This window comes from Ursus americanus, chromosome 7 (genome assembly GCF_024610735.1).
Source record: "Ursus americanus isolate L20-20 chromosome 7, mUrsAme1.1.p, whole genome shotgun sequence".
In the NCBI taxonomy this organism is placed as follows: Eukaryota; Metazoa; Chordata; class Mammalia; order Carnivora; family Ursidae; genus Ursus; species Ursus americanus.
This window is the reverse complement of record NC_142133.1, coordinates 54,121,744-54,193,832: the sequence shown is the minus strand read 5'-3', so window position 1 is coordinate 54,193,832 and position 72,089 is coordinate 54,121,744. Positions and strand designations below refer to the sequence as shown.

At 35.9% G+C, this 72,089-nt stretch overlaps 1 pseudogene; it reads left to right on the top strand.

Annotated features, from left to right (window-relative positions):
• Positions 1–18,656: 18,656 nt before the first annotated feature.
• LOC123799701 (Y-box-binding protein 1 pseudogene) lies at positions 18,657–47,713 on the top strand (annotated as a pseudogene).
• Positions 47,714–72,089: the final 24,376 nt, after the last annotated feature.

Genomic DNA, 72,089 nt, shown 5'->3' with positions numbered 1-72,089 from the left:
GTAACTGCTTTAAAAACAAAGCTAACAGATTTTTATCTATTCACTTTAGGACTCCAACTACGCCAGGGAAAAATCTTAGATTGCTCATAACCCTTTACCAATGATTTTTCAAGGAAATAAATTTTTCCTTTTTCTAAGCATTCACTACCATCATTTAATAACAACATCTGGTATGCACTTTAGTTTTTCAAAGCTATTCCATAGTTGTGATTTCATTTTATCCTCATAACACCCTCGTGAAACAGTGAGGAATTATTCATACCATTTTACAAAAAGCGAAGGTCACAGTGCTAGCAACATCCAAGGTTAGTGAGTTAATCATTTAGCTTCCACTCATTATTCTTTATATCATAGCATACCCTGTAATTCAGTTTCTAAATGTTTTGAAAATATTTAACCAAAGTATTCTCATTTATTTAGTATATTTTTAAAAGAGCAACAACTTTCTAATTATTGACATTGTCAATTATATCGTTTTTAAAGGTTTTTAGAAAATACTCAAACTCTTTCAGTAAGAGAAGTAGTATCTCATTTGTAAAACCGACGGAGATCTACAAAGATTGAAATTTGCTTACAGCCACAAAATAATGTGAAGGAAGTAACTGAGTATTTCAGGGAGCTGGAAATAGTATAACAACTTAATGTGTGGGGCCCCTGGGTGGCTCAGTCAGTTAAGCGGCCTACTCTTGATTTCGGTTCAAGTCATGATCTCAGGGTACTGGGATCAAGCGTGGAGCCAGGGAGTCTGCTTGTGGAGCCTCTCTCTCCTCCCGCTGCCCCTCCCTCCTTCTCCCTCTGCCCCTCCCCCTCACACAGGCATGCAGGTGCTTTCTCTCTAAAATCAATCAATCAATCTATCTATCTTAAAAAGAACTTACTGTGCAACTTCATTTATTGAATCCCCTTAATTACCAGCTTAAAGAGATAAGTGCTGCTTATATATTCCTGAATATGTAGCCTCTAAGCAAGAGGAATTCTAGACACATGCTTTTTTTTGACCTCCATTTACTTCCTGAAAAAATTAATTAACAAGAGTTTTTTTCTCCTCATAAAATTTTCTAAAATCTGTCTTCCATCTCCTGTTTGACTTTTCAAGATCTTGTTATATATTCATACTTGTCAGGGCTTTCCAGAGAAAGAGAACCAACAGGATATGTGTAGGTGTGTGTGTGTGTGTGTGTGTGTATGTATGTGTATGTATGTATATATATATATATATATATATATATATTCGAGAGAATTATTTTAAGGCATTACCTCAGGTGAATGTGGAAGTGTGGCAAACCCAAAATCTGATGGATTAGGCAGGCTGACTAGAAACTCAAGGAAGAGCTGCAGTCTGCTGGCAGAAGTCCTTGCTTGGGGAAGGTCACCCTTTGTTCATTTAAGACCTTTAACTGATTGGATGAGGTCCTGCCATATTACAGACAGTAATCTGCTTTACTCAAAGTCCACCTATTTAAATGTTAATCTCATCCAGAAAACAACTTCACAGAAATATCCAGAATAATTATATCTGAGCACCATGCCCAGCTAGGTAGTCAGAGAAAATGAACCATCACAATTTTGAATGCCCTAGATTCCAAATTGCCCTCTACATGTTCTCCATGCTTACAGTATAAACTCATTTTGTTGCAGGATTTCTTTTCCTTCTTGGTCACACCACTTAGAAGAATTGAGAGATAGACCAGATGGATAGTGGTGGGCAGCAAAACAGTTTATTGAGTGATAGTACTGAGTGATAGTTAAGTTTATTGAGCCACAGTACAAAGCTCCTGAAGAGGGAGGGGACCCAAGAGGGTACCACGGGAATTTCTAAGTCTAGGGATTCTTATGGGCTTGTTGGCGACTGTTTTAAGCCAATTAACTCTCCCTGTGCTTGCCACCCAATCAGGTTTTTGCCCATGTACTCATCTACCTATCAGGTAGGAAAGGGTGCAGGGCTCCTTCCAGGGTGGTGTAAAATCCTTTGAAGGGTGGTTTCCTCTTAGGGTGGGGCAGGGGGGGGGTTGTCCCTCTCTGCCTTTCTTTCGACTATCCTACATTGATTTCAAATGCATACTTTACATTTTGATTAATCCATCTAAAATCCATTTGATGTCCACTTTTGGTAATTACTGTAGACTAAATGTGTCCCCCCAAATTCACATGTTAAAATTCTAACCCCCAAAGTGAGTGTATTAGAAAGTAGGACCTTGGGGGGCAGGTGCTTAGGTGATTAGGTAGAGTCCTATGAGTAGGATTAGTGTTCTTTTTAAAGAGACCCCAGAGAGCTCTCTTGCCCCTTCTACCATGTGAAGACAGTGAGAAGACAGCTGTGCATGAACCAGGAAGGGGGCTTTCATTACATACCTACTCTGCTGGTGTCTTGATCTTGGAATTCCCAGTCTCCAGAATTGTGAGAAATAAATTTATGTGGTTTATTACCCACCTTGTCTATTATAGCAGCCCCAAAGGACTAAGGCAATAATATCCCATTAAGACAATTAAAAAAACTCAAAACTTTGTTTTTTAAAATATTTGAAGACACTGAAGTGGTAAAATAGGTTGGTAATCTTAGGAAGATTTTGAAAAGGATGGAACTCTACCTAAGGTGTTAAGAATGGCATTTGGGACAGTTTTTTGGAGGAGGCCAAACTCAGAGATAGATGCTAAGAGGCAGTGAGGCTGAGTAGTCTTTGGTTAACACTCCAGGGTGAAGAAGAGCAATACCATCCAGATTACACCCAGAATTAGAAGCACACAAGCAAATCGTTCACTTTGAGTTTGGACCTTTGAAAGGTTATGCACCGGAAATACTGGTGAATTGGATATAGGTCCTCCCAGGGACTACGGCTGACCTGGATATCAACTCAAACCCTGAAAGTGTATTTAGCTTGTCAAAATGTTGTGGGGGAGGGAGAGGGGCTTGGGTTATTTGGTGGAATGGTTTTGTTAGCAACAACAGGCCAAGGTTATGGCTCCAATCTCTGCCAACTGGCTGTTTGTACCATGGAGTTCAGCTCAGTGAAATCCTCCTTTGGTGAGGCTCTTCTTGTACTTTTAAAAGTAAACACTGAGAGACAGGAGTCTAAACAACCTTGCTTTATAACATGTGTGCAAGTACTGCTAGACTCACTTTGTAGCTCATACATATTTTAGCTTCATTCTTTATGTGTGTACTTTTTTGTTACTTGTGAAAAAATAGACATCTCTAAACACATTTATTTTTCTGCCACTTTTCCTATTCTTTATTTAAAGGCAAATGATATTTTCTTGATCACAAATATTTTGTAATGAAATATTTTCTCTTTCCTAGGGCTGTGTATGCTCTTGCATAATTATATTAATGGCAATATAAAATAAATATGTTTTTGGAAAATAGAAATTTTTTTCGTTCAAAAAGTTTTGGATATTGGTGATTTTCTTTTGGCGATTGGTGGAAAGCCATTGGAGAATCTTTAGTTTCTCTCTCTCTCTCTCTTTTTTTTTTTGTTATTTTGTTTTGTTTTGTTTTAACTTCTGGCAAAAAGGTGAGATTTTTGTATACAGGATAAATGAGTGAATGAAGTTGTGTCCATAGAAATTAACAGTAAGTGGGGCCTTTGTGGATTGAGAAGTTTTAATGTAGAAGCACAGCATTACAAATAAATGTTCAGTTTCAAAGGAGTTTGAGAGAAAAAAAACAAACCACACACACACGCACACACATGGGATTGTGTCTAAAAAAACTGCCTTCCAAAAGCAATCATAATTCTATAATTCTCTATAGAGGAAGATAACATCATTTTAGACGCCAAATTATTTTTACAAAAATGTCTGCACATTTAATAGTAAGAACACTATCATAAACAATGAAATACAAAGGGAAAATATAAGAGACCAACCAGCATAAATTGTAAGCTACTGACCCAGAACCACAGAGCATCTGAGTTTTCTTGAAATAGACTATAAAATTGCTGTATTTACTGTGTTCCAGAAGATAAAATACATGATTAAAAACATTAACAGATAACTGAGGAATGTAAAAAATAATGCAATGGAAATTTTAGAACTGACAAACACAATAACCAAATTTGAAAATATAACCGATGGGCTCAGAAGTAATTAGTTTTTAATTGATGAGGAGAGAATTAGTATTGTAAGACCAGTCAGAAAAAAAAACAGCAGAATTTAGCACAGAGAGGCAAAAGAATAAAAATCAGAAGAGAAGTTAAGGAAAAAAGATGATGAGACACAGTGAAACAATCTAACAGAATTTAATCAATATAGCAGAGAATGGGGCAGAAGTTATATTTAAAGAAATGATTTACAATTTTACAATGCTATTGAAATACACCAATCTGTAGATTTGACAAACCCTAAAAACCTAAGCAGAATAAATGAAATTAAATCCACGCCCAGGTCAATCACAGTAAAAGTGCTGAAAAGCAAATACAAAGAGAAAAACCTCAAAAATATACAAAGTGACTATCTTTTAAAAAAACAAACAAAAACAGGCAACAAATAGCCTAACAGCTGACTCCTCAGAAGAAACAATGGAAGTAAACACAAATCCCTTATCAGTTTATGATTTGTAAATATCCCTTCCAATTCAGTGGTTGTGTTTTCACTTTCTTGATGATGTGTTTTGAAGCTCAAAATGTTTTAATTATAATTAAGTCCAATTTACCTGTTTTTCCTTTATTGCTTATGTTTAAGTGTTATATCTAATAAGGCTATGCATACATCTATGCATATATATGAAGATAAAGATCGGAAATTATTTTAAAAGTCACTAGCATTGGGGCACCTGGGTGGCTCAGCTGGTTAAGTGGTGTCTGCCTTCAGTTCAGGTCATGATCTCTCTCGCAAATAAATAAAATCTTTAAAAGAAGTCAATAGGATTACCTACGCTTCTTAACCTTATTGCTAAATAACCTGTTTTTCTCAACATGTTAATTTTTCTATTTAATCATATATAGGTTGTTCTTGTTCTGATTTCCAATTCTGTCGACTTTTCTTAAGTCACCCAAGCAGCTGAAAAGTTGGCTTGCCGCTTTAAAGATAAGAAATATGAAAATGTTTGCCAAAAGCAGAATTGACATCTCCTTATGCCTTAAATCCACACCTGCACTTTTAGTTATCAGCCTCATGCAAGATATTGAACAGTGGTGATCAAATGTGTTTGTCAGATCATTTTTTGGTGAAGTATATCTCTTGACATCCTGTTTTTTGCTTAGGTAATTGAAACATTATGGTGCAATAAAGTCCTCAAGTCAGAATCACAAGTTGATGAAGACTGGGATAAGGGTGGAAATACAAGGAGACTGGGGAAGCCCAGGATTCCAAGCACAGAACAAGGAGAAATATGGCCTCGAGTGGTCGTTATTGCCAGGAAACGAGAAACGTGTCCTCTGCTATGCCCGGCCCCTTCTGTTCCCACAGATATGTGTGTTCCTGCTCTTATTCAGAGAGAGAGGAGGTCATAGTAAGAGAATTCAAAATATTTGCCCAGTTAGCAATGATGACAGTCATTCTCTAAGCTTGTTACAGTGCTTTGGGTCCTGCTCAATATTTTTATTCTGTGGATCATGCATTACTTATTGAGAGGCCATAAGATCTTTTTATCTTTCAGAATAGAAGTAATTACTCAGATGACTAGAGCTTCCTCTAGTTCAAGAGATTTACTTTGTAACTTACAACACTCAGAACAAATCAGCACATTCATATTCCCTAGTAAGAAACAATAGAATACACCCCTTATATTTTTTTCTTTTTTTCTGCCTCTTAACTTACTGCATGGAAACAAAGTCCTATAGGCTATGGCTTGCTAGAAATACTGTGAAGAACATTCTTTATACTACTGACTTTGGCTTTTTGCTTTGGGGTAAATAGTCTTATAGACTACCAAATAAGTAGTATTTTAAAAGTGTCCATGTTTCATGCATTTTGGAATTACAGTCCAAATGGATCATTTATTAAAACATTTATAATAAGAGAATCTGGTAATGATTATGAAAAGCATTAAATCTGATAAAATTGCTCAAATAATTTTTAAACTGAAATTTTTGTTCAGCTCATTTTTGTTTATTTACTTGAGCCAAGATAATATGAGAAAACTTTAGCAAATAATCAATCTCAGTCACCTGGTGGTTCAGTTGGTTGAGTATCCGACTCTTGATTTCCACTCAGGTCATGTGATCTTAAAGTCATGAGATCAAGCCCCTGACGGGTTCTCTATTGGGCATGGAGCCTGCTTAAGATTCTCTCTCTTCCTGAGATGGAATCCTTCCTGGAAACCTATAAACTACCAAGATTGAAACCGGAAGAAATTGATTCCTTAAACAGGCCAATTAATTATGAAGAAATTGAGTCAGTGATAAACAACCTTCCAAATAACAAAACTCCAGGCCCGGACGGTTTTCCTGGGGAATTCTACCAAACATTCAAAGAAGAAATAATACCTATTCTCCTAAAGCTATTTCAAAAAATAGAAACAGAAGGAAAGCTACCAAACTCATTCTATGAGGCCAATATTATCTTGATCCCCAAACCAGGCAAAGACCCCCTCAAAAAGGAGAATTACAGACCGATTTCCCTAATGAATATGGACGCCAAAATCCTCAACAAGATACTTGCTAATAGAATCCAACAGTACATTAAAAGGATTATCCATCACGATCAAGTGGGATTCATACCTGGGATGCAAGCGTGGTTCAATATTCGCAAATCAATCAGCGTGATACATCATATCAACAAGAAAAGACTCAGGAACCATATGATCCTCTCAATCGATGCCGAAAAAGCATTTGACAAAATACAGCATCCTTTCCTGATTAAAACCCTTCAGAGTGTAGGAATAGAAGGTACATTTCTCAATATCATAAAAGCCATCTATGAAAAGCCTACTGCAAATATTATTCTCAATGGGGAAAAGCTGGAAGCCTTTCCCTTAAGATCAGGAACTCGACAAGGATGCCCACTCTCGCCACTATTATTCAACATAGTACTAGAAGTCCTTGCAACAGCAATCAGACGACAAAAAGGGATCAAAGGTATTCAAATTGGCAAAGAAGAAGTCAAAATGTCTCTCTTTGCAGATGACATGATACTCTATATGGAAAACCCAAAAGAAGCCACTCCCAAATTATTAGAAGTTATAGAGCAATTCAGTAACGTGGCAGGATACAAAATAAATGCTCAGAAATCAGTTGCATTTCTATACACGAATAACGAGACCGAAGAAAGAGAAATTAGGGAATCCATCCCATTTACAATAGCACCAAAAACCATACGTTACCTTGGAATTAACTTAACCAGAGACGTAAAGGACCTATATTCTAGAAACTATAAATCACTCTTGAAAGACATTGAGGAAGACATAAAAAGATGGAAAGATATTCCATGCTCATGGATCGGAAGAATTAACATAGTTAAAATGTCCATGCTACCCAGAGCAATCTACACTTTCAATGCTATCCCGATCAAAATACCAAGGACATTTTTCAAAGAACTGGAACAAACAGTCCTTAAATTTGTATGGAAACAGAAAAGGCCCCGAATCTCCAAGGAACTGTTGAAAAGGAAAAACAAAGCTGGGGGCATCACAATGCCGGATTTCGAGCTGTACTACAAAGCTGTGATCACAAAGACAGCATGGTACTGGCACAAAAACAGACACATAGACCAATGGAACAGAATAGAGAGCCCAGAAATGGACCCTCGGCTCTTTGGGCAACTAATATTTGATAAAGCAGGAAAAAACATCCGGTGGGAAAAAGACAGTCTCTTCAATAAATGGTGCTGGGAAAATTGGACAGCTACATGCAAAAGAATGAAACTTGACCACTATCTCACACCATACACAAAAATAAACTCCAAATGGATGAAAGACCTCGATGTGAGACAGGAATCCATCAAAATTCTAGAGGAGAACATAGGCAACAACCTCTACGACATCGGCCAAAGCAACCTTTTTCATGACACATCCCCAAAGGCAAGAGAAACAAAAGATAAAATGAATTTATGGGACTTCATCAAGATTAAAAGTTTCTGCACAGCCAAGGAAACAGTCAGAAAAACTAAGAGGCAGCCCACGGAATGGGAGAATATATTTGCAAATGACACTACAGATAAAGGACTGGTATCCAAGATCTACAAAGAACTTCTCAAACTCAATACACGAGAAACAAATAAACAAATCAAAAAATGGGCAGAAGATATGAACAGACACTTTTCCAATGAAGACATACAAATGGCTAACAGACACATGAAAAAATGTTCAAAATCATTAGCCATCAAGGAAATTCAAATCAAAACCACACTGAGATACCACCTTACGCCAGTTAGAATGGCAAAAATAGACAAGGCAAGAAACAACAATTGTTGGAGAGGATGTGGAGAAAGGGGATCCCTCCTACATTGTTGGTGGGAATGCAAGTTGGTACAGCCACTCTGGAAAACAGTGTGGAGGTCCCTTAAAAAGTTAAAAATTGAGCTACCCTATGATCCAGCCATTGCACTACTGGGTATTTACCCCAACGATACAGACGTAGTGAAGAGAAGGGCCATATGCACCCCAATGTTCATAGCAGCAATGTCCACAATAGCTAAATCGTGGAAGGAGCCGAGATGCCCTTCAACAGATGACTGGATTAAGAAGTTGTGGTCCATATATACGATGGAATATTACTCAGCTATCAGAAAGAACGAGTTCTCAACATTTGCTACAACATGGACGGCACTGGAGGAGATAATGCTAAGTGAAATAAGTCAAGCAGAGAAAGAGAACTATCATATGATTTCTCTCATCTATGGAACATAAGAACTAGGATGATCGGTAAGGGAAGAAAGGGATAAAGAAAGGGGGGGTAATCAGAAGGGGGAATGAAACATGAGAGACTATGGACTATGAGAAACAAACTGAGGACTTCAGAGGGGAGGGGGGTGGGGGAATGGGATAGACCGGTGATGGGTAGTAAGGAGGGCACGTATTGCATGGTGCACTGGGTGTTATACACAACTAATGAATCATCGAGCCTTACATCGGAAACCGGGGATGTACTGTCTGGTGACTAACATAATATAATAAAAAATCATTAAAAAAAAAAAAAAAAAAAAAAGATTCTCTCTCTTCCTCTCCCTCTCCCCCTCCCTCCTTTTCCTTCTCTCCCTCTCAAATAAATAAATAATAAATAAATAAAAAGAAAAGTAATCAATCTGTTTATATAGTCAAAAATAAAGGACAGGTTAAAATCTGTACATGAAGAATAAACAGACAAGATTTGCAACCTTTCTACATTATGTTTATGTGCAATTAAGTTGCCTAGCCTAAAGCACCACTTAGAAATAGGAAATCTCGTAGAAGAAACTGACAAATGTGGAGGAGGAAGGCTTTTTGTTGTTGCAATTGTTGGCAAAATCAGTTTTAGTTTCAAAAAAAAAGCAAAACCAAAAAAGAAAGAACCTGAGCAATAAATGTAGGAATCTACTGCCTCTTCACTGATTAGAAAAGGAATAGGACAAAAAGTCAATGACTAGGGTAATAAGCACTTTAATGTAACATTTTCATCACAATACTCAAAATTAATAATCCTGTGATATTATACTACCCATTTTCTAGACAGATATAATGAAAGACAACTCATTTTCCCAAGTTAATTCTGGGAATAAGCAATGGATTCTGATTGTGTTCTCTTTAAAAATTATTACCTTACTGATCACTCTTGGAGATTTCTCTGGAGTGGAAGATTATTTCCCTGAAGCTTCCTTAGTCCTCTAGAATCTTCAATTTGTCTGGATTTTGAAAATAATTCTTTTTAGCCCTATGATAATTTTCAGACAGCAAGGTTTTTGCTACCATGGATTTGGGGAATGGGGGAGTTACAGTCCAAATGGATCATTTATTAAAGTATTTATACTATCGGAATGTAAACAGTCACTGACTGTCAGACCAAAATTTATCCCACCAATTTTATTTAAACTTCTCACCAATCATCTGCTTTTCCAAATATTTAAGGAGGCTGTGGGATTTAAAATGTTTATTTTAATACACATTGTGAAAATTTTCAAGTGTTAAAAAATGAAATTTTCATACCACAGTTATAGTGTATATCTGTTTACATACTATATGTATATATGTGCTTTACCTATAAGACAGTAAATTCCGGGGACTCCAAAAAACCAATTTTTGCCCCTGTAAGGGTGTCATGGCTCCCACCGAGATGGCATGACCTTTATGATGGCCACTGTATTCCTAATATTGTTTATTTGTGTCTTCTTTCATTTTCATTTGAAAATCTTTCCTGAGCTTTTTCTATTCTTTAATCTTTTTCAATTTCAGGCTCTTTTGATCCTAGTTTACCTTTCTATATTCTATTTCACTAATTTCTGCCTATATTTATTAGTTTTTCCCTTGTACTTTCTTTGATTTTATACTTGTTCTTTTTTTCTAACTTAAGTGATTAAATACTTGGCTTTTTGAGGGTTTTTTTCTCCAATATAAATATTTAAGTTCAGTTATATCCTGCAATCTTTTAGGTAATATTTCAATTATAGCTAACAGTTAACTGAGCATTTACTATTTTTAATGATCTGTGGGAAGATTTTACATATTGTAGCTCATTTAATCCTCACACCAACACCTTTAAGTCAGTAGTGTTATTTTCTTCCTTTTTTTCACAGAAAGTAAAGAGAAGTAAAATGACTAGGTTAAAGTTACACAGTTAGCAAATCCTGGAGGTAAAGATTCAACTCAGGCAGTCTGACTCCTGAATTCTTTAAAATAAATCTCTATCTCTAGAACATTCATTCTATTGGTTCTGTTTCTCTGGAGAACTCTAACACAGATTCTTTTCTTGATCTAAATATATATTCATATTTATAATTACATATACCATATATTTTACTTTTTCATTTATTCATTTTTACCTTTCATTTATTTATTAACTTAAACATACTCATTTTATAACCTGTATCTGAGGATTTCATTATTGCAATTCCTAAGGGTCTAATTCTGTTGTTTGTGGGTTTATTTACTCTCTCTTATTGTGCCTTGTTTCCTAGTGAATCTTAGAGTTTAGACTGAGCTTATGTGTTATCATAGACTTATGGGGTTCTGGTGAAGGGAAGTCCCTTTAAAAATTATTTGAATTGGCCCAGGGACCCACAAGAAATACCATTATGAGAACACTTTGAATTTTTTCCTGGATTTGAGGTTTCCTGTACCATGCAGGTGGAATAAATGGAACCTCAAATCCACATAAGACAAGTCTGATGTTACAACACTTATAAGGAGGCTCTATTTTCCACCCAAGCTCAAGCCAAGACAGGCATGCTTATTTTATGATCTTTTCCCCAGAAGAAGTATTTTTCCCTATCTCACACTTTCACTAAAGGTACACCATTTTGATGGTCCATTTTATTTAAGGGATCCAATTCTAAATTCCCCAACTTGAGGTTAAAGCCCACTCTGTGGTCAAAGTGATTCCTTTAAAATACACTCCTAGTTTCTGAGGCGGCCAATTCCCTCTGGACTGCTATACTTTCAAATTCCCTCTCTTTTTAGCTTGTTCTTCATTTACTACCTCTGTGGGATTTTGCTTATATTTAAAAAATCCTAGCTATACTGAGACTCATACATATTTTATTCAGTATTCCTACCTGGTTTGTATTTTGCAGAATACGTAGCCCTGAGATGATGATTTTCTTAGACTATTTAAAATTAATGTCCTTGGCAGAACAAAAAAAATTATAGTCTTAATTGTTAACCTTATTGTCTTGAATCCTAAAATTAATTTTAAAATTTGTAAATCCTTTTTTATGTAATTATCTTAAACATAAAAATGAAATAAACATGGTTCTTTCACTTCACTTCTACAGAACTTACATACTCTTTTAATTCATTAATAGAAGAAACACCTCATGTTTTTGTAATTATTATTTTTTATTAACTTAATTTTAATTCCAGCATAATCAACATACAGTGTTATATTTAGTTGCAGGTGTACAATGTAGTGATTCAACAATTCTATACATTACTCAGTGCTCATCATGGTGAGTGTGCTCTTCATCCCCTTCACCTAGTTCACCCATCCCCCCACCCACCTCCCTTCTGGTGACCAGCAGTTTGTTCTCTATAGTTAAGAGTCTGTTTCTTGGTTTACCTCTTTTTTTCTTTGCTCATCTGTTTTGTTTCTTAAATTCCAGATATGAGTGAAATCAAATGGTATTTGTCTTTCTCTCACTGACTTATTTCCCTCAGAATGATCCTCTCTAGCTCCATCCATGCTGTTGCAAATGGCAAGATTGCATTCTTTTTTATGGCTTAATAATATCCATCGTATGTATATACCACCTCTTCTTTATCCATTCGTCTATGGATGGACACTTGGGCTGCTTCCATAATTTGGCTATTGTAAATAACGCTGCAATAAATGTAGGGTTGCATGTACCCCTTTGAACTAGTGTTTTTGTATTTTGGGGGTAAATATAAATTTACTGGATTGTAGGGTAATTCGATTTTTAACTTTTAGAGGAACCTCCATACTGTTTTCCAGAGTGGCTGCACCAGTTTGCATTCCCACCATGAGTGCATAAAGGTTCCTTTTTCTCTGCATCCTCGTCAACACTTGTTTCTTGTATTTTTGATTTTAGCCATTCTGACAGGTGTGAGGTGGTATCTCATTGTAGTTTTGATTTGCATTTATCTGATGATGAGTAATGTTGACCATCTGTATGTCTTTTGTAATTATTAATAAGCAATGGAAAATATGTATAACATTTAAACTTTTCATTTCTTGTTTAGAGTACGAAATTTTTGTAAACAATCTTGTGATTTTCTTCAAAATATCATTTTCTCCAAAATACTATTTTCTTCAAAATATCAATTTAAGAACAAAGTAAAATATTGAAAATTATAGTGATATAGAATATGTATAAAGAAAGAAAAATACAGGACATGATTTTGAAATTTATGCTATTATGTCAGTTTCTCTTTTATAACAGTATGTGTGCTGAATTTTACATTTTCTTTTTTTTTAAATTTTATTTATTTATTTGTTTATTTGTTTATTTATTTATTTGACAGAGAGAGAGACAGCCAGTGAGAGAAGGAACACAAGCAGGGGGAGTGGGAGAGGAAGAAGCAGGCTCTCAGCAGAGGAGCCTCATGTGGGCCTCGATCCCAGAACACTGGGATCACTCCCTGAGCCGAAGGCAGACACTTAATGACTGAGCCACCCAGGCGCCCCTGAATTTTACATTTTCATCTTAGATCTTGTATGTTTAAGATGTCAAGTAAACAAATAAGGGAGAAATTCAGTGTCCACTTCATTCCCATAAAGCACAATTCCCAGAAGTACAAGAATATATTTTGGAGTATCTGTGCAAGTGATTTTAATTTTAACAAGTAGCACCAAAAATGAACATGCCTGGGGCGCCTGGGTGGCGCAGTCGTTAAGCGTCTGCCTTTGGCTCAGGGCGCAATCCCGGTGTTCTGGGATCGAGCCCTGCGTCAGACTCCTCCACTGAAAGCCTGCTTCTTCCTCTTCCACTCCCCCTGCTTGCGTTCCCTCTCTCCTTGCTGTCTCTCTGTCAATTAAATAAATAAAATCTTAAAATAAAAAAATGAACATGCCTTCAATAAACAGACACTGTGAATGAATCTGAGCCAGACATAGAAAGAAATACACAGCATGATCTCACTTATGTATGAAAGCTAAGTTGGCTCCATGCTCAGTGGGAGTCTGCTTGGGATTCCCTCTCTCCCCCTCATTCTGTTCCTCCCCATGCATGCTTTCTCTCTCTCTCAAATAAATAAATAAATAAATAAATAAATAAATAAAGCCTTAAAAATTCTAAACATTAAATTCATAGAAGCAGAGAGTAGGACAGTGGTTACCAGGGCAAGGTGGGTGGGGAAAATGGGGAGATGTTGGTCAAAGGGTAAAAAGTTGTAGTTATGTAGGATGAATAAATTCTAGAGATCTAAGGTACAGCATAGTGAGTAAACATCACGTTGGTACATCTTAAATATATACAATTTCTTAACCAATAACTATAAAATATGTATTTGGGGAATGGGATGAAGAATGACAGAGGCAGTACACGTGTTATGCAGAATCTTTTAGTCACACGGACGCATGCACATATACACAAATAACTGCTGGCTAGAACATTGAGGAAGTCACACTACTATGAATAAGTGTGTATATACACTATGTAAGAAGAACACATCTTCTATTGAATTTTAATCACCTACGTGCATTTCTGATACAATCAGCCACTCTTCAAAACAAATTTTTATAAGGCAATTTAAACTGTCTTTGGGGATAAACTATCCACATTGCACATCAAAGAAAAATAAAGAACAAATCATTTGCATATATACTGGATTGTTTCCCAGCTAGAGACAGGACATTTACAAAGGGGAACAGAAGTAGAAGCAGAAAGAAGCTCTGATAATCTTGAATCATCTTCATCTCTTTTTAGCATTCACATGCTAAAGACTTTCTTTGATGAGTCGGTGGTGTGTGCATTTTAATTGTTTATATACGTGACCTATTATATCTACACATTCTTCCTCAGAATCAAATACCTACTTTACCAGAGATGTGGATAAATGTGATGGAAACATCCATACTAACTTGATTCTGGTGTGACTTTTCTGCATAATTTATTCTGAATTAAATATTCTGATCACGACAGGATATATCTTAGTTTGGGGTTAATTTTCTAAGGTATCTACCTGACTGTTTCAATATGTAGATTTAGGTCTTCTTTTATTTATGCAATCTTTTCATTGATTACAGTTTTACATATTTTTGTTTCATTACTTTGTTTTTCTTCTTCAGGTCATGCAATTATACTGATGTTGAATTATCTTTGCCTGCCTTCCATTTCACATCTTCTTTCTCTTTCTCTCTCCTTTATTTTGCTATCACAAAAGTATTGTAATGTATAATCTCTTAGTACATGTGAATGAGTTCTTCTATGACAATTGCTAGGGTAATTTTAAATTGAGCTATTACAATTTTAAAATTTAATACCTATTACTAAAAATGACTATTACAATCTATATTACACAAATCACAGAAAAGATTATGTCCCTTTACTCTGGATCACACTTGCTATCAAACTTCTCTTTTTCCCTGTGTTGAGAAGTATAACATGATACCTAATAACTGCATGAATTTGCATTATCTTAATTATCAGATATATTAGATAGTTTATGATATGTTTATTGGCTATCTTTATTTCTCTGTGAATTCTTGTTCATTTGTCCATTTTTCTTTTTTCTTATTGATTTGTGGGAGCTCTTTATATTTTGTTGACATTAATCCTTTCTTTTACATATTATGTATATATTACATACTTTTTCACTTTTAAAATTTAATTGTCTTTTGTGTTATATAAGTTTTAAAAATGTGGTGTAGCTGCAATTATTACTTCCTAGTGGCTTTTTGCTTTATCACTAAGTGGTCCTCCTTTCCCTCCCCTAAATCACAAATACCTTTTCCTATACATTCTGCTAATATTTCATAGAATTTTTACATTTAGATATTTATCATATCAGCAATTTATGTTTGTAAATTTGTGAGAAGAAACAAACCTTTTTTTAAAAATTCAAGTTAAGAGCCAAAATTTTTATGGGGAGAATAGTTTTATATCCAAGGAACTCTTTTTCAATGGAAGACTGCTTTATTTATCAGATAATATAATATCAAAAGGAAAATATTTCCCATTTACCTGAAAATATTTTTTTATAATCGTGAACTTATAAAATATATATAATATTCTGCATTTTATTTGAATACAATTGTAATACAAGTTTATATGTGATTTTGCCTGCTAAATTTATTACCTAGTCTTTGGCAGAATTTACAGGGTGTGAGTATACAGAAAATGAGAAACAAGAGTTCAACTACACTTAGCAGTGACACAATGGACAAGAATGGACATAATGACATATTATGTATGAACAAGGGAACATCTGGGGCCTTCTGCCTAAAGAACAGAAATCTTAGAAGATAGCTATCTTCAAATACTTCAAATAATATCATATATGAAGAGAATAAACCAATGAATAAGAGCTAGAGAAAAATAACATTTAATTTAATGATATATGAAGCTATTTAATATGAAAACTGACGGAGAAGTGAGTATGTGGTCATGTGAGGAAGGTTGCTAAAGGAGGATGAGCAGTTATCTTTCAGACGATACAGAAAAGGACTGGGATTGGACTGTCAGCTGAAGTCTGGACTCGTATCTTTTACTTCTAAGATACTATTTAATTTTGTGTCATATCACTTGGAATTTTCATAGCTTCATGAAAATCAAATGATGGGAATATGAACTGAGAATTTTCTAATGAAAATGTAAATTTTATTGGAAATGTAATGAAAAGTATAAAGTGAATAATTGGGAAACAATATGTGTTTTGTAATTTTTGTTGGTTGCCATAAACATACTTCCTATCACAGATAAGTGAAGGAAAGGAAAGTAGAAATGCAAAACCAAGAGGCTAATGGCAATGAGGAGAGGGGGGGAAAAAAAGACTGATATATCTGGAGCCTCCAATATTCTGGGAGCTCACAACTCATAAAACCTCTGTTTGCTGTTGACCTGTATGTTGGGTTTTCAGCACATTCCAAGACTTCTAAGTCACTTATTTCCATGCTGTTTTAATCACTTTGATTTTTGCTTGCAAAGATCCTTAAATTTCTCTCAGCACAAGTCAAATGCTTTAAACAAAGTATTATTAAGCAAAATGTGTCTTAGGCTGTATCATAGCAATTGTTTTTCTAAGTTATATGCAAACAGTATAGAGTTGTATATTTTTTCTAAGAGATTTGGATAAATGGAGGAGCTGGAATCTCCATCTGATAATGGAAGTGGAAGCCCTGAGAAAGTGTATTAATTCACCCGAAATAGTGTATTTCATATAATTTACTTCATGACCCTGGTATATGAATTTGCAGGATACATCATTATTTGGGGAATTAATAAAGTTTATGTGGGGCTGACTATGATCACATAAATTATTTGCATGTCCAACATGGGAAGGTAGGAGCAGAACTAGATAACTAGCATGACAGGGGGTGGAGCAAAGAAGAATAAAACCAAAACCCTCCCATGGTGTTCAGGCGCAGCGAGTGTACATGGGCAAGGACCAGGGGATGGAGGGGCCTACGGAGTCACCTCGACAAATGCATATGGCTAATATTATCAATGGAATTTTCTCATGAAGAAACAGAAAAACAGGAAGGTCATTCACTTGCCAGGGACAGAAACGGCTCTCTTAATTTCCTTTATTATCTCTTCTCATGTAATTCAGCCTGCCTGATGTAGGACACGGAAAACAGAAAGAAATATGCAGAAAGAAAACTGTGTTAAGTTCTTCATTAAGCTTCCCTAAAGGTTAAATAGTAACAGCTTGCATTTTGACATTTTGGCAAATGACTATACAGGAGTGCTCAAGAAAACTCCACTTAGCCTTGGTTAAATGGAAAGGTGATAAACGTCACCACACATGTTTCCTGAATGGCATCTACTTGAAACATTCCTTCCTCTCTCCTTTCCTCCCTCCTTCCCTCCCTCCATTTCTCCTCCTTTCCATCCTATACACCTTCTTTAGTTGTCATAATTTCCTCCCTGCTGATTTACTTCAATATAAAATATACCTAAAATAAACAAAAAATATAAAAATACTAAAATATAAATTCTGGACTCTGAATCAAACTATGGGTGGGTCCCTTTTCCAGAAGAAAAAGTTGTGTCCCTTCCCCTTCCTTCCTACCCTCTGGTTATTAGGACATTAGGACTGAGTGAAGGGCAATGTGCTGACTGACAAAATAATCTCTGAGCATATCTTTTAACTAAATGCTCAGCATGGTACTCCTAGTACTGAATGCTTTAATTGGCTATTTTCTCCCGCTGGAGCCCAGAATAAAAATGATAATCCAATTTTGCAGACACTGTTAGCACTGTTTGGCATTTTCCTAATAAAGCCACAATGCTCCTGGCCTGTCATCATAGCTTTCCAGTAGTTTCTCCAAACCATTCTACCCTAATTACTGTAGCCTGGAAGCATCACCTCCCACCCCCTGCAAGTTTTACTGAGCAATCAGCAATTTGCTGAGAGGAATGATGACCATGTCATATTTCTCAGACTTTCATGTAGTTGGGCTTCTTTTAAATCAATTCCGCTTTCTGTTCAGCCTTTGAAGGATGGTAGTGGGGCTGCTATTTTCAATTTTCAGAGAGCAATCGGTAGCAATAGGTAGAAATGCCTCCTATGAAGAGTTAATTATCATGTCTGTTAACCTGTGGATCAGAACGGGATGAGAAACCGGGTGAGGAAGTGTCATGCAAGATGAGATGTCTCCCCGTTTGTAATATGATTTCATGAGCATGGCTTTTCCTTATTTCTGTTTTAGTCTTCATTTAAATGAAAAAGAATTGCCTCAGAAAATGGAAGTATCTGATCACTGAGAGTATTGGCTGCAAGTCAAGCCACTGTCTTCTACATATTAACCGCCCATCTTTTCCCCAACGAAAGGGGGGATAGGAGGGCTGCATTGTCTTGAGATTCCCTTTTGAACTCCAAAGGGCCATGTTCAGGAATCACAGTGAAATAGTTCTCTTCTTTTTGAGGAGAGATTTATTATTAACACTGTCCTCAATAAATAGGAGGCATGGAGAGTATAGAGAAGTTCGAGTCAGATAGGTACGAAGTGATTCATCAGAAGAGAATTTCAAACTGCGTACCCAGACGAGGAGGAAGGAAAGCTATTCCCACAGAAAAGGGTGAGATACAGGGGGTGAGTTTACTTCAACACTGACAAAATGCCAGCAATTCATACCTGTGGGGAAATAGAACAAAAGTACCATCACGTGGAATCAATATTGCCCTGCAGAAACCCTGTTTGAAGAGAACATGAGGCTTTAGAATTTTACCACAGCAGGGTGCCTGGGTGGCACAGTTGGTTAAGGATCCCACTCTTGCTTTCAGCTCAGACCCTGATCTCAGGTCATGAGATCAAGCCCCACATTGGGCTCTGGGCTCAGCATGGAGTCTGCTTAAGATTCTCTTCCCCTCTCCCTGTGCATCCCCCCTCAAATAAATAAGTAAATCTTAAAAAAAAAAAAGAATCTGATCTTCATTTTGGACACAACATCTTCATTTGTTCTTCAGAGGAATTCTTTGATGATACATTATTTGCATTTCATGCATTGAGTATTGGAAAGATTAAGACTTATCCCCCAAATCACAGAACCAGAAGGGAAAGCAGTGAAATGTGCTGGGCTCTGAGCCCTTTGCTCTGTGTACTATAGCACACCATCTCAAATGAAGAAGCACTTACATGTAGAGACAAAAAGATGTTTAAATATTGTTACATAAGTTCTTTAAGCAGAGATATATAATCTTTGTTAAGCTGTCTCATCATTCATTTAACATTTATTTATAGGGAGTACTATGTGCCTGGGGATATAATAATAAAATGTAGATAAAATATAGCTTTAAAAAAACTCACAGTATAGAAGGAAATATACAGAGTGAACAGATAATCATTATTGTGATGAACTTTCTGAGGGAATGTTCCTCAATGCTATGGAAGTGCATGGTGTCTCATCTAATTTATAGGTTTCTATAACATGGGAACATGAGGGTGAGATCACAGGGTCTGCTCATTTTCACAACTATACTTTTTTAAATTTTACTGAAAATATTAGCTAAAAAATTAGGTGGAAATTAGGAAGAAGGAGTTTAAACTATCACTCATTGCATTAGAAATTATCTGATACTGAAGCCTACCATAGAACCCATTGAAAAACCACACAAACTGCATTAAAATGCAATCAACAGGGTATAAAATCAATATAATCAATACCATTCAATATATAAAGCAGAAACCACTTTGATGATTTATGGTAAAAGAAAAATGCTCTCATTTTTAATAGGAACAGACTGATTTTAAAAAAAAAAAAGGTGATATGCTTAACAAGAAAAGCACAAGATTCATATGGAGAAATGTTTAACATCTCCCATTAAAAAGAAAAAAAGCAGAAACAAATGCAAATACAGATTATGTTCTGATAGAAAGTCTTAAAATATAAAGATGCCAATTTTCTCTGAGTTAATGTATAGTTCTAACATGATTTAAATAAGAGAACAGCACTTTCTTTTCTTTTTTGAAAATAATCAAGGTGCTTCTAAAGCTCAGAGGGAAAATAACAGAAATAGACAGGAAACTATGAAAATGAAGATCAGAGAGATGGGCTTAGTCATACCATTTATTAAAATGATTACAAAGTCTAAATAAATAAGACTTTATGGTCATGTCTCATGAACAGAGATGAAAACCAAAGGAACAAAATAGAAATGCCACAATTGGACCCAAGTGCATTTAGGAATCTGACCTATGAAGGGCAGCATATATAATCAGTGAAGAAAAAACAGTTAATTCAATAAATGGTCTTAGGACAACTGGACAGTCATCTAGACATAGTCAGATTCATACCTTCCATCCTTCACCAGAATCAATTTCTAAGGGATTAAAGATGCAAATGTATAAAACTAAAACCATAAAATAATGCATTATTCCTAACCTTGGAGCAAGAATAGCATTTCTCATTTTGACTAAAAATTCAGGAGCCATTAAAATGGATACATTCAAGTAACTTTAAAAAGGACATCTTCATGCCTTTAAATAAACAAAAGAAAAGCAAAATACATAAAAAAATAACATAAGCAGGGGCGCCTGGGTGGCTCAGTCGTTAAGCGCCTGCCTTCGGCTCAGGGCGTGATCCCAGAGTCCTGGGATCGAGCCCCACATCAGGCTCCTCTGCTGGGAGCCTGTTTCTTCCTCTCCCACTCCCCCTGCTTGTGTTCCCTCTCTCACTGGCTGTCTCTCTGGCAAATAAATAAATAAAATCTTTTAAAAAAATAACATAAGCAAAAAAAAATAAACTGGTATATTTTGAATTCATATTACCTATGAACGGGTAATTTTTTGACAGATAATCTTGAAAGCTTTAAGAAAAAGATCAGACTCACAATAGAAAAAGAAGCAAAGAATATGAACAGAGAGTTCAGTTAAAAAAAAAAAAGGAAATACAAATAGGTCTAAAAATTAATCCAGGTAATAGCAATTCCATCCTTCCACTTGCTCAGGCCAGAAAACTTGGAAGAGTAATTTACGCCTTTATTTCCCTTACACTGCATATCCAAAACTTCAGGAAGTCTTCTTTGCTATATCATCAAAATATACCCAGAAGCTGACAGCCCAGGTCTACCACTACCAGGCTGGGCCAAGCTGCCATCATGTCTATAGGATTCCTGCACTAGTCCTCTAACTGGCCTTTCTGTTTCCATCATTGCTCTGGATGGTCAATTCTAATAGCAATTAGAGGAATCCTTTTAAAATATGTGTCAGTTCAAATTCATGTCTTTCTTTTGCTCAAATTTCTCAACAGCTTTCCATTTCTTCCAGAATGAAAGCCAAAATCCTTTAACTTGTCTACAAAGCCCTGTGCACTGTGGCTTTTCATTATCTCTCTGACAACTTCACCCACTCTTCCCCTCTCCATTTCTGCTCCAGTAACACTGAACTCCTTCGTATTCCTCCACGATGCTACATATTCTCCCTGCTTGAGAACTTAGCTCTGGTTGTTTCTTCTACCTGGAACTCATTTTCCCCAGATATCTGATTAGGCCACCCCCTCTTCTTCTTCAAGTTTTTGCCCAGATGTAATTCTACCAATGAAATCTTATATTAACTCTCATTCCCCCTTCACCTTATTCTACTTATATTTCTTCATCATTATCACCATCCAATATACTATATGTTGTATAATCACATACCTATATGATTTTTTTCTGTTCAGTACACTTTTATATTCCCACTACTTAGAATAAGGCTGGCACTTAGTAAAGACCCAATAAAGAGCTGCTCAACGAATAAATGTAATTCTACTCCTAATCTTACAGAGAAAGGTAAATTAAAATTCCAATCAGATGCCACTTTCTCATAAGAAATTGGCAAAAATCAGAAGTTGGTAAGATGCTCTGGAAACATACTTTCATAAATTACTGGTGGGAGTATAAAATGGTACAAACCATATGGAGGGAAATTTGGTAATATCTCTAAAAATACACTGGTACATGTCCTTTGGCATAGCAAGTCTAATACCAGTTATGCAAAGAGGAAATGACATATGTTCATGTTATTCACTGTCATGTTGCTGTTAAAGAATAGAAAAGACTAAATATTAATTAATAAAGAACTGATTAAACAAATTATGATACATTAATACACTAGAATACTATATGGCTGGAAAAAATTATGAGTAGTTCTCTGTGCGTGAATTTGAAAAGCTTTCCAAAGCGTCTTGCTAAATTTTAAAGAAGGAAAGAGCAGTGGATGCAGTAATCTAGCATTTGTGTAGTAAGAGAAACTAAGCAAATATATATTTACATTTATTTGTATCCAACAACTGTGGAAAGATACAGGAGAGATTAACTAGTGTTTGTAGAATGGAAGTAGTAGGAAAAGTGGAGAACCAAGGTGAACAAAAGATATTTCTCTTTATATTTTGATCTTTTTAAGAAAGTTACTATGTTCAGTTAGCCAACATATAGTACATCATTAGTTTCTGATGTAGTGTTCAACGATTCATTAGTTGTGTATAACACCCAGTGCTCATCACAACACGTGCCCTCAATACCCATCACCTTTTTGGGGGTTTTGGACCATGTTAAAAGATGATATATTTAAAATACTGAATATATAAATGGTTTTAAAATTACTATAAGATAGTATAGACTATAAACCACAAAGGAGGAATAGATAAAAGGATTAACTCTTCAGTCACATTCTAGAGAGTAATATAAAACCATAGACGGGTTGGCTTATGAACAATGACGGGCTGGGAAGTCTAGGATCACAAGCACCAGTTTTCTTCAGAACTTAAAAATCTGTTAAACTTTTGAGAATAGATTGCAGAAAATCAATATGTAAATGGATGAACTCAGCCATATGGAAAAACACCCACCTAAGTAATTATTTCTTAGAAATAGGCGGTCCTAATCAAGAAATGAGGGTGCAGTTTCTATCAAAATATGACTACATTAGCATGTTTAAAACTGTGACTAAGACAATGTTATTAATAAATTAAAAGGAAAAGGATAGCCACTGAAGGTAGATGGTTGATTAGAAACAGAAATGCCAGAGTCAGAAAGAGAAGCTGGTAGTTTATTCTTCAGTTTCTCATGGTGGAGGTCCTATGGACAATGCTCATTAGTTTGTGGTCTGCTTAGCATATGTACTGACTGTGGAGATGGATGCAACAGACTATTAAAATCTAATGTCAAAAATCTATAGAAAGTATCCCACTTCACTGCCTTACTTTAATTAAAAACAACTTTCTAATTATTATCAGATGCAGCTTCCAGAAAGTGAATAAAAGGATAAGGCTCATTTGAACATTCTATTCTTTTTTTTTTTTTTCCAGTGGAAATCAATACATGCACGTTTTGTTCTCTTGGTATTTTGACGAATATAAATCCATTTCCCTGTCTGAGATTATCTTAGGGATACTAACAAACGCTACAAAGCCCATGAAACTGAAGGCGAGGTGCAACACTGATGTCATATCACAAAAGTGCGGCCAGAAGGCACTGTCTGGATGATCAGCCAGTCACATTACTGATGTCGCCTTCTATTATTATGCCCCTCCTTCTCCAACAATAAAACCAAAGTTAATTTGCTAGAGGAACACAGGATTGGAAGAATGAGGTGACTGAATTAACGTCCAGTATGTCCCAGTTGTTTCTAATGTTATTAGGATGAAAATGTGAAAAGGTTTTTGTTCCCCAGAATAAGTAGCCATCAAGGTATAATCCAAAAAAGGGAACAGATTATCTCTTACACCACTTATATAGAACAATCATGAAATGCACTGTCAATTAATTACCAAGTAGGGCACCTTTCATAAAAAACTGAAAAAAAAACTGAATTCCCTCCTTCTCAATTACTGTGCAAATAAAAATTGATAAGAGCCTCCATGTCTCTTTCTGTTAATGATCACTCATGCAAAGGGAGTATTCTATTAGGAAAAAAAAAACACTTCCCACACAGTATCACTTTTTTTTTTTTTTCAAAGTATGGGTATAGTGACTAATAGCTTTGTCTTAAGTATGAAATTCTCACTGTTTGTTCTTGGGGAACACAAGCTAAGATATCAGGATTGGGTTACAGTGCTATGGTGGGTAAGAAAAATGTTAGAGATCATCTAATCAGTCTCCTTTTGCAGAATCCAGGTTGAAGTCCAGTCCATGGACAGAGGTTGCTACCTTATGGAGGTAGAGAACTTATAAGAACATAGTTCTAGAAGTTCCCCATCCCTAATGATTGAAATGATTTTATGGCTTTTATTTTATTTCTATTAAACCATTTTCTTTCAAACATTCGCCTATGAGAATTTTTCTTTTTTGCCTCACATGATGAATTTTTAAGAGACTCAAGTATTTATTGAGTACTAGAGAATGAAGTAGAGTAAGAGCTCCAGGAGACCTCTGTTCCAAGTTCTGTCTGTCCCTTAAAGCTAATTGATCTTCTGGGCCATTGAGCTCTTCTTCCTCCCAAACTGTGACCTACTGACTATTGCATACATTTTGGTTTCTTTCTTTCTATCATTCTTATGCTACTTAATTACTCACTGTTGCAGACAAAAGATGCTACCTTACATATTATGTTGAGAATTAAATGAGGTAATAGTTACAAACATATAAGGAGGTGCTCCTTATTTTCTGTAAGCACTTCACAAATACTACCTCATATAGTACTCAAAATCAGCTTCTACATCTCTGTATTGTAGAGGAAAATATCAGCAATCACTTTTGACAGTTAGCAAGAGGCAAGCTCACATTTAGAGCTCATTTCTATTTTTTTGTTTGTTCGTTTGTTTTTTGGGGTTTAAAAAAAAATTTTTGTTTAACTCCAAGACATATTTCTCCAAGAAGCAAACAAGATTGTTGACTGGCTCTCCTTTTTCCTATTGATTCTTTTCATATAACCCCTTTCCAGCCTTTCTGAGATGGGTGCTCTGGGGATGAGTTCCAGATTCCTTAGTAGCAGCCTCTGTCCATGGACTGGACTGCAACCTGGATTCTGCAAAAGGAGACTGATTAGATGATCTCTAACATTTTTCTTACCCACCATAGCACTGGAACCCAATCCTAATATCTTAGCTTGGGTTCCCCAAGAACAAACAGTGAGAATGATTACGATGTAGGAAGTTTATCAGGGAGTGTTTGTCTTAGTTTAGGCTGCTATAGTAGGATGCATAGACTGGGCGGCTTAGGAACAATAGACAGGCTGGGAAGTCCCAAGATCACAGTGCCAGCAGATTTGATGTTTGCAGAGAGCCCACTTCTTGGTTCATAGATAGTCATCCTTTCCCTGTGTTCTAACAGAGGGTAAGGACTCCAGATTGTTTTCTGGAGTTTCTTTTATAAGGGCACTAGTCCCATTCACGATGGCTCTACCCTTGTGAACTAATCTCACCTCCCACAGGCCCCACCTCCTAATACCATCACACTGGGGATTAGGATTTCAACATATGAATTTGGGTGGGGACACAAACATTCAGTCCATAATGGTGTACTTGGTGACAAAAAGGAAATGAAGAAAGCAGGATTTATTTCAGAGGGAACCTCAACTATGATGCAGTAGCAAAAGCCTCAGCCCATTCCACAGTGAACCCTGGCCCTTGACTGGCCTTTCTGAGTTTTCCCAATGTGAGGAAAGAGGCTGGGTCCTTGTATCCCCACATCAGAGGCCATTAGATGTAGGCTACCTGGGAAGAGGTGTAAGTTTGACAAGATATATCCCTTTATCCTGAGGCAAAGCCTGGGGAGGAACTCAGCTGTAAGCCATCAACAGGAATCACATCCTAGTGGATAGGGAGAATGAAAGCCTCTGTCCCAAAGAGAGAATCTTGATGGCACCCAAGAGCATTCACTACATCTGATCTCTCTTCTACACTGGGTTCCTGCCTAGATTTTATCTGTGTCTCTGCCCAGAGTCATAGTCTAGCTGGATCCTTTATTTCTCTAATTGATTCAAGTCCAGCAGGTTGGTGATGTCTTTTTTGGAAGGAAGCCCACGAGGTCCATCCATAAGCTGGTCATATACATCGGGTTTTTCTGAATACTTCACCCAATTATGAATATATTAACAAGAGTTGATTAGCTATTCTGAAATTGACTGGAAGAGCTCATTCATGATACAATTTTAAAATAGTCAATGTTGAGCTCTCTGTCTCATGCCTTCACTGAGCTTTGGCCCAGTCCACATTTCTATAGATTTTGTGGATTTCAGCTTTGGTATGTTACTTGTAAACTGGTCTGTCACTTTCTGGGACTCACACATTCACTTTGCCATGGAGATCGAGAAGTATTAAAATCTCCAGAAGTTGTGATGATGGACATGTATAATTTGACATTTTTATCAATATTTGTTACTACTTACTCTAATATTTTGAAAGATTAAAAACAGCTTTTAAACACAGGCTACAAGAACACAAAGCTCTAAAAAAGTCATCTTGAATGATAGACCATAGGCTCTAAAACGCTGGCAAGATCACTATGCCCACGCAAGGCAGTAGAAGCTGACATAGGGGGTCAGGATTCAACTAGCAAGTATTTCTTTATTGGCCTTCTTTTCTAACTCACACTTAAGTTCTTTTTTGGCCATTTCTTTTCCTTGAAAAATCTCACTTCCCTCTTGTAAATATGAAATTTGGCAGAGTATTTCAAACAGGAACGTTGACATTTGAGAGAAAGGTTTAATTGGTGGGGTGCTATTATCGCTGATGGGAGAGTTGTAGAGGGAGAGGGGTTGGTTAAGAAGGATAAGATGATTCATGAACTGTAAATAGCTGTGAAGAATGTGACCATAAGGCTTAGTAGAAGGGCTGAGGCATTGTTTTTCAACATATTTTTGGCTTTAATAATTAGGTCTTGTGAGGAGAAAATTGCTGGGGAGGAAAGTCAGATGGTAGGGACTTAAGGACAAAGCCAGTGGAAAGAAAATGGCAAGAGCTGGCAGAGATCACTTAAGTGTGAACTCACTCTTTAAAGACTAAAAGAAAAAAAGACAAAGGCAAAGAACAGAGAGAAAAACGTGTTGAAGTAGGGGACAGTGACAATGGAAAACAAAGTGTTATGTGCAATAATATAAAAAAGGGGGAAGGTCAACTCAACTTTTGAGGTTGTGAGATGAATTAAAAATGAATGTGGGAGGGGTGCCTGGGTAGCTCAGTTGGTTGGGCATCCAGCGCTTAGTTTCGGCTCTGGTTGTGATCTTGGGGTTATGAGATTGAGCCCCACATCTGGCTCCATGCTCAGCATGGAGTCTGCTTGAGATTCTCTCCCTCTGCCCATCTCCCTGCTTTCTCTCTCTCTTTCTCTCTCTTTCAAAATGAATAAATACATCTTTTAAAAAATGAATGTGGGAATAAGAAGAGTGAATGGATTTTGTTTTTTCAAAATGGAAATGCAATCTTTTGCTATACAAAAATACCATGACAAAAAATTATATTTTGACTCAGTAAATCTCAATGAATTACAAGAAACCTAAGTCCTGTGGTTCTGAAGTATAAATGTGGTCATCTGAGAATTGAGTCTTTAGTTTGAATCTTAAGCACTGTGCCCCTGCTATCACTTTCTTCTTCCAATCCTTCCCCCAGTATATGTGAATTCCTGTAGCTTTCAGTAACATTTTTCCCTCCATGCTGGTACCTTTTCCAACAATAGGTGACCAGAATCTTATTCATGTTGATCAACAAATCCTACATCTCCTGGAATATAATTTAAAATACAGAGATATACTTATGGGGCTTCCTAATTTGCAGGATAAATGATGGGCAGCATTTGCAGCCCCCATACCTCATTCTCTTCATGTCAGTGTTATCTTTCCAGAACTCCTACAAATCTATGTAACACAGGTAAAAGTCAATCATTAATAACACACACTGAAAATCTGTTAAATATCTGATCTATCTGGATTTTTTTTTCAGAATAATCAGTGAATTATAAATCTACCTCTCCTTTTCCCTCTCAAAAAAGCAAGCCATTTGTTTCATTAACATTTAGAAAACAAATCCATTTTACCAGTGTGTTAAAAAGCCAACTTTATTAAGCATTAAATGATCATATATATTTAGGTCTATTTTGGTAACTGATAATTTCTTCCAGTTATCATTTAGTATATTCTCTCTTCAATACCCAATTGTTTTAAGTACTATATTTTAACTTGACAAGACATTCTCTCCCTCATTATCCCTCTTTCCAGAATTTCTTTTTATTCTTCTTCTTTTTTTAAGGCTATTGATCATCTACTTAGAAAGCTATTTATATTTTTTAAAGATTTTATTTATGGGGCATCTGGGTGGCTCAGTTGGTTAAGTGTCTCCCTTCGGCTCAGGTCATGATCTCAGGGTCCTGGGATTGAGCCCCACATCAGGTTTCCTGGTCAGCAGGGAGTCTGCTTCTCCTCCCCAACTTGTGCTCTCTCTCTCTCTCAAATAAATAAAATCTTTAAAAAAATAAAGTAAAATAATAAACATTTAATTTATTTATTTGAGAGAGAGAGAGAACATGAGCAGGGAGGGGCATAGGGAGAAGCAGACTCCCCGCTGAGCAGAGAGCCCAACGTGGGGCTCAATCCCAGGACCCCGGGATCATGTCCTGAGCTGAAGGCAGATGCTCAACCTACTGAGCCATCCAGGCGTCCCTTCCCAGGCTCTTCTAACATATTTATGTTTCTAGGTGAACTTTAAAATTAGTTTGCAAATCAGCAAAAAACCATTTCCTGAAATAATATTTAACTGAGATATCATTAAAGTTATAGGTTTTTTTTATGGATAATATGTTTATAATTTTTGCCTTCCTTAAATTAGTTTAAATGACCCCCAGTAAAGTTTTGTAGAGTTTTAATAAGTGTTACACATTTCTTGGGAAGATGTAGATTTCTATTTCTTATAATACTATTAATTACTTTATTATATTTTCTCATTGGCTATTATTATAATATTAAAAATCATGTACTCTGTAGATTCATTCAGTAATTGGCTAAATTATCAAATTATATTTTTTTCCTAATACTTTCTTATTTAATTCATTTGGAGTATTGTTAAAAAATATTCAGACAAAATTTGAAAGTTGTCCCTCCTCTTTTTTTAATAGGTAGATATTATAAATTTTGTCTTGTCTAACTGAATTAGTTCAGTAAGAAGGTGTATATAATCTTCATGTTCCTGAATTTAATAATAATGCTTCTAATGTTTACCACTGAAATCATATTATGTATTTTTCTGATCTCTCATTAAGGATTGTGATTTGATGAAATATTTGGGGGCTATATAGTGAGATATTTATTAAATTTTCCCACTTATAAGTTAATTAAATAATATTAGTACCTTCCTAAATTATAGATTTTCCTTAAATACTTGAAAAAAATACTACTTATAAATGACACAGATTTATTTAAATATCTACCAAAATAAATGTAGAAATTTTACAACCACATATATGCAAAATATTGACCTTCCTTAGCCAATACAAAAATTTGCTGTATTTGTGTTATGCTAATGAAAGTTTTGTTTCCACTGTGGTTGAGTAAACTACTAACAGACTGACTCTCCTATAGACAATAGCTATAAGCTCTGGGAAACACACACACACACACACACACACACCCCTTCTTGAAGTCTCTGAACAGTAAACAAAAGCAGAGAGATTCTGGATGATAGCCACAATTTAGAAGAAGAGACCAGAAGGTGTGAGTTTTCTATATTTTTAGCTTTTATTCTGAGTCCAGCTGCAGTCAGGATGCTACATACAGCATCTAAAACACTGGTACCCAGGATCTTTCTGACCTGATGGACCAGAAGTCAAGGATGAGGGTAACCACAGCCATTGGAAAGTAAAGAGGGAATCACAGAAATGGAATAAACAGCAAAGGGAGTCCTAAATTCTGTGTATACATTCTACCTAAGTCTCTGACAGCTCTGACCATGCATGTGGGGGGCAGGTAGCAAACAGCCATGCTAAAGGGGGAAAATGAGATTTGAATCACAATCCAAAAGATAAAGACTACAAATTCTAGTCCAATAAAACTACTGCACACTAAAACAAAAATATCAACACTCTGTAATAATATAAAGTAATCCTGAGTTTCCATGATACTACATTCACAGAGTTCAGGACACAAAAATAAAAATACACTTGACATAAATAAAACAGGAGAAGGCAATACATTTTCAAGATAAAATATACTTAACAGAGGTCAACTCTGAGATGATCCAGATATTGGAATTAACAGAAAAAGACTTTAGACTTATTAGCAATTAAAAACACTCTGAATGTGGTAAAGGGTAACATGCTCATAGTAAATCTCACAAAGAACTAGAAACTATTAAAAAATAATTAAATACAAAGTCAAGAACCAAAAAATACAATATCTGAAATTAAAAATTCACTGGATGGGCTTACCAGCAGAATAGAGATGGCAGTCAATAAATTCGATCAATAATATTTTCCAATCTTAAGAACATTTAAAGAAAAAAAAATAATGTATAGAAACTTAAGGACTGTGGGATATCAAATGCTAAATATATTTGTAAATGGAGAGAGGTAAATGGAGGAGAAAAAGCATTTGAAAAAATAATGACTGAAAAATTTCACAATTACGTGAAACAAGAAAATCCTACCATTTGTGAAAGCATCTATGCATCCTGAGGACATTGTGCTAAGTGAAATAAGTCAGACACACAAAGATAAGAATGAGGTGACTGAGTTAACTCTCAGTATGACCCAGTTTTTTAAATGTTATTTCATTTACTTTAATACTGTATTTATAATATTGAAATTCTGTTGAAATTCCCTGCCTATTTGATCTTCATATCCTTGTTGCCCAGGGAGACCAAAGAAAGGCAACTGATGGTAATCCAGTATCTCTCCAGCATTGAAGAGACTTTTGTCTCTAACTCATAACTCAACTATTAAAATTAACACCAAATAAATAAACTCTCATGAAAAAAACTGATGAGAAATGAGCACTGTCTAGTTACTCTATCCTCACACCTATTTTAATATTATCTCAACGGATAGATCATATTCTTTGGAATTTCTGCTCCCCTTTCCAAAGGTTGATAATTTGTTGAATCTTACTCAAAAGTAAAATCAAAGTTATTTCTTTATCATTTCCTCTGATATTCTCAGTCAGGATTTTCTACCTAGACATTGAACTGGTTTTCTTCAAATGAAAAGTTGTTTTTAAGACTTCATAATCAACAGCATCTTTTAACATGTTTAAGCACAAGCATGATTCTTTCTCCTTGCATGGTATGTATGCATCATATGAGAACTACTGATTAAATGTTATATGATTTCAAAACATGGTGACTGCCATCGACTGAACAAGTTTAATTAGAACATGATGTTGAAATGGCTGAAATATCAGTAGGCATTTGATTTAGTACCTCCATAAGGAGCAGCAAATGTAATCTGTCAAAATGGGCTCCCGTGTACACCAACAAACTGTACAGGCAGAAGTATCCAGTACTGCAAAAATGATAGAGCCTGACTGTAATAGAGATGTTCTGTTCAAAAGTTTTATGAAAGGGGGCGCCTGGGTGGCTCAGTCGTTAAGCATCTGCCTTTGGCTCAGGGCGTGATCCCGGTGTTCTGGGATCGAGCCCCACGTCAGGCTCCTCGGCTGGGAGCCTGCTTCTTCCTCTTCCACTCCCCCTGCTTGTGTTCCCTCTCTCGCTGGCTGTCTCTCTCTCTCTGTCAAATAAATAAATAAAATCTTAAAAAAAAAAAAGTTTTATGAAGGAAGCTGGAGACCCTAGAGTTTATCCCGAAATCAACACTGAACCATTGAACGTGTCATGCAGAACAATAGGTCTTTGTGGAAGAACAAACAAAAGCAAAAGCAAACAAAAAGCAAATGGTTAATTTTTTAAAAACCCTAGTAAGAAAACTATATTTTCCTATCAAAGAAAATGTAACTACCTTATATATATGAAATTTTTACTTCAAATCAAATCTTTTCTATGGAAAGGGGGAAAATAAAACTTCAACAAGGCTATTTGATCACAGAAGTAGTACCATCTTTCATGGTCCCCAGTGATCTCTGGGAAAATGACATTAGTAAGAGCAATGAAAATTACCATAACTGCCATTTGTGCCAAAATAAAACCAGTTGCAAAACTTACTTCCACAGGAGGATCTACTGCTTGGTATTAGGTCACCTTGTATATTTGTCCTTTGAGAACCACAGCTGAAGTGATACTTTTGGAATCTGACTACACTTTACCACGCTCTTTAAACAGAATATAGTTCAATGTGGCAATGAGTTATGCAGTTTTGGGCCCATTCTTGGAAATATTAATATACAATCGGATAGGCAAACCTATCTATAATGCCGTTTTCCCCCTAAATATTTCTTCTTTTGAAGCAAAGATATTCAGGTAATAATTTTAAGAAATTACCAGGTAAGTTACATCATCAGGAGATTTTCCCAAATCTTAAACATTGCCCTCAGAGCTTGGTATCTCTTAACACTATTGTTTTCAAAACATGCTCTGAGATTCCTCAGTGATTTTAATAAAGTCCTTCACTGCTGACATTGAGGAGACTTGAGGACTTTGTGAGTGGGAGGGAAGGCCTCCAACTTTCACCTCCATATTTTTTGAGTAGAAAAGCTGGCAAACTTTACATTGGTCCTCCTCTACTTAAGATTTCTTTTGAAGAAACGGAACTTCTGCCTTAAAAAAGAAAAAAAAAATACTTTTTCTCCTTTATGAAGCTACTGGGTTTTTTTTTTGTTGTTGTTATTGTTGGTGGTGTTTTTTTTTTTTTTTTTTGCACTGGAATCATTGACCTAGTGTGCTTTATTTAAATAACTCATTTAATTTCATGTATTCTCTGGGGAGTCAGTAAAAATGGAGTGAAATGTTTCTTTTATTATTGTTCTTTTCCGCAATATTATGAAATTCATCTTCTCCAGACCTGTCACTACTACTTACGCTAACATTCTTTTCAGAAAGAAAGGGCAGACAGGATAAAAGAGGTGTTTGGTCTGAAGAGAAGTTCATTGTGGCTGGCTGTAACTCCAATTTAAGACTGCTTTTGCTATTTGAATGAAGGACAGAGCCTTTACATCTAGAGCCCCTGTCCTAGTAATGTAAATGGCAATGTCTCCAAGAGGTAAAGATGATTCTCGAGTGACATTAGGTACAGTGTGTAGGATGTGAGTGGCAAAAACAAAAAAGAAAAAAAAGATGATCAGATTCAGAGAATGGATCCTTGAGGAACAAAATGTGAACTCAAGATCAGAGTCAATGAGAAGATGGAGTTTTATGAGCATTTAGCAAAAGGGGAAGTTGGCAGCTTGGTAAAAGATGGCTCCAATAAATGAGAGGCCTGCCACGTGGGGGTGGGGGAGGCAATATCTGAAGCTTCTTATTAAAGTGTTGCAGTTCCAATACAATTTGGGTTATATGCTTGGCAAGATATCCAGGACTCTTAAAATTTAAAGAGAAGAACACTGAATGCCATCCAAAATATCAATTCAAAAAATTTTTTAAAAAAATTTACTTGATCTGTGAAGAAAAATTAGATATTCGGAAATATATATATATATATATATATATATATATATATATATATTTGGCATCTGTTCTTCTCTCAAGTAATAACTTTGAAGAAAACATAATTCTGTGATAAGCATAATGTGCCAGAGTGAAGCAGAGACTGTCCTTGGAAACTGAGTTTAGGCATCCAGAGAGGATCTTCAGCTTTATAAGGACATAAACCACACAAAATAGACTGTGCTTTCCTTTTCAGAATAGATCCAATCTTATCTGTTGATTTGAGAAGGTTCAGGATTCCCGTATCAGTTGACCCCTGCATGTCTGTACTGGTTTATGTGGACTGCGTGTGTGCATACATGCAAACAAACATACATGCATAAATGCATCATATTCTAAAACAATGACCTGGATCTTTTCAAAGATCAAACTGAAACCTAGATGCATTGCTGGTAATGTACACGTTACTGTATAGTTATTGCTGTGGAGTACACAGATACCTACTAGAACAGTTAGAACCAGTTTTGCATTCTTCCATTTCGAAGATTATCCTAGGTCAGCCTTCATATAATAATCTCTCCTAGAAAATCTGTCTCTTCTTCCACATACCTTCTCTACCCTACCTATTAGAATTTCCTGAATTTTCAGGATTTTCTGGAAACACATTCACACAAATACATACATTTCCCTGGAGGTCCTATAGTGAAAGCCATGGTGCTCGGCACAGGTTTGGCACATTGTCAAGGTTTTGACTGACAGCTGGCACTCCAAGCTAGCTGTGCTTCCCAGGCAGTGTTGCACAGAAGGGTTCGTGGCTATGGAACTGATACTATAAAATTATTTTTCCAAGTATGCCTGTAGTGCTGTACGATGATACATATTGCACTTGACTTGGCTAAATCATGCCTCTGAAAGTAGTTCTTCTGCAATATTTATTTATTTATTTTGTTTGTGTTATTGCTGGGGGTGGAGAGGGAATGAAGAGGGAGGGATATGTCTTGTAACAATATTCTAGGAAGCCATCATTTCTCTAAGGGTACAGCCCTTAGGCATATAATTTTTCCCCAAAGGATAGTTTAAAATGTAATGTTTTTATTTTATCTTTCTGTATCAAAAAGGTGCTCTGAACTAACAAAGAGAAAAATCTTGTCAAATGATGCCTAGATTGCATCTAATTCATCAAATTCTTTCATAACCCACTTTGGGGTAGGGAAATCACAAAGGCCTAAGTACTGGGAAAAAAATGGGTCTGTAGCTACAGGAAATAATAGTTTTTAATGATACCTTTTTTTTGGTATTGGTCTTTAAAGCATACAACATTTTCAATCATCTAGGAAACTTAAATATGTCAATAAAGTCTTTGGTTTCTCATGGAAATCATTTTGCTAATATCTGTAGACCTACCAAAAGCCTCATTTGGAAGCACAAATGGCCTTTTTAATAAATCAGGGTCTAGGGAATATTATTATTTTCCTACATGTAACTTAGGGTCTTCCTTTTGGGGGCTAAGAAATCAGTTTTTGCTTTTTAAGATGTTGTAGTTTCGATCTCTTTGTTAACTTTCTATATGATTATAGCCATGTAAGACATATTTATGTTTCTCATATGCATAGAACTTGTTCAGAAAGAATGAAGTAATTTGCCTGAGTCGTTTCAGGCAGGTTCATATTATCCATTCTCCTTAATGGCTTCACAGAATGTTAGTTACCTTTCCCTACATCGTCTCATAGTGTGAAACACAACATTGCCCACACCTATTTTAATCCTACAGGTATTCTTTTCCAAAATCAGTCATGATCTGGCATCAAATGAGGGAGGCTGACTTTTTTAAGGTACCAGTTGGGTAGCATGGAAAAGGCAGAGGAATAAAATGACTTGTCAAGTCGCAGCACAGGGTCCTGCGTGATCAAGTTATCTCATTCCCCGTGGGCTCCACATTAGCAGCACCCTGTCTGCCATGTTAGTAATTCATCACCAGTGCCTCCCCATCTCCTAGGGCTGGATCAGTGTTGACTAAATATATAAATAAATGAATAAAAATCTATTAGGTATGTATGTATCCTTCAGAGAAAGTACTGTGAGCAGGTTAAAGGACATAAATACCACGATTCTTAAACTCAGCCATCCATTGGCATAGGGCACAGGGTGGGTAAAGGGCTGGCGTTCCTTGACATTGAGAATGAACACTTTAGGCTTAAGGGGAGAGATGATACTGTGTATAGTCTTACTACTACAAATCATCTCTTTCGTATTTTCAATACTTTGTCCTTTCCAACATCCTTCCAGTTGCCCAAGCTAAAAACCTTAGAATGAACTGTGATTCCTCTTTTTTTCCCCCTACGTACACTTGATTCATAAACAAATTCTACTGGATCCAATTTCAAAATATATCTAGCCTCTTAACACAAGATATTCTGTTGGCACCCTAATCTGAACAATCATTCTTTCTTTCCTAGATTATTGCAAGAGACTTCTGATTTAATGCTATTACCCTTGTTGTACTCCGGTCTGATCTCACCCAGAGACGAGTGATCCATTTAAGAGGTAAGTCAGATCATATCAATCCAATGTCTTCCTATTAGACTCAGAGTAAAATCCCAGATCCTTCTACACAGACTGCAAGGTCTTCCACTATCTCCCTCACCTCCCCTTTGCTCACATTGCTCATGCTTGTGCACACTGATCCATCCACACTGGCCACCATTATGGTCTTCAAACACCCCAGGCATGCTCCTACTTTACAGGCTTTATTCCCTTTCCCTCTCCATACAGACAGCCCTTCACACAGACACCTGCTTAGCTTTCTCTTCCACCTCCTTCCACTCAAATCTCACTTTCTCTCTGGGGGTTATACTATCTACTCTATTCAATATTGCAAATGGCTTCCCTCACCCCCTCTTCCTCCACAATTCTGAATCTCTTTACCCTGCCTGCTCTCTAGTTTCTATAGTACTTATCATTCTCACGTATAATACATAATTCATACTTTAATGTTTATTGCTTCTTTTCTGACTCCCCCATAAGAAGGTTATCTCTTCTAGAGCAAGGATCTTTGTCTATTTTGCTCATTGGGTATCCTAACAATTCAGAATAATACTGGGCACCTAGTACACACTCAATGAATAGTTGTTGAATAAGTGAATGGCAGGGATTTATCTATCCCTATTCACCTCTACTACAGAAGAAACACCTAAGTGGCAAGGGACTTAGTACAGGATGAACATGACTGGTATTCTATCATTTTAGGCATACAAATCACCTTCAAATACACAGCGGCAAGTTAAGCAGCATATACTATGGAGAACTCGGTGCATGTTTTACATTTATCTAGATCGTGGGTATATACAAAAGAATCATAGATATAATTCTCTACCTTCAGCATAACCTCTTGGTTGTAACTGGTTAATGAACAAACCTAATTTACTTAATTAGAAAAATTACAACTCTTCATAAGGCTTTATGACATTATTCACAAACTTGAGTATGCACTAAAATCACCCGGAGGGCATATTATAACAGTGAATGCTGAGTTCCATCTGTCAGAGTTTCTGATTCAGTAGGTCAAAATTGGACCAGAGAATCTCCATTTCCAACAGGTTCCCTGGTGATGCTAACACTGCTACACCACACTTCGAGAATCATTGCTCTATGATCATGGTTCATAACCCTGGCTGCACACTAAAGTCATCTGAATTTTTATTAATTAAAAAAATATGTATTGATGACTAGGCATTGAACCCATAGATGTATATTTAATTACCATGGGGTAAAGCCCCATCAATTTGATGATAATGTCCATCCCCAGAAGCATCAATGTTCTAGAACTATCCAGAATTAAAGTTTTCATATTCAACCTATAGATCAAGGAAATAGCGTTCAAGGTCAACAGGCCCTTTGCAGTGAGCAGTGCATTATATCAGTCAATTGATCTTGTTTCCTTCTAGCGCGATTTTTAGGCTTTGAGAAAACATTCCTTCTACCATAATTTTTGGACTTTAATTTGAGAAAATAAACTAGGGCATTATCTTCTTTTCAGTTCCCATCACTATTCTAACTTATAATAGACAAGACAGGAAAGGAAAATGCAAATTTACAAATCCAGGTATATTCCCTTCGGGATTCAGTGACCTTTGGAACAAATGTTGGTTTTGTTCTTTCCTTTTTATTAATGATTTCAATTAATAACTCCAGGAAGACCAGCATCTCCCTCTTGATTTTCTACACCCTTAGCCCATAATTTTAGTTTTTAATGTTCCTCACAAGGACAAGGATTGGAGAGCCTACTGTGACCACTTCCCAGATGCTATAGTTCCACTGCAACCCAAAGACTGTCAATGTTGAGAACTGATGGAACCCTGCCCCCCACATTTGCATTCAGTGGCTCACAGATAACTTTACCAGCCCAGGTACCAGTAGATAGTACTAAAGGATGGCATGCTACTCTGTGCTCTGAAGATTGCAGTTCTTCTGGATTACACCGACATGGTCAAACATTTTACTGAAATGGACCCGCTCTGTCAATGTGGTTGGGTCAGTAGGGCTTCCACACCTAAACAGCATGCTCTGCTAGAATGAGCTCTCATTCAAGAACATATAGGGCTTGCTGTCACCTTTCAGGAAACAGTTTAGTTTGAGGTTCTTTTCCTGCAGGAAATATCCATCTGGAACATTTCAATCTATGACAGAAGCTCTAATAAGGTGGATCCTAAAAGAGGAAGAAATCTGGATTCCTTTTTCTCAGGATGCTCATTGGCTTCACACATATTTTTTACCTACACTCTAGCTATCACCTCTGTATACAAAGGAAATTTCAGAATAAAGCTATGGGTAGCCCCCAAAGTTGCTGTCATGTTCCTTTTCATGGGGCAATGAGCCCTACTAAAATATGCTCCATTGGCATTACTAAGTGTGGTCATTCAAATCATTATTTTCCTAGTAATAAAAATCTACTCTAGGTTGATAAAATATCTATACCATATAGTCATAAAAGGGCTGGCATTTTTTAAAAAATATTCTTCTTTAAAGGGAATTTACTTTTTGAGCTAGAACTTTCTTCTCCAAACATCCCAAGGAAAGAGACTATGTTTTATTCATTTGATTTTTACATTCGCCCTCCTAGTCTAGCATACCATGTGGAAAGCACTGATTGAATGTTAAATTGAATTAAATTCCTCCCATTCATTCTATTTCTACTTACACAAAATATGTCTCTCTGGTGTTTCTATCTTTCTCATTGGAGATACATAAAATAAATATAATAACTCTTGAACACGAAAATTATTCAAATGTTTGATGACAGCTATTTTGTTCCTACCCTTTTGGTGTTCTTTATTTCAAACTAAACATCTTTAACTCCTTTAACTGTTTTCATATGTTAGAGAACCAACAATCCTTACTGCCTCACTACTTGGTCTTAGATCAGAGATTCTTAAGCTAAAGTCCATGAACACATAGGAAATTCATAGATGAGTTTCAGGAATGCTGTAAACCTTCTGAAATTGTATATAAAATTCTGTGTATATGTGTTTTTTTTTTTCTGGAGAGATATCTATAGCTTCTTTGAGAGTCCTAAGGAGATAATATCTGTGATCTCCCAAAGATTAAGAATCACTGATGGAAAAGTTACCCAGTTTGTCATTGTTGACCTTGAATTGTGGTTCCCAAACTTGCATATAATGCTGCAGTACAACCAGAGAGAGCACAGAGGAGTTGGTATTTCTCTTGTCAAGACAATATTTTTCTATCAGTGCAACTCAAGCTTCCGGCACTTCTTCTAATTGTCATTTGATACTCTTAGTTAACGTAAAATTTATTTGTAAATAAAACTACTAACTCTTGCCGGCATACATGTGGACACACACACACATTCGGACACAGAAAACTACACATAATCATTTTCAAGTTGGTTTTCACAGCTACTTTTATATATCATTTAGTGTAAAATACATATTCTACATTTATATCTGTCAAAATTCATCATGCTGACTTGGCTTTTCATACTTACAGACATTTGCTTGAATCTTATTTCTTACATTAATTAACCTTTCTGGTTTTTAATCATTTATAAATTTGATAACCATGTCTTCTCTCTCATCTTCCAAGTTGTTGATAAAACTGTTAACAGCCCTGTACCAGTCCATAAAAGACATCTTTTCCCATTGCTATGAATCCATTAAGATTCATACTCTTTGGGAGTTTTTCAGTGGATTATATTGCTGTGCCAATAAATACCTTCCTGGTATTTTAGAAGAAATACCATGAAAGATTTTGGTAATGCCTAAATAAAGTTAAGGGCTTTCTCTATCAACAACATGTAATTTGCTAATCCTGTCACCATAGAAAATAAGGCTGGTTTGGACAAAACCTTACTAAACACACTATAATCAGTTGACATCCAGTTACTGCCTTTTCCTTTTCAAATTTTTGCTTGGTAATTCTAGAACAAGTATATCTTAAATTTTATTTAACTAGAATTTTAAATTAGTGTACTTTTAATAAATTTTATGAAGATTAAGACTTTAGGAATGGGGTTTAGAAACAGAATCTTACAAAGTCCATTATTTACACACAAGATTAATTATGAAAAAATACAAAAAACTGTTACCTTTGAGTTTCTAAAAGTCATTGTCCTTTTTCAAAACTGTTCCCAGTCATGATTTTGAACTAAGAAACACCGTATAGTATATCTTGCGTAATAACATTTGGCAAGAGATTAATGGAAACATTTTTGTTAAATAAGTATAATTTATAGAATATTGTATTTAAAATTTTATTTTATAGTAAATAAGATTTTTGGTTTGGCATATGTAATTCTTCACATGTGTGGGGTATAGATTAATAAGCCAGGATAGCAAATAGATTCAAATTGCTGCCAAAGAACTTTATATAGAACATCTTTCTTGCCCACCTAGTCACATTTTAGCTTCCATACAGGGAGAAAGAAAATATAGAAGAAAGACAGCATCCACCAATATACTGACAGGGTTGGAAGACCACGCAAATATTTTGTAAAGAAAAGTCATACTCGGCCCCTTGGTTTTGCTTTCCCAGAAAACGGAAATATATATATATTTTTTCCTTCTGAAATATATGTTTCCAAGAAAGTACTTCCCAGAATTAAACAAAAATCTAATGAAGCCATATTTTCATATACCACATGATGCACGTGTGTGTGTTTGGCGATGCCTATCTCCCCCAAATGACACAGAACTACTATATGTGAATATATCAATCATGCTCATATCAAAATGAAACCTCTGCCTGGAAAAGTACATACTATCTTCCTAAAAATAATGACCTAAGAAGCACATTCCTTCTAATGTTTAAAATCTTATGGGAATATGCTCAACCTTCAAGCTTCTTGTTCAGTGAAATTTGTGCTGTAATAGGGGAAGTGGGGAATTGGAAAGATAATTTGTGTGTGTGTGCGTGAGAGAAGACACTAGTGTATTCCTATCATAAAAGCTGGGAAAGGAATTTTGTGTATTTGTGACTGGGTAAAGAAAGAGGTCCTATATTGGTGCTCAAAAATAAAAAAAGGAAGAATTCTTATTTTAATGATGAAACGATACAGATTAACTATAGTACAGTAGTTACAGAAACTACTAGCAATTTTCCTTCATTATTGCAAGGTTTCAGAATATATGCAAAGTGCCCAATGCATATTAACTTTTAGGTCAGCATGATCATGCAATTTTCTCCATGGTAAGTATAATCTTGGGATATAATAATATGGGATTTCCATTTCCCACAATCAGGCTCATGGAAACTAGAATCTTTGTGGGATGCCCAATTATTTCACTGCTAGAAGGTCAAGAAGGACACTGATGCTTCCAAAATATATAAACAACCAAGAATTATTAAATTCTATGTTGGTGAACATAGAATTTCATAGAAATTATGATTGCTTCTGAAGTTTGTCCCATTTATTCAGAATGCTGAACAATGTATTAATAAGCTATGGATTCTAAACCATCTTCTCCCATTTACAGTATTTAGTCTGAAAATATTCCAGCATAAGTGAAATAAACTTTCCGATAGGGTATTGGAAACAGTTCCAAATATGATATTTTGAATTAAGTAGAATTAATAGTATTTAAAATAAGTAAATATTTGTATTTTTATTGACTAAATTGCATAGACAGATTTGCTTAAGTTTTCTTTTTCTGGATCTTCATTTATTAATCTTTTAAACAAAAAAAAATCATAAGGATTCATCTTCTTTATTAATCTTTAAAACGGAAATTTTTACCTCAGAGAAGATTTTATTTATTCATTCATTCATTCATTCATTCATTCATTCATTCAGGGGAAGAAAGAGATGGAGAGAGAGGGCAGGGGGAGGGGCAGAAGGAAAGGGTGAGAGAGAATCTTAAGCAGGCTCCCTGGCCAGTGTGGAGCCCAACGTGGGGCTCAATCTCACAACCCTGAGATCATGATCTGAGTGGAAACCAAGAGTCAGACACTTAACCCAGTGAGCCACCCAGGTGCCCCCTCTCAGAGCAGATTTTAAAAACATATAAACATTCCATCTGTCTTAACAGAGCTACTCCCTGAGTTATCAGCATCTTCTGATTAGAAATCTATATATTTGTGGGGCGCCTGGGTAGCACAGTCGTTAAGTGTCTGCCTTTGGCTCAGGGCGTGATCCCAGCATTCTGGGATCGAGCCCTGCATTGGGCTTCCTCCGCTGTGAGCCTGCTTCTTCCTCTCCCACTCCCCCTGCTTGTGTTCCCTCTCTCGCTGGCTGTGTCTCTCTGTCAAATAAATAAATAAATAAAATCTTAAAAAAAAAAATCTATATATTTGAGCAAAGGTAGGGATAGTTACACAGTGAAAGCTACTGGTGATGTTTCCCCCCCTACTTTTAACACAAAGTTTTAAAGTTTGAGGGGTCTCAGGATTTAAGTGGAGTTGAGCAAATCTCTCATTCTGAATGAAATTAAATGACCATTGGCTTTTTAAATTTTTTAATTCTTTTATTTCCCAGTCATCATGCCAACACTAGTAAAGAGCTCTCTCTCAAATCATGTCTCTGGTAACTTTCAAAATCAAAGAAGACAGTGAAATAGATTAAATATCTCTAAAGTCATTTGTCTTCAAATATTACAAATAAAGATTTTAAAAAGTCCATCTATGCTACTGAATTTTAATTGCAGCTTTTATGAGAACATCTCTCCCACTCTTCCTTATTGAAAATGGACCATTTTGACTTTGGCAGTTAAATTAGTTTTCTTTTCTTTTCATTTTTTTGACTTCACCTTAAAATTGTTTCCATGGAAAAATGCCTTCCATCTTCCAAATAGCCAACTTAGGAACAAATCTATGCCTCACAACCTGGTTTTTAAGTGGGTAACTTATTATATTAAAAATGTCTATCTTTTAGTGACATGCTGGTGTCATTATTTATAGTAATAATAAGTTCTAACTGCCACTTTTCAATGCTAGGTTTAATTACAGATCTTAGAAGGCACCATAGAGATAATTTATTCTAATAGTTACAAGCACTTAAAAATATATTTCTAGGTCCATTATCTCTTAAAAAAAAAAGTCCACTAAACCCAGTCTAGAAATACATAATAGCGGTGTTTACTGTTGAAGGGGAGTGAGGATGGGGGTGAGGGACAGGTTGAGAGACGTTTGCCTATTCACTTTCCATTCTGATCCCTAGGGTCCTCTGAGGTATATCTGTGGAAGCTTTGACTGAACGTGTCAGATCTAGTCTATCCACTTCATTTAAAGATATAAAATAGATTCAGAAAGGGGAAATAACTCGCAGAAGTCAACACCCAGTCAGTGGAAATAAAGATTTCAGTCTGATCTAACGAATTACTTAACTATCTTGCTTTGAATAGTGTTGGCTTATACAAGTGTGGCTAGCTATATCTAATACGTGAGCCCTTTTTCACTATTCTCGCTCGGCAAAACTGGTAAAAATTGGTATTAAGTGGATTTCAATGTATAAAAATACCTGGCCACACAAAAGGTATCATTGAATACTTCCACTTTAAGTCCTAATAGCTTTGATTAGCTTTCCCATGAAAATAATCGGCTCTTCACTAAACCCATCGTAAGGATTCACTTGGGAAAAACTTCTCTTCTAAAAACAAAGGAATCCTAGGGCACCTGGACGGTCGTGATACCTGGGTTGTGAGATCAAGCCCCATATTGGGCTCCACACTCAGCGGGAGTCTGCTTGAGCTTCTCTCTCCCTCTCCCTCTGCCCCTCCTGCTCCTGCTCTCTCTCACTCTCAAATAAATAAATAAATAAATAAATCTTAAAAACAAGGGAATGCTATCTTTGTGTTGACTGTGAAACAGAACTGTTCTGAAATTTCAAGGCCTACTGTCCAGTTGGTTGTTGGATGGGAACAAAAGGAAAACGAGGACAGGGAGAGGTTCTAATTGCTATGAAATTTTGTTCCAGTACAATTTTGGGCTTTCTCTAATAGGTATTCTTATTTTGTTGTTGTTTTTCCTGTTTTTCAAAGTGGAGTGAATCCTAGCTGCCTGCTTGCTTACATTGGTGTTTTGAGCCATGATTTTCAGGTTTATCGAAATGGAGAGCATGAGAAAATCCTCAGGAAATGCCTTTCTGCCAGTTTAGCATTAGCTGTAACAAATGGACTCACAGAATCTTCTCAGTCTTCAGTTTTCTCATTATGTACCCTGGTTGCTAAGGAAAACATACTTGTTTTTAACATTACCAACAGGGAAATTATCAGAAATATCTTTTAAAAATGCAGTTTTTCAAGGAAAAAATACACTGATGCCACCAGTTCTTCAAAAATTATGCCATACATATCAGTAATCCCCATTTGTGAACTTCTTATAGTCTATACATTAGATAACGGCAGTTTATAAACAGAAATGAGTTTTAATAGTTTCTGAATGAAGTCATAGTCATTTATCAGGCCAAGTCAATAACCCCTATTTAGTTTATGATATCTCTAAAATATTATATATTTACAATGAACAACCAGAGGGAATATTATGACTTCAAACGAATAATGCTTCCATACAGAATTTTAATGACATACTACTTTTGATAGAAGTAACATTAGCAGATAGAAAATTACAACAAATTTATCAACATTTTCAAAGTGATCTTTTTAGGTATTTCTTAAATTGGAATAACTTTAAAATTCCTTTTAAAGAAAAATGACTTTGAGTTATTTTTATAATAATATTTAAACTGTATAGGTATAAATAATGTGTATAGGACATAAAGCTCTTATACATCTCACGCATCTTTAAAAAAACCCTACAAAACCAAAAAGTAAAATTCAAACATTAAAAGTGATTTTTTTTTTCTCACACTATATAAATATGGCAAGCACTTTTGAGTTGAGATGTTAACAACATACCTACTTTGTGGAGATTTAATGATACATTTTTCCCTTTTCTGAATGTCTGCAAATCTTTGGTTGGTTGACACAAATTAATATTCATTTAATGGGAAAGAATAATTTATATGTAAAATCTACACTGCTTCTTTTCTGATCCACAGCAACAATGATTAGAATACCATAGCACTTCTATGTAGTACCAAAGAATCATAGGCATACCTCAGAGATATTGTAGATTTAGTTCCAGACCACTGCAATAAAGCAAATGTCGCAATAAAGCAAGTCAAAGGAATTTTTGATGGTTTCCCAGTGCATACAAAAGTTATGTAACCTATTACCATAGTATATTAAGTGAGCAATAGCATTATGTCTAAAAAACACTGTACATACCTTAATTTAAAAAACTTCATTGCTATATAATGCTAACCATCATCTGAGCTTTCAGTGAGTCATAGTCACTGATCACGGGTCACTATAACAGATACAATAATACTTAAAAAGTTTTAAATACTACGAGAATCACCAAACACGGAGACAGGAAGTGAGCAAATGCTGTTGGAAAAATGGTACCAATAGACTTGCTCCAGGCAGGGTTGCCACAAACCCTCGATTTATAAGAAATGCAGGGTTTGGGAAGTGCAATGAAGCGAAGCACAATAAAATGAGGTATGCCAGCATACCCACAAATGAACATTGTTTGAATAGCACCTATTGGTTCATAGCAAAGAAGTTGTCATCTGTGAAAAATGCTTAAATTAGTCTTTTTAAGTTTTGTGATTGAGAATACAGAATGGAAACATTATTGTAGAAAGCTTGTAAAACCAAATAATACATTTTGGCTCCTCTCGGGTTTGACATGCTCTAGTCTACTCTTGCTGAAATCTTGAATCTCCACGGTTTTTTAATAACTGTATTGCGATAAAATTTATATCCAACAAACTGTGCCCATTTAAAGAGTACATTTCCATGAGTTTTAAGAGACGTATCCACCTGAGAAACCACCATCACAAGATACAAAAAGTTGTTTCCATTAACTCCAGAAGTGTCCTTACGCCCCTCCTGCAGTCCATCCCAACCGCCCCCCCCCCCATGTCCTAGATAACTACTGGTCTGCTTTCTATCACTATGGATCAGTTTGCATTTTAGAGTTTTATTTAGGTGGAACTATTCAATATGCACTATTTTGTGTCTGGCTTCTTTCACTAAGAATAATGACTTTGAGTTTCATCTATGTTGTGTACGTGATCAGTTTTGGGTTTTTTTAGATTTTATGTATTTATTTATTTAAGAGAGAGAGCGAGAGCAGGAGAGAGTAGGAGCAGGAAGGTGGGGAGAGGGAGAAGCAGACTCCCTGAAAAGCAGGGAGCCTGACAGGGGGCTGGATCCCAGGACCCTGGGTTCATGACCTGAGCCAAAGTCAGACACTCAACCGACTGAGCCACCAAGGCGCCCGAGTTTGTTCCTTTCTCTTTGCTGTGGAGCTTGAATCTGTGATTTTATTCTGCTGTATATTTAATAACACTAGAGCTTAAGAATCTCTACGTTTGATGGGTGGTTCCTTGGCAGATGACCTAAAGACACATGGTTCTGAAGCGGTGAAAAAGGACCAACAACGGTTTCATCTGTTCCATAGGTAGCGGAAGCAGTGAGTGGACCCCAGAGAGCCCAGAGCAGCCCAATAGTCCTACTATGGGGCGGCCAGGGGCAGTTACCATCATACCCCAGGAAGAGGCGCCCCTACTGCAGCCGGCCCCGGTCACCTTCCCCGCAACCCTGAGCACCGAGGACAAGACCCACCAGCCGCCACAGCCCTTGCCATAAGCACTGCAGACACCAAGCCCAGCACCCATGGGCAGCAGTGCAGGGAGTGGCAGCCAGGTGGCCTCACATCACTGGCGCCTGCCTGGGGTGACAAGAAGGTCATCACAAGGAAGGTTTTGAGAAGAGTCAAATGGTTCAGTGTAAGAAATGGATGCGGTTTCATCAACAGGAATGACATCAAGGAAGTGTATTTGTACACCAGACGGCCATAAAAAAGAAGAGGCCCAGGATGTTCTTTGGCAGTGTAGGAGATGGGGAGATGGTGGAGTTTGATGCTGTTGAAGGAGAAGAGGGTGTGGAGGCAGCTTCTGTGACAGGCCCCGGTGGAGTTCCAGTGCAGGGCAGTAAATATGCAGCCCACCATAACCATTACAAATGCTCTCCACATGACAGGGGTCCTCCACGCAACTGCCAGTACAACTACTAAAAGAGTGAGAGCAGGGAAAAGGAGGAGGGCAGGGAAAATGCTCCAGAAGCCCATGTCCCACAGCGCCGCCCTCCGGCAGGTGAGGATTCCCACCTCACTATAGGCAGAGGCCCTACAGACTCGGATCGCAGTCCTCCAATCCTCCTGTGCAGGGAGAGGTGATGGCAGGAGCTGGCAATGGGGGTGCAGGGGAACAAGGTAGACCAGTGAGACAATATGCATCGGTGTTCAGATCACAATTCCAAAGGGGCCCTCCTAGCCAATGACAGCCTAGGGAGGTCGGCAATGACGAAGATAAAGAAAATCAAGATGAGACCCAAGGTCAGTAAGGTCAGTATCCACTTCAATGCGTAGGTACAGCTGCAACTTCAATTACCTGCACAGATGCCCGGAAAACCCTAAAGTACAAGAGAGCTAGGAGACAAAAGCAGCAAGCAGATCCACCAGCTGAGAATTCATCAGCTACCAGGCTGAGCAGGGTGGGGCTGAGTAAATGCTGTTTTACCATCTCTACCATCATCTGGTTTAGTCATCCAACGCGAAGAAATGCATATGAAATTCCAGCAACAAGAAATGAATAAAAGATTGGAGATGAAGACCGTAAGTGCTTGCTTTTTGCCCATTGACCAGATAAGTAGAACTATCTGCATTACCATGGGGTTTTTATTATTTTTACCTAAAGATATCTCTTTTCGGTAATGACAAATATGTTTTTTTCAATACACCTTCAGAAGGTTTTTAACTGTTTCATATCTAGTCGAGATTTTTTAAGATCCACATTTTTCATTCGTAATGAGAGTTTACAACTTGATATTTAAAAAAAAGTCAACAAACAGCAAGCACCTATTAATAAAGTTCTTAAATTGTCAAACAGAAAAAAAGGATCAATAACTGCTGCGTTAAGAGACAGAGGTCTACAGAAACCTCTCATTTTAATCTTGCTAAGTCATCAGATATTATGGGAGATTATTCCCATCTCAATTCCGTCTTTAAGAAAGCACGTTTCTTTTGTTACCGTAGATGTCTTTCTTACTAAGAATTCAGACTAAGATCAGAACAGTGAAGTTTTCTTTTCAGTTGAGTTATAAAAAATAAAGTCTCTCCAGAAATATTTTTCTTTTTTATTATTGATCAGTTAAGGTCTCTAATCACTTAGTGAAATTACTCTCAGATGAAGACACACACGTCTATTTCAAACTGGAGGTTAAAGCCTTAATCTCATCTTATATGTAGTCCTTATAGTGGTGCTTCCGCAGCCCATTTAGCGTTCCTCCACTTGGGACTAGTCATGGAAAAATTGTAACACCTTAGGTTCCATGAAATAAGTGAAGATGTGAGTGCTGGTATGCACAGAGTGGTCAAACAACCACATTTGCTTTTCAAAAAATATTGGTTGAGTTCTAATTTTCAGCTCAGTTTAAATCTATTTTCTCTCCTAATTTTTGCAAAAAGGTAAATGTAAAATCATCATATTTTATTTTATTTACCAGGTATGGAACTATAAACATGAAATTATCCAATGAACAATTTCCACTAATTCATGGTTTTTAAAAATTTTCATAGATAAAATAACTTTCCAAAATAATCCCTCCTTCTGTTTCTTACTGTATCAAATGGGAAAATGGAAGTCACACTAATTTAATTTAATCCCAGAATTCTTAATTTGGCAAGAAAAACAGACAAGTTAATAAAGATCTAAAACCTTCATCTTGAGTGGAAGTCATCTCTAAATTTCCCACAAATAAAAATGGCTTTTTTGGTGGACAATTTTAAAGAAGCATTGATTTTCTTTTCTTTCCTTTTTTTTTTTTTTTTTTTTTTTGCAAAACACAGAACTCTAAAACCTGAGGGTGATGAATGGATAAATCAGAAAGCCCCGGGGCAAAACAGGAATGCATAGTTCTGACTGAGTGTTCATATGAAACTTCCTACTTTTAATTCTATATCTGAGTCTATCTGAGGGATCCATCTCCGTGACAGGTTGATACCACTTTATTATGACAGCTGACACTTGATAGTACTCAGGGGCAGAGAAATGGAGAAGTTGACCAAACACCATGACAAATCTCTCCTTCCAAAATTTAGGAATTATATATTCTCTTGATCTCAGACCCCCTAGGCAGCAAATATCCATGATGAAATGTTTTGAATGAAAAATTCTACTTCTGTAATTAGAAGGCAACAAGGCAATAAACATGAAGCCCTACCTTTTACAATTAGAATTGGTTCTAACTGCTCTGCATATTAGGGTGCAAAAGTCTTTATGAAATTGGCTTTCAATTCTCTACATGTAGTTCATCCCCTGGTACTCAAATTCTAGCCCTCAGAATATAGAGTTCTTTTTTAAATAATAGAATGTATGTGCCAATTTCTGCCTATGAGAAATAGCCCTTTCTGCTCATTTAATTGTGCTTAAAATGGAAAATATAAGACAGAAGATACAAAACCTCAATATTATTTGTGATGAAATCCTCTCATTTAAATGTATTTAAAACCAGATTCTAAATGTTTCTACTCTTAATATAGGAACTGTGTGGCACAAGGAATCAGAGTAGAAAGTCAAGAGTTAACATTTTTAATCCTAGCCTTCCTTGACTGAAGGTGGTACATAAATTGACCAGAGGAAAATTGGGACAGTCCCAGGTCTAGCAACGTCTTTTGCTTTATATTCTATTTTCAAAAGCTGCAGACATAGTTTGGCTCCTATTCTTCTTAACCTTTAGCTACTTCTAACCTTTAAAGAGGTACCTTGACTTTAGGCTGGTATATGTAATGTTTGAAGTGTTCACTATAAATCCAAGTTTCCTTTTCTTGCTCTCAAGGAATCTTCTGTGTTTCCACAGTAACAAACCTTAACAATCTCTGGGGCGGGGTGGGGGGGTGCTCTAACATATCTTTCTGCATTTCAAACATTGAGTTGGGTGAGGTGATAGAGTATAATCATTAAGCATGTGAACTCTGCAGCCAAAATACATAAATCTAAATTCCAACTCCACAGACAGTTACTTACTCTGTCAATGCCCTAATCTTTTCATCTGTAAAATGTAGGTGATATAAGTGTCTAGCATACGGAGTTTAAGCGAGGTGATACCTAGGTATTCCTCACATATTATGTTCAATACATACTAGTTATTATTATTATTATTATTATTATTATTACAAAACATTTTACATTTGCTTCATTTTAAATCTTCCAGAGAATCTATGATTTTAGGTTTTATCACCCTGATCACTTATAAAACATTCACTTATTACAAATATGGCTATCCCCAGAGTTCTCGACTTTTCGAGATATGGTTGGAAACAACTTAAGAAGTATTAGAAAGCCTCTTCTAATACTTGAAGAGACTTCAGTTTTCTGTAAAGCACCATATGCTATAATTATTTTTGTGACCTGAATGTGACAATTCTGTTAAAAATAGTACAAGTTATGTTAAAAATATCTTTTTATTTCTGTGAGCTGGAGTCTTAGGAAAGCGTGCTCTCATTTCAAATAATTACTTCATATTGGTCACTCTGAATTCCCCTTAGGAACATAAAATGAAGACTTTTTTGAAAAAATGCACTGTGTACTGATCGTAATGAAACATTTTTTTTTTTCCATTGAGAAACAAAGTTCCCCATTTCAGGCAATAATTCTTTATTATTACGTAGAAAGCGGTGCTCTAGAGTAGAACTAAAAGATAATGCATTGCATCATTTACAAAAAAAATCAGAAGAGGAAGGCACAGCCACTTCAAGTCATCAGTATTCCTTTCCATACACTATGGTCATGAAGTCTTGTATTTTAGTTTTCCATCTATTACTTTAAGCACATAAAAGCTGCCCTTTCTTATCAAATTCATACTGATGGAAAGAGAAGTCATGTCAGAAGCTTAAAGATAAAACACAGCATTTTAAAGGAAGAGACAATGTTATTTTGGCTGGACTTATATTTTTTTTGATGTGAATTAAAAATTGAAATCATCCAACATTTGGTATTTAGAGAGAGGGCAATTAGTACAGAATAATGAGAATCAGTCACTGTATATATATATATTTGTCTAACTACGTAATTTTCCAAACCAATATTTCAGACTTAGTAACTTTCAGCTGAATATTTAAAGTCAATTTGGTTGGTTTTCCTTTTGGTTGTAAAATATTTCATAATAGACCTATATAGTTTCTGATAAAATATCAACCTATTATATCATAAGTATTTAGTCAGCATCTGATGGATGATAAACAATTTATCAGGCTTCAAGAAATTAAAAAATGTGTGAAACACACAATTCCCTCTCAGAGAGCTCAATCTTTTTGCATCTGAACTTTTATTACAAAACAAGAAACTTTAAGATTCTTTATCGAGGTTAATTTTATAGTTGCAGTCCTGTTTCCTAATTACACACCTGCTATAATTTGTTTCACCTGTCTGACCCCTGCCAGAGGCATCATTGTGTGGTCATCTTGGGAGCAGACTGTTCTTTGGTCTGCCCAGACATGCTCAAAAATTGATCAATGTAGCATTTTATATTTCTCTTGATGACTTCAACATTTTTATATCTACTTGGTTATATTCACCACCAAGCCTTCATTCCCTTTATTTTCCAGAAATATTTTATGAAAGAAATCAGTAAATAAGATATATATTACAAAAATATGACACAATTAAAACTGTGTTTGGTTAAGGATAAACTAATTAACTCAGCAACCGAGGCTATGCTAATGGTTGGACTAGTGACATAGCACATGTGGAATGATCAGACAAGACATTTTGCAAATAGTTATTTGAATATTTCTATATTCTATACTTATGCTATATAAATAATATAATGAATAATAGATTATATATTATAAATAGTCTCAGAGATAATTTATGCTCTTTTATAGAATCACAGGTTATTCAAACTCAGACCTTCCATTCGGATGATTAAAAAAAAAAAAGAAATAAAAAGAAGAAAATAACCCAGTTGAATGGAAATAAAAAAGATTCAGGAAAACTCACATTTTGACATTCAAAGAATCTTATTAATTTGCTAAGGCCTAATATTTCAACAAAAGTATTACACAACAACTATTCTGTGGTAAATATGGTCAAAAAGCTAAAACTAAATGTAGTTTCAGTGGAAAATTCTGAAAATTAATTAGGATAATTCTATACTATGTTTCCAGATTTTTGTCTTTTTCTCTGTCATAATTTTCAGTATTCATCCTATATAAGTACCTGCAGTTTAAACGTTATATCATTCTTAAGTTATGTTTAATAGAGTAATTCAAAGAAATACAAACAAAAATTAAGCTTTAATAATTCACTTACCTGTCTTCACATGAGTTTCAGAAGACTGAAGAAAACATCTCTATTTCCATTTCTCCATGGATAGGAAATCCAACTAGAAAGGAAGACATTCAGGAAATGTTGATATTCTTAAGACAGTGGTCTTCCTTCTGTATTTACTTTCAAATTCTGCTCAAAAAGAAATTAACTAGTTTCTCCCAAAAGCCAGTCATCCCACATCCTCTCCCTAAGGCTGATTCTCTTTTGTTTTCAACAATTTTAATTATTTCTCCCCTTTCTTATACCAAAGAAAATATACATGGAAAGATTAATACCTATGTAACAGACCTTTCTGTATAAGTATATATAAGTATAAGTATAGCCAAGAATCTGACTAAATAAAATATTTTCCTGAAATTTTTTCTTGCACGGTATTATTTTAATATGTAGTACTTTCGCTCTTTATACCAAAAGAGATTAAAAAAAATTCTCAATATGTTAAAACCTACCTAAATTCATTATTTCTGGGATGATCATTATTTGAATGCTCATCTTTATTTTTCTAGTCATTTAAAGAAAAAAAAAAAAAAACCAAAATTTTTTTCCCAAAAGAAAATAATCCATATACTCTGACATCTCAGAACAAGAGATAATAACTTCCTTTTGCATTTCTGTTGTTCTCCAATCATGGAAGAAATTATGAATCTCAAGTAAAATAGCAATGATAATAATTAATCAATTTGAGTGATCTTAGAAGACTATCAATTCTTTAGGATGACTTATGAGTAGGCTTTTATAGGAATTCACTATTGGTTTTCTACTGATTGGTTTATGATTGGAGAAGACATACACCTAGGATCTAAAATTTAGAAGATCAAAATATAAAATGTTGAGTGTAGATGAATTTATCAATCTTGTGATCAACTGGTAAACTTTTCCTTCTTATTACCATGGATGTTTAATTTATAAATATCCAAATATCCGAAGCACTTTTTAATTACAATATTTTTATAAGTGGAAAAATAACTATATTTTCCAGGAATCATTTCAGAGAAACAAAAGTGAAATTTCACTTTTAATATAATATAAAATATTATATTAATATAAAGAACATAGTATTAATACAAAGAACAGAAATTCCACTGTTATACAGGCAAATTTCCTATATTAACCTGAAAAAGTTTACAAATAAATTGTGTAAAATATGCTCACTCTTACTTTTATGCTTTCACTGTTTTCCTTATATTCTCTTTTCAATTAATAGTATTCTTTTAAAAAGTGGCTATAATAGGGGGGCCTGTGTGGCTCAGTCAGTTAAGCTCTGATTTCAGTGCAGGTCATGATCTCAGGGTCCTAGGATGGAGCCTGGCACTGGTTCTGCACTCATCAGGGAGTCTGCTTCTCCCTCTCTCTCTCTTTGCCCTCCCCCCCCCCCACTTGTGCTCTCTCTCTCAAATAAATAAATAAAATCTTTAAAAAAATAAAATAAAAACAAAAAGTGGCTATAATAATAAAATATGTGTATGTGGCTGTTCTCTGCCTCAAATAGCTTCCTTTAAAATTGTCTGAATAATGGTTCAGTGAATTTGTGAAATCACATTGCCTTGCTGTCTAATAAATTATAGAAATATAAATAATAATACTTGTCCATCAAAAATCAATATTTAGATGTTAAAGTTCCCACCATTTCTTACAAATTTGATTTTATTTCCAAGCTTCAGTAATTCTGAATGTATCTTATTTTAGATGGTGGTGAAATGTGTCAGTTTCCTAAGGTAACAGTGGATCTCCAGAAGATAATGAACATTACCAAATATCAAAACACTCAGTGGTTCAAAAAAAAATCATTAATTATAACTCTGCTTTTCCCAAAAAACCATAAGATATATAAAAACGAAATGATTTAAAAATTCTTCGTGATATACTGGGGCAGCTAAGTAGGTCAGTTACGTGGCCAACTCCTGGACTCAACTCAGGTCATGATCTCAGGTTCGTGAGATCAAGCCCCACATCAGGCTCTGTGCTCAGTACCGAATCTGCTTAAGAGTCTCTCTCATCCCCCCTCAGTCCCTCCCCTGGCTCAAGCACTCGCTCTCTCTCTCAAATAAATAAATAAATAGATAAATAGATAAATAGATAAATAGATAAATAAATAAATAAATAAATAAATAAATAAAATCTTTAAAAAAAAAAGATGCTTGGTGATATAATCCTCTCTGGTTTTGGTCTTCACTCTGAGGATGAACTTTTGTTCTATTGTTTGAATAGCATCTCAGAGTTGACCCCATGACAAAGGACAGAGTTATAACTGGAATACCAGGTCTCGTTTAACTGAATTATTTTTCTTCTGTACTCTCGATTTTTCCACTGTAATGCAAATGTCAGGTGTTTTGTTGGTTGTTTGCCCCCAAAACTCAGTGGCTTTAGAGTTGGGAGAGTAATTACAGCCACAACAGTGCATTATAACAGGATTTGAGATTACTCAATTTTACTGAGAAATAAACCAATCATTGGAGATCCTGCTGGCTCATTTAGATGACCTTACTTGAAAACTAAAATAAAGCCCTTTAGTAATGGACATGTGGTTGTGGATGTGTTCCTAAGAACATGTTTTTAGGGGGACTACTATTCCAGAATGAAGTTGGCTCTTCTCATTTTTTATGAGCAGTAAAATGCTTTTCCTAAAGTTGAGCAAAATTTTGAAGAGGTGATTTGTATAAAAACAAAGTATGTCTGAAGTCTCAAGTGTCATAAAGTGATGTCAACCAAGAAATTACATTTCCCATTTTCTTTTCCTAATAATAGCTATATTTATAGAGAAGTGAGTATGCTCCAGTTACAAAATAGAAAGAGAACATGAGAAAATTAATGATATCATTCACAAAATCTGAAAACAAGTCAGAAAAGAAGGATTCATTAAAATAATGCCTGTATTTATCAACCCTTCTATTAAGCTGATATATACTACATGTTTAAAATCATTTTTTTAAAGGCACTGGCTTGAAAGTAAAAGGACCTGAAAGTTCTCCAATTAATCTAAAAACCATGACATTTTTCACAAAGGACAATTAAATCTATGGGTTTCAGTATCTTTTTTAAGGACAATAATATGAGCCTCAATAGAAGTAGTCAAAGAGAACTTCCACGTGTACCTCTAAGATCACATCTACCAACATACCTATATCTCTGTTACTATGGACAAAATATTCATATTCCAATACATTATATTTAACCCTCTCTTGTCTACTCAGTTTCCCCTCCCTCTGCTTCATTATCAATTTTTTATCTTTGCTGTATCATTTTGATTAGTATAAAAACCTGATACAATATATGCCATATTAAATTTTATATTTGTGTACACATTCTGCTCCAGTTAATGCCCCATTTCTTTGCATCCTTATGCAATAAAACTCACTGAAAATACCATCTCTACTTGTTATCCTTCATTTACTGTTTTAGCCAGTATAATGAGACCTTCTCCCATACTACTCCAACAAACAGCTATTGTCTAGGTCAACAGTGACCAACACATTGCTAAATCCAATGGCTTACTTCTCAAGACAGTCGATCATTTATTCCATCATGAACTCTCTCCTCACTTGATTTTCAAGACATAAATTTCTCTCAATTCTCCTCCTATCTCCATTATTTCTACTTTCTTTCCCAATAACCTATAAATATCGGGAAGCCCCAGGATTTAGGTCTCAGACTTCTCCTTTACCTGCACTCACTCTATAGCAGACCCCATTCACTCTCATCGTAAGTATTATTTATATGCTTAGGATTCCCCATTTCATATCTCTGAGCTGACTATTCCTCTGAATTCTAGACTTTCATGTACAACAAATGAGTCAACATCGGTAGTTTGATATCTAATATTCATTTCAAACTTAACATGAATAAAACTAATCTTTTGATTCCTTACCTCTCCCAACAACTCTTCCTCATCCACCCTCATTTGGAGTATTCTGTTTCCTCTATTTCTTTCATACACCATATCCAATCTATCAGCAAATTCTATTGGCTTGAGTTTCAAAAAAGATCTGGAACTTCACCCTCAGAATTTCTACAGCTACAAGCAAATTCCAAGCCATCACTGTCTCTTATCTGGATTACTGCAATAATATATAACTGGTATCCCTGTTTTTGTCCTTGCTCCCTACTCTGCCTCTGTAAATAAAATCATGTCACTCATATAAAAATCCTCTAATGAATTCCCTTCTCAGGGTAAATACCAAAATCCAAACAATGTCTTATGACTCTACATGTTCTGGCCTCCCCCAGTTACCTTCCTGATAACTCATCCACTCTCCCTCTCCCCTGTCCTAAACTCTACTCTGTCATACACACCAAGTATTCTTGGAGGGCTGAAATACTCTAAGCACATTTTTGGCTTAGTTGTTTGCAATAGGTCTTTCCTTTGCCTGAAATTCTGGTCTTTGGATAAGCCTGCAGTTCAGTTCTTCACACCTTTCAGGTCTCCACTCAAATGCTCTATTTGCAGTATACCCCTCACACACACACAAACCCCAAACTTCCTATTCTCTTGACCCATTTTATTGTATTTGTCAGAGTTTTACTATTTCCTTACCTGTTTGTTTACTGAATGTCTCCTCTTGCAAAAATAAAAGGTCACTGAGGGCAAGGACTGCCTTCACTGCTGTATGTAACCTAGAACCTCTAAGAGTTTCTGACATGCAGAAGGCATTCTGTAAATCTCTTGAATGGCTGGGGAGAAACCTCCATGTTTTCTTTCCACCTTAAAACTTAACCCATGATATGTTTCCTAATACATATACCATTAGCTTTGAATTCCCTACAAAATTGTCCACCTACATTCTTCTAATTTCTCACTTTGGGACTGACAACTGTTCATTATAGGGAAGATTTTATATCTAATCACTAAAAAGAAATTTTAGAATTCAGTCTTAAAAGAAAATAAAGGTACAGAAATATCTGATGGAAATACAAATGTTTTTTAATTCTAAATTAAATATTTTAAGTTTAAATGAAATCAAACTACTTCTAAATTAAAATAACTGCAGAGTAAGTCAAACTTATAGAAATAGAAATAGAAAGGAGCATGGTTGTTGCCAGGGGCTTGTGGATGGAAATGGGAAGATAATGGTCAAAGGGTAGAATCTTTAGTTACAAGGTGAACAAATTCTGATGATCTAATTTATAGCACAGTGAATATTGTTAATAATACTCTATTGCATATTTTAAATATGCTAAGAGTAGATCTTAATCCTTCTCACTAAAAAATATTATGTGAGGTGATGGTAATGGGCATGGTAATTAACTTGATTGTGGTAATCATTTCACAGTGTGGGTATATATCAAATTCATCAATCTGTATACTTTAAAATATATATAAATTTTGTCAATTATACCTCAACAAATCTGGGGAAAAAATAACTGAAGTATAATGTATTTCAACTGAACAATTTTTAGAATGATCCTATGTTACAGAATGTTTTCTTTCTAGAACAAGCTAAAGAAATGCACAAATCTAGACCATAATTTTGATTTGATTACCATCTAGTCAAAACTTTCGATGGTTCCCACTGAGTGTAACATCAAGTCCAAGTTTCTTACATTGGTGTCTAACATATTCTTTAACCTGGAAAGTTAATTTTAGGCTACCTTTAGGTCAACTCCACTTCTACCTCATAATCCAAGCTCCTGCCACAGCCCCATTACCCACACACATTATGGTAGTTCACATCTCATTGCTGCTCTGCTCATCTGATACTGTCAGGTATAGTTAAGATAAACTTACTTGGAATCATACAAATAAGTTTGTATAATGTTAAGTTTTTCTGAATTCCCAAGTAAAGCTCACAGAAGTCTCTCAACCAAGATACTACAAATAGTTTTGGATCTAAAACTTATCAACTGTGATCTTAGCTAAGGAATGTCACTTAAGGATAGTTTGCTCACCTGTAAAATGAATATCTACTTTATCGTTCTGTTACTATTTTTAAAAATAGAAGATGCCTAATAAAATGCCTGAAACAAGAAGACAAAAAGGGCTGCATACTATTTACTTCCTTCTCCCAGCCATTCAACCCTATTGTCTATACCAAAGCTCTATCTCTATCATACAACTTCTCATTTATCTGTTTTGATTAGTTTAATCCTCATTCTTGAAGTTATTTTTTACTACATTACACATACACTCTCCTTGGGTACTAATCTACTATTTATAAGTTTTATTTATTTATTTTTTTAAAGTAGGCTCCATGCCCACCATGGAGCCCAAAATGGGGCTTGAAACTCACGACCCTGAGATCAAGATCTGAGCTGAGATCAAGAGTTGGATGCTCAACTGACTGAGCCACCCAGGCGCCCGTTTTTAAGTTTTGAACATGTGATTTGAAGTTTCAAAACTATTATAAGGCATTGTAAAGAATAAGATAGATCCCTATGAGCCTGGTCTATCAAAAGGTGCATTTATTGTGAAATCTTTTAAATATATGAGTTTGATATAACCAGTGATATAAATCATTGTTTAATTTTCTGGTTAACATTACTAAAAATGATTTTGGGGTGTCATGATGGGATGGTAATAACTTTAGTGCAGTCAGTTTCTGATATTATTCACAGAAACATTAAATAGCTTGCATAAGATTATTTTCTTTAAACAGTATATTTTAAAATAGCAGAACCCTACTTCAGAATTACTGCACCTTTTCTTTAAATCAAAGATGCTTCAACTTTTTCATTAGCTGATCTAGATAAATAATTTATAAGTCAAGTTAAAGTCAGAGCTCTATGTTGAAGTTAGATTTTCTCTGAAGAAGTAAAAAACAACAATTTGGAGAAGGTTAACTCTGATTAGGTAAAAAGATTTCTTCCAAGTGATGCTATTTCTGTCACATTATCCAAAACTGCACATTTTCTTCTGGCTTTATAGATTCTGTTTTTTAGTCCCTGTTGGGGCGTTTTGTCCATTAAGTACTTTTCCTTCAAGGTACTGAGGAGTGTTCCTTTTAAACACAATATAGCAAATAATTTGTTATCAAATGTCCTGGCTGTTTCCTATTTTTTTTAAGTACTAGATTTTTTTTTATATCAATTGAATTTGCAATCACAACTATTCATTCAGGAGAAAAGGAACCTGCAGATTGAAAAATAGACCAATTTAAAGGAAAGTTCATTTTGACATTTAAACCTCAAGTAAGAATTAAACTTTGTCAATAGTATCAAATAAGAAATAAAAATTTTTGTTTTCAGGGGAAAAAAAGTAATGTTGGTAGGCTATAATTAATTTTAAATGAGATAAAATTTGTACTCTTTTTCATTTTATCTTTATTTTCTATAATATTATTTTAAATATATATTCTTGCAACTTGTCTGAATGTTACATTGCCAAGACAAACTAAGTTGTGTCTCAAGTTTGGAAGAAATATTATTTTGAGTACACTGAATATTCTGAAGAATTTTTATCCATTTTACTGTTTTAACATATAAATGTTCTGCCAAAATTCTTTTCTACAAGTTTCAATTTTCTTGAGAAATTCCCATACATATTCCCAAATCTATTGTATAATAAAAAAAAAGCCTTTGGGAAAACTTAGAAAAATGCTAAAATGATTAATAAAACTAATAAGTCATCAGCATCAGTACTAGGTCTATAAGTATACTTCTAAGGTTAAAATACCTTTAGATGGCTAGATATAAACACAGCTAAAGATACAGATACAGATATATCTACTATCTATATATTTACCTATTATCTATGTATCTACCATCTTCTACAATGATTGCAGACATCTTTATAAGAAAGAGCAACATTTTTAAAAATTAAATTTAATAGGACAGGAAATGGCACACCATCTTGATCTGAACAAATCAGCTTAGTCATAAAAAGACCTGTTAATATTAGGTATATAAACACTTGCCTCAACCAAGAAATCTTTCAGTAAGGAACATGCTTAAAACTGTATTCCACTTTCATTAAATACCATTTTAGAAAAATAATGTTATCTTCCTTCTTGAGAGATGCTGAGGAAGTCTTTTCTGAGGGACAGAACTAAGGGAAATGTATTTCCTTCCGACAGTTCTGCCTCTGACTTTCTTATTGCTCATTTCTTTATTACCAGGATATACGTAGTAAAATACTCTCCCTGTCTTAAAACTGAGAATATACTGAGACTATATCCATAGGAGGAACTTCTAAAGTAAGACTGGGGAAGCCAAGGGGGTGTCTGACAGATCCATCCCAAGGCTCCTGAGGGGGCTTTGTACTCTGTAACTCTATTTCATATTACATCTCCTCTGCCAGGCCTCTCCACTTTCTGACAGTAGTTCATAGTAACTAAAGAGCCTGTTAAGGTTTTAAATTCAGAGCCAAGTTCTCTAGAAACAATGAATATAATCATTCTACAATAGACAGAAATAGATAAATATTTTTCTTGAATTTTCCCACCAAATATTCTAATGTGGCTGTTTAATTTCATATATGCTTCAAACTGACCTTCTAAAACAAAAAAAAACAAAAAAAACCCCACCACTGTGGATAGTTTCCACTGCATCCCACTGGGCTAGAATTGGAGAATCAATCAAAATAGTATACCTTCGACTTTCTAAAACCTTCTAGAAACTGTATATCCCAATAAAATTCCAGTCATATCTTTTCCATAAGACTTTGTCCCATGGAAAGGATTTCACAGCAGGACTCAGAATTTATCCAATATTCTTTTTAACACAGGTTAATTTTTCTTTTCTTTATCTATTGAGGGTATTATTTATTATTGGATGAAAATCTTAATTGTAAAATCTTTTTTTATCAAAGGGATTCCAATATGATTTAAATTAATTGATTTTATTATTGATTCCTTTCTGTAATTAAGAAAGGTAATAGTTTATGCCATTGTCTATGCTAGTCAATTTAAAAGAAATATGCTCTCTTACTAGATTGTTATCCACTGAAAGAAATCCGTGTTTGTAAAGAAAAATATAGCCAGTGAAATAAGAAAGGCTAGCCTGAAAGCCCCAATCTTCTATATATTTAAAGAATATATTATTGGGAACATAAATGGGAAATAAAAGAGTACAAAAACATATGATAGTGGTTTATATAAACCCTAAACTTGTGATTTACATATAGTCATTGACAGAACAGAATGAAATTTGAAAAAATTATATAAATTGATAGATTTAGAGAATCTGACTATATTATTATCTATTGCTGAGTAACAAATACTCTGAAACTGAGTAGCTTAAAGCAAAAAACCGTTTATTTTCTTAGTCTCTGTGGATCATGAATTACAGCATTTATCTGGATGCCTCTGGCTCAGAGTGTCTCAATAATGCTGAATTCAAGGTGTTAGCCAGGGCTGCAGTCATCACAAGGCTTCACTGTGAGCCCCTGATCTATCTGTCCTGGACTTCACCCAGTCTGTTGACAGACCACAGGTCCTTACTGGCTATTGGCTAGAAACATCAGTTCCTTGCCATGTGATTCTCTCTGTAGGGCAGCTCACAACATGTCAGCTAGTTTCTCAAAGAACAAGTAAGCTGGAACGTGAGAGACAGAAGCCCAAAGGGGGGTGGTGGGAACAGTAATTGTAACCTAATTAGAAAGGTGACTTCCCATTACTGTTGTCCATTGTTTGTTAGAAGCCAGCCATTAGGTAAAGCCCACACTCAACAGAAGGCATCAATACCAAAAGGCAGAGATCACTGGAGACCATCTTGGAGCTACCTACCACACAGTCTATATGAAAATAAAGGTGTTATTATGAAGCAAATTAAGTGTTAACAGAGGCTTAATTATCTCAAATTTAAAGTTGCTATAAACATTGCTTGGTTGTATTAGGTAATATGAGCACTTCAACAGTGATATATTTAGCTACTTCCTTCTCATTATCCAAGAAAGAAAATCTGATGCATGAATTGGGAAAAGTACTGTCAGCTGCTGATTGATAAAATTAGGCAATTAGAATAAAAGCTAAAAATGAAAGAATGACTATATTTGACGTCCTCAAAATCTGGTGCCAATCCACCCCTTTTAGAGAGAAGATAGCAAGGAGGCCTGATTTCTTTGATCCTAATCCCCTGTATTTGTTATGTTATTTACCTATTATCTTGAAGGGACTGAAACTAATGTATATTTATCCTCTTTGTGTATTAGATCCAGTTAGGGGCACTGGATGTTCTTGTAAAATATTTTTGAGTCATGCCTAGTGATTAATAACTTAACGTAGCTTCAAAAAAATAAGGGTGTGAGTATTATCAAACACATACTCTACAATTTAAAATCTCTTTAAACTGAAGAGAACCCTCCCCCATACACACACACCCCACACACATGCTGAAAGTAGAAGACACTAATAGCTGAGATGATCTCAACATAACCTACTTCCCCAAGCAAGTAATGAAAAACAATAGAGGAAATAGAGGAACTACCTATATGTTTTTATTATCATCAAGCTAAAGAAATGAAAGAAAGTATCATTATTGATACCTTTGTTCACATGGGGAAGGAAGATGTAGATACCTGATGAATGGAAAGGAGACCATCTCAGTCACTTATGTTTGAAAATTTAATAAAGATGTCCTCTGAATGACCACAGAAATATTGCACTCAAGAAATGAACACTAGAATCTGAAATTTAAAAATTCATTTCATGGGATGCCTGGGTGGCTCAGTCAGTTAAGCATCTGCCTTTGGCTCAAGTAATGATCCCAGGACTGACTGGGATTGAGTCCCACATTTGGGTCCTTGGGGAGCCTGCATCTCCCTCTGCCTCTGCCTCTGACTGCCTCTCCCCCCTACTCCTCCCTGCTCTTACTCTCTCTCCATCTGTCCCTTTCTCTCTGACAAATAAATATTTTTTAAAAAATACATAAATAAATAAAAATTCATTCCACATTTATAAACCTTCTCTTTGGTTTTGGTTATGTTAAATTCAATTATTGAAATGAGGGCTGCTATGATATTTCTCGAATTCCAGAACCCAAAGTAGCCACATTAGAAGGGAGCTCAGTTTTCAATATGCCTCTGGTCTCTACGGCAAATCAATACAATTATTCTTTTAATATTATAAAACGGCTACTGCTTTAATAGGGAAATCAGAGCACAGGCAATTTCTTAAGAAAGTAGTGGTTGGTCATGGTTAGAATAATCAGGGGTAAGGGGCGCCTGGGTAGCGCAGTCGTTAAAGCGTCTGCCTTCGACTCAGGGCGTGATCCCGGCGTTCCGGGATCGAGTCCCACATCAGGCTCCTCCGCTGGGAGCCTGCTTCTTCCTCTCCCACTCCCCTGCTGTGTTCCCTCTCTCGCTGGCTGTCTCTCTGTCACATAAATAAATAAAATCTTTAAAAAAAAAAAAAAAGAATAATCAGGGGTAAAAAAAATCATCAGGGGTTCTGGAAAAGAAAATGAAGGCATATAGCACATCTCTGATCCACAGGAAATGCGGATAACATTACAGAAGTTAAGATAGGCACCTGAGTGCTTGGGTGGAAATGAGGAAGTCACTATGGAAGACGAGAGAGAGAGTGTATAGAAGGCAGAAGGGTCACTGTGTTTTTAGAGAGGAATAAAAAAAAAAAAGTGCACTTCTTTAATGTGGAATGAGGAAGCACAGCTTTGCTCCGTCAACCAGGAAACTGGTGTAAAAGACAGTGATGTACACAGTAAATGCAATGGACACATTTCTGAGGGCTTCTGGGCACACAGAGTTGCTTTGTGTGATCTGGGGGAACTTCTGTGAAGGGCAGCAGAATTTTCAACCACCAATATCCTTTCTGGTATGAGGATTATTTTCAGCTAATTATTTTTTAAGAAACACCAGACAGAAGAAGGGCTCTGTTACTCCTTTGTAAGAGACATTTACATTTGTAAGGGAAACCTCCATATACAGGGGCCTCTCCCTCTCTGTACCAAGAAAAAGATGGCACTAAATCTCTAGAAACTCTTATCAATGGAGAATGCAGGACTTAAATCTACATAACAACCATATCCTTGGTAACTGTGCTTTTCCTGGTACCCTCCCATAACCAACCCACTCCCAACACCTCTCTTTTGTCTTCAGGGGGAGATAGCACTTAAGGTGACAATGTGGGCCATTTCGGGGAGTGACAACAGTATTCCTGGATATCTCCCAAACAAGAGTATACATCTTATTAAATTTCCGTTTATTCTCTCCTGTTAATTTGTCTTTTATTGTGGGTGGGGGAGGTCTCAGCTAAGAACTTAGAAGGGTAGGGGCAGAATTCTTTTTCTTGCCACACACCTGAATGTGGGGAGGCTTAGAAAAAAGTATATTTTCCAAAAGGGGAGAATTTCACAAAAGTCAAATGAGAATAACTGCTAAACTTTATTAAGAACTTAATATATCCATGTTTAATGTGTTATATCATAGAACCCAGGGAAGTAGACTGTTATTTTGCACATTTTACAGTTAAAGAAAAAGACATAGAGAGAGCTTAAATAATTTGCCTAAAGCAAAAAAATAAAGGAAAGGGCCAAGATGTGAGTATAGGCTGTTAGGCTTCAGAGTGGATATACTGCACTTTAGAAGCAGTGCCCCCTTCCTTCTCTGATAGGATTAAATGGTTAAACTGTACTCTAAAATTTGGGTTTCTCAGAATTCATGCCATTTCAGGATACAGGCAAAAACATTCCCAATCTATTAATGCTAAAGTGATGTATGAACATACCGAGGGTAAAGGAAGCTACTTCAATTGCTATTCAAAGCATATTAATAGTTCAGAATTCGAAATTGTATCTTGCCCATTAAAACCATGGAAATCAGCCAAGGGTACAAATTAGAGCTTGTTTTGTTTTGTTTCCTGCTTGTTAAACATTTAGCAGCACATCACAGACAGAAGTCCTTTAGGTCTATATATATTTTATACATATAGCCAGATGAACTGCGGAGACCCCGGGCCCTGAGGCCTCAACCTGTCCTGTCCCAAAGATGTCACCAAACGCTCTTGGTCTCCTCATGAGAAAGAATTCAAGAATAGACACAACACAGCAGATGAGCAACACAAGCAGGAAAGTTTATTAAAACGAAAAGACACCCAATGAGATGTGAGAGCAGGCAAGGTCAAGAGGGAGATAGAGCTGTGTCCCAGGGGGTCGTGTTTCTATGGACAGTTGTAAACAAGGGGGAAGAATACTCATATTTGAGGTGGGGATTTCTTGGAAGCAGGGTTTCACACTTTTTCTTCCTTATTTGGTCAGGGGTTTCTAGCCAACTTTGTCAGCCATCTTGGGACTATCTGGTTTGATCCAGCTTCTTGTGGCTTTGTTTTAGAGTGCTGGCAGGACAGACCTCTGACTTTTCCCGTAGCTGGCCATGACTTCCTCTTTGCTGGTTTCCAGGCATCCTGTTAGAACCTAACTAACTGCCTCCATATATGTGTATATATATATCTTTATTTTTTTAAAGATTTTATTTATTTATTTGTCAGAGGAGAGAAAGAGCACAAGCAGGGATAGCAGCAGGCAAAGGGAGAGGGAGAAGGAGGCTCCCTGTTGAGCAAGGAGCCCGATGCGGGATGTGATCCCAGGATCCTGGGATCATGACCTGAGCTGAAGGCAGATGCTTAACTGACAGCCACCCAGGTGTCCCTATATCTTTATTATTATTTTTTTTAATAGACTTTGTTTTGTAGAGGACTTTGGGAGTCAAGTATGGAGATCTCCCATATACCCCCTGATCCCACACATGCATTGCCTCACTCATTATCAACATCTTCCGTCAGAATGGTATATTTGTTACAATTGATAAACCTATATTAACACATAATTATCACCTGAAGTCCAGAGTTTACAATTAGGGTTCATTCTTGGCTTGGTATATTTTATTGGTGTGCACGAATGTACAATAACACGTATCCACCATTACAGTATCATACAGAACAGTTTCACTATCAAAGAAATTATCTGTGCTTCATCTCTTCCCTTCCCTTTTTTTTTTTTTAAAGATTTATTTATTTATTCGACAGAGATAGAGACAGCCAGCAAGAGAGGGAACACAAGCAGGGGGAGTGGGAGAGGAAGCAGCAGGCTCATAGAGGAGGAGCCTGATGTGGGGCTCGATCCCATAACACCGGGATCACGCCCTGAGCCGAAGGCAGACGCCTAACCGCTGTGCCACCCAGGCACCCCCCCTTCCCTAACTTTTGACAAACATTGATCTTTTCACTCTCTTCACAGCTTTGCCCTTTCCAGGATGTCATATAATTGAGTCAAACAGTATGTAGCCTTTTGGGACTGACTTCTTTCACTTAGTAATAAGCATTTAAGTTTCCTCCATGTCTTTACATAGCTTGATAGCATATTTCTTTTTAGTGCTGAATAATATTCCTTTGTCCAGATATACCACAGTTTATTCATTCACCTACTGAAGGATATCTTGGTCGCTTCCAAGTTTTGGCAATTATGAATAAAGCTGCTACAAACATTTGGGTGGACATAAGTTTTCAGCTCCTTTGGGTAAATACCAAGGAGTACAACTGCTGGATCATATGGTAAGAGTATGTTTAGTTTTGTAAGAAACTGCCAAACTGTCTTCCAACGTGGCTATACTATTTTGCATTCCCAACAGCAATGAATGAGAGTTCCTGTGGCTCCACATCTTTGCCAGCATTCGGTGTTGTCAGTGTTTTGGATTTTGTTCATTCTAATTGGTGTATAGTGGTATCTCATCATTGGTTTAGTTTGCATTTCCTTGATGACTTAAGATGTGAAGCATCTTTTCATGTGCGTATTTGCCATCTGTATATCCTTTCTGGTGGGGTATCTGTTGAGGTTTTTGGCCTATTTTTTAGTCAAGCTGTTTATATTCTTGCTGTTTAATTTTAAGAATTCTTTCTGAATTTTAGATAACAGTCCTTTATCACATGTATTTGTTGCAAATATTTTCTTTCATAAAAATTTTCTTCTTAAGGAAAAATTGCACCTAAGGTTCTGCACTGATTTCAAAATAACTGTTTTAAAAGTAAAAACAACAAAAGAACTGGGAGGCATTGTTTAAAACAGCTTGTGGGGAGCAAGTCCAAAGATCATTATTATGTAAGGGCCTCCTTTCAATGGGAGAGAGAAGAGGAATGTTGGGGAAAAACAGAGCATTTAGGTTTTACATATCCATTTGATTAGATGCTGCTTAGGGAAATGGAAGGTCTTTGAATTCATACTGCCTCTAAATCTATTTCTCTTCAGTTGAAATCCTTTAATTTTAAATGTAATTGCCCAAAGTTAAGCTGCACTTGTAAAACATATGACTTGGAGAAAGATTAAATTTTATATTTGTGTAATCAGTTCCAGCATGCCATCAGAGGAGGGTAGGAATTAAGACTCTGAAGAATAATCATTTCAGAACAGTACCAATAACTATATAAAATAATCAACAGCAGATATTGCCCACATTACAGCTTCAAGTAAAATTATTTTTTTAATTTTATAACGTGCTTCTTTTTAAGCCTCCAGGTGCATGTACCTAATTTAACATTCTTGCATATGTAGCTTTTTTCCACATGAAATTATTCTGATTCAATAGTATACGACTTTTTTCTAGGGGGGACATCCTCAGACTGCATGAAGTATAAACCACATTCTAATCACATAAGCATATGAAACTCTTCTGGATGCTGGAAACTTCACAGACTATAAAAAGGGCTACATTCAGTAATGTATTATAGAGGAGGAAAAGTAATTTTCCCTTCACCCTTCTGACTTCTTAGCTGAGACCCCTGTAATAAAAGACATTAACAAGAGAAAAACAAACAGAAGTTTATGAACATGTATACCTCATGTATACATGGGAGATACCCAGGGAAAAAGGAGTCAGTCCCTGAGGTGGCTTGGAATTCAGGTTTAAATACCATGATAGGGAAAAGGGCAGAGGGTATAGGACGCCTAGGGCAAACAATGGTTAGGAAAGATGAATGGGCCCTTACATGAACAGAGGAGAGAAATAATGGTTTGTGACAAAGTTTGTCTGGGTGTGATATTGACTTCCAGTCTCCCCTCCTGTGACGAGTCAATCTTCCGTGGTTGACAAAAATCCCAGGGAGGTCTAGGTCAGTTGAATTACTTTTGAAGGATATGTCTTCAGGCAGATAGGGGAGTAATTCAGAGAAAGATTCTCCCTGCATTTGCTATCTTTCAAGGGCTTCCAGCTCAAAATAATCAATATACCAAAGTGGCATATTTTGGGGTGGCACATCTTGAATTCCTACAGTCATATTTTGGGTTGGCATATTCTGCTACTTTCCAATATCGTTAGTTTTACTTTTCACCTCAAATCAACTGTTTAACCCCTGCTGTTTGCTTTTTGTTACAGGAAGACCTGTAGCTGTGCTTATGCAAGTGTTTCAAGTGGAGGGGAGAAAAACCTGCTTTAGTTATACAGATAATAACTTTTTTAAACCTGAAGAGATTAAGGGGAAAAAAATTCACTTTTCCATATCATATTATTATTAATTCAGACTCTGAGGGAGCCTGGTCTCAGTCAGTTAAACGGCTGCCTTTGGCTCAGGTCATGATCTCTGGGGGTCCTAGGATGGGAACCCCACACTGGGCTCCCCCCCATTGGGAGTCTGCTTCTCCCTCTCCACTTTCCCTTGCTCCTGCTCAATCTCTCTCAAACAGATAAAATATTTTTTAAAATCCTCTATAAAAAAAAATTCAGACGTTCAACACTAAGGCTTGAGATTTTCAACTGTGTTTTCCTGTCTAACACATACTGTCAACAGGTATTGAGTAAAAAACAAGGAGGCACATATATTTTTTGGTGGAGAGGAAGACTTTCTCGCTCCCTTCAAGGTCTCTCTAGCTGGGTGAAAAGCAAATTGACATGGAAAAGATTAACAGGAGAAAACCAAATTCAGTTTTATATGGACAAGGAATTCATACAGACATGAAATTTCAAAGATGGGCAAAATGGGATATATATGTCTGAACTAAGGAGAAGGGGGTAGGGTGCCCTGGACTTCAAAGGGAAAGAATATAAATCATAGAGCAATAAAAGGAGCAGATGTTTGGTAATTAGATGTTTACCCTGCCATACAGATGGGTCACTCAGATAAAATTTATCTCTGGCAATAATGCTTACTCTGGGAAAGATCCCAATATAGATTCTTCTGTGTAGTTAAGGGGGGGCAAAAGTTTCTCTTGAGCCCAGGGTCTTAATTGCCTTCCCCTTAAAATAGACTGAATGCTGAAGTGGCACATTTTAAGGGGACTTGTTTCAAACCCTTTCACCTGGAAATGGCCAAAGCAAATGAATAAACTAAATGCCAAGGAAAATTTAAAAAATATTTTTTTTCTTAAAGTCTTAAAAAAAAAAACCCATAGGTTTTATAGTTTAACGTAACACTTTCTCCTTTTTTAATTTTTTTGTCTGAGTCACTTTTGGATAGAAGACCATTTTAAAGTTCTGTAGAGTAAAAACCTACTTAAAAACATTTTGCATTGGAATCTGTCCCTAGAAAATAGTCTGAATACAATTACTCATATATTGCACTTTAAGAGAGAACACAAAACTTTCCTTCAGAAGTAAAGTTGTTTTCCTGGTTATAGTCCATAATGTGTAAATTTAGCATATCTATATCCCAGCTACCCCCTCCAAACTCCCTCCTTTTCCCTCCATCCCTACCCACCCACTCATACACACTGGATCAAAAACACACATCCACTCACTGAAGTCTCCAATTCTACAGTTAGTCTTTTAAAGCTTGTAACTTGGCAGAGGTAATCCAATTAATAACAGAGCTCAGTGTGAATGGATTACAGATTTTTCTCTTTACAAGAGGCATTGATCAGGGATGATGACAAGCACTAAGCTACCACACAAAGATTAATGGTTCAGAAAGAGGAATTGGATGCTGACAAAGATAAACCCTTCACATCTCAGTTTTGAGTAAGATCAGGGGTGACTTCAAGCCATGTCTTTTATAGATCCCAATTTGTTCTGGAATTAGTTTTTTGAAGAGCAATCCATATTTGGAGTATTTGCTATGTGCCAGCCTTGTTCTTTTATGTTTTGATCAAATTTTCATAAGTCTTTAAGATATAGGTGATATACTAACTATACAAATGAGCAAAATGAAAGTTCCAAAAGGTTCAATAACTTATGTTCAGTTATACTTCTAGAAAGTCATACTAGTAAGAATCAAAATAGGTCTATCTGTCTCAAAAAGCTTTACTTTTTTATGCCACCTGGCATTCCCCTAACAGCGTAGGTATGAATTACATTAATTGAGGAACAAAAGACAAATTTCACTATCACTTCTGATACATTCTAGCAATGAGCTTAAAAAGCACCCTACGGAATAGATTTATGAGGCCTCAGCAGAATTCTGCTGAATTTGTCTGTCTGGATTTCCTATGGTCAAAATAGACTTGAAGCTTTATTAGTACCTTCCTTTGGTTTAAGCATTCGTTCCTTCTCCCAGCCAGTAGTATCATATGAATGTGGTCTCCAGTTCATTGGGCATAAAGCCAGCACACTGTGGATCACTCCCTCTCCATGCTGAGACAATCACTGGCACCACAGAACTTATGACTACAATTACCTCTTATCCTGAAAAATCAACTACATGATTCATGATTTATGTATAGATCAGGTGGGGCGCAGTAATAAATGAATAATTACCAAAGATTCATCGGATTATTCATATACACATGACTCTTCAAATCCAAGTAGCATTAATCACATCATAAATAAATTGAATCATGTAAGTGTTAAAAGCTTTAAAAAGTACTTTCATATACATGTTATCTATAAATGTCTTTTACTGGAATCGATTTAGCCATTTTCATTCCATTTTATGAATTTCCAAGTTACATAATATGTAGGTTTTTAAGAGCTGTGATAGGATGGTGTTCCCATTACTGCCACAAGTTCTTCTCATTAATGATCTGTTAGAAATTCTACTTGGCCTTTACAAAATCTGAGCATTATAAAAGAAAAAAAATATGGTAAACCACAGGTGAGCAGAATGCAATTTAACAGTGTGTGTTCAGCTTTTGTGTTCTTTGTAAGCCAGAATTGATTTCAGTAATTATCCCAATTTTCTAGGAGCCCTGGCCTCTGGGCTATTTCTGCTTCCACAACAGGCTTTTCTTTAGGTGTTCTTGGAACTCCAGCTATAAAATGTCACTGATCTGCCCCCTACTTCAGAGTGATGTTGCCTGGATACAGAAGTTTCTGTCCAAAAGCGTCATATGCTCTTTAGGACATTCTTTTTATAAATAAAAACAAAAGCCTAGATTCCACTTCGCCTTTGGAAAAAAAAATCAGAAAAATGCTTATTCTTGAGGGTGAGCATCATTCAGATACAATTTTCAATCCATTACTTGATCAAATGCATTTAAAAATAAATTTAAAACATGGAAATTTTAATGCTACATCTCAGTTAAGTCCTTTGCTGGGGAATCACCTACTTTCAAATTCACTGTTTCATTCACTACCTTCTCCACAAAAACCCTCTACCTTCCCTCATCCAACAGGCACAGCCCCTTCCTCCATGTACTACTGTCTCCTATTTCCCATAAAGCCTTTCCAGGTCTGCTGCTGACAAGGCCTTAGTACTTGGCATTGCATTCGCTTGGGCTACTTGCAGACTGTGTTTGATTGCTTCCTTTT